Source organism: Pipistrellus kuhlii, unplaced genomic scaffold, assembly GCF_014108245.1.
Source record: "Pipistrellus kuhlii isolate mPipKuh1 unplaced genomic scaffold, mPipKuh1.p scaffold_m20_p_2, whole genome shotgun sequence".
Lineage (NCBI taxonomy): Eukaryota > Metazoa > Chordata > Mammalia > Chiroptera > Vespertilionidae > Pipistrellus > Pipistrellus kuhlii.
In genome coordinates this window covers 3,963,668-4,025,664 of record NW_023425515.1, presented here as the reverse complement: position 1 = coordinate 4,025,664, position 61,997 = coordinate 3,963,668, and the positions used below count along the sequence as shown (strand labels likewise).

The following is a 61,997-nucleotide window of genomic DNA, read 5'->3' as shown; positions in this document are numbered from 1 at the left end:
GTAACAGCTTATTTTTATTCAGTGTGCTCATCTGGGAACTGGTGATTTATACATAAAAGTTTATTATTTACCATTTAGGAGACTGGAAATATTACACACATGGAACTTGCGAAATAAATTGTCAGCTATGAGGCAATACATTTTTGATTTATTGCAGATTTATTTCCTACATCACCGGTGTGCCCAGATGGGCTTGCAGTTTGTCATGCGAAGATAAATTCCTCTGGGTGGCATCTCCTGCTCTGGAAGGTTTATCTCCCTCTTTTATAGCCGTTCTTCCCATGGGGCCTCATCTGTTTTCTGTCTCCTTGTCAACAATGCTCAAGGTGTGATGTAATCATTTGAAGGCCACAGAGTAACAGCTCGGCTTGTTACTGGCATCCTCCTCCAAGGGGCCCGAGGTGCGAGAAGGACAAGATGCCGTTTATGCATTCTCTGTGGGAGGATGGCAGGTGTCATTATTTTCTAACCTTTTTTTAAAAACAATTTTTATTGATTTTTTTACAGAGAGGAAGGGAGAGGGATAGAGAGTTAGAAACATCGATAAGAGGGAAACATCGATCAGCTGCCTCCTGCACACCCCATACTGTGGATGTGCCTGCAACCAAGGTACATGCCCTTGACCGGAATCGAACTTGGGACCCTTTAGTCCACAGGCTGATGCTCTATCCACTGAGCCAAACCGGTTTCGGCTATTTTCTAACCTTTTTTAAAAAAATATATTTTTTTAATTGATTTTTTACAGAAAGTAAGAGAGAGGGATAGAGAGTTAGAAACATCAATAAGAGGGAAACATCGATCAGCTGCCTCCTGCACACTCCCCACTGGGGATGTGCCCGCAAACAAGGTACATGCCCTTGACCGGAATCAAACCAGGGACCCTTCAGTCCACAGACTGACACTCTATCCATTGAACCAAACCAGTTAGGGCTATTTTATAACCTTTTAAAAAAAATTTTTCACATGCACACAAGTAGAAGAGAATAATGAATTGCTGTGTATCTACCATTTAACTGTAAAATTATTAATATTTTGCTTAATTTTCTCTCATCTGTTTCCCATCCTTCTCTCCCCCCCCCCTTTAAGTACTTTAAAAGAAATCCTAGATATTGTGTTATTTCACTGCCGTAGAAGCAAGCATTATTAATTCTATTTTATGGGAAAACAGAAGCACTAAAATGTTAACAATCTCACCCAAAAGGATACGGTGAGTCTGTGGGGAAGGAAGTGGATTCCTTCTATCCTAACACAGGTCCTGTCAGTGAAATCAAACTATCCCCCAAACTGATTTCCTCCGTTACACAGAGAGTGTGTCACCCACACAATGTCAGCTGTGGCAGCAATATTCGAGCAGATTACTCACGTAGATGGATTTGTCTCACCCCCTGAGTATTGAAATAAATTAAAGGAGTTCACTTCCTGAAACTATAAATCAGGGTCCCTTTAAAGAATAACAAGGAAGTTAGATCCCCAAAGTGACACTTACTCAGAAGAATGCTATTTAAAATCCAAACCTATGGAGTCATAGAGAATAAATGTGCGATCTCCGGTCAATGGCAGCTCTAGAAATACGTTTTTTGTTGCATTGGCAAAGCCAACTTTTCTGCAAGGAGAACTTACAGCAAAGGCCATCTCCTGCTGAGACAGCTTGAATGTCTGGGGTTTTCTCCTGACTTCTTTTTGAGCTTTGGGTACCTGGGCCTTCAGGGCACCAGTGCCAGTCATGTCACCACCCTCCAGTGTCCCCACCGGTGTGTGACTCTCCTGGCAGCTCTCAGAGGTGATGTGGGAGTTTCCTTTATCCCTTGTGGTGCTGCTGGGAGCTGTTGTGCTGGTGTAGCAAGGGATATGTCCTGTTTTTGTCCCTAGTTTGGAGGCAGCCTTTAGCCCCTCAGATCACACCAGTCTATGCTGATGAGGTGGGTCCTGACAGCCCCTAAATAGCTTCAGGATGAGGGCCCATCAGGCCAGAAAGACCATCTGGGGTTCATAGAGCTGGGACTTGGAGCCAATTGATATCAGGCTGACCTCTTGAGCTCTGGGGAGGGGAGATTGAGGTCAATCACGTGACCAGTAGTGCAATGGTGCCCATGTGGTAAATCCCCTATGAGAACTCCAAACATGGGAAATCCATAGGGGGTTCTTGTTTGGAGACCCACGTGGATGTGCCAGGAGGCTGGCACCTGAGGGCACGGAGGCTCCGCATTGGAGGCCCGCCCAGACCTCCCCCTGTGGGTCCCTTCTCTGGGCTGGTCCCGATTTCTATCTTTTATGGTAAAACCATAGTGCTTTCCTGAGTCCTGAGTCCTTCTAGCAAACGATTGAACCACTGGGGACGCCTGAAACTAGCCTCCAGTTGGCCAGAAGCACCAGTGGCCTAAAGTTTGGGGGGTGTCTGGAAGGAAGGCAGTCCTGTGGGAGGCTGTACCCACTCCCCCGGCCTGCCCTGAACTCCAGAGCTGGTGTCAGAATGCTCTGCTCAGCCCAGCACTCTGCTTGGCCCAGCGGTACCTGGTCATGATCAGTCCCGCACTCACCCCCAGATCTCAACACAGCACCTCGGGGAGCTGGGGGCCTCTCCCCTGGGCCACACAGGGGATGCGCAGTCCCAGGCACCTGGAGGGAAGGAGCTCCAGCCCCCCCTCCCGCCCCCCCCCCCCTCAGCTAAGGGATGGGCCACAAATAGTCCAGCGTTTCTCTCTCTTATTGCTTTATTTGTGTTGTAAAAGAGATATTAGATTTTAATTACTGAATAACACGCAGTGTTACAATCACTTCCTCCCACCTGCTCTGTGCCCTGAGGGCTGCCTGCGCAGGTTGCTCGCTGGGCTCCCTCCTTTTGGCTTCCAGGTGGGCTGGCACCGTCAGCATTCACAGGGTAAGTGTGGGGTTATTCCGGGTCACCATGAGTCAGGTCCCTCCTCCCAGCTTCATGCTGTCACCTGCCTCCCAGATTCTGGGAACTGCTCCCTGCTTGTCCTTCCCTTGATGGGCAAACAGCTCCTGGTAACCAGTCGTCAGGAACCAGCACCGCAGCATCCCTCGGCCCCAGGCCACAGCTCGGAGCCTGTGCCAGGTGCTGTCCTCAGATTGCCTGGCCTGTGTGCCCTCTGCCCTCCGCTGGCCCTGGCCAGGCACAGGGATGGGGAGAAGGCAGCAGGAAGTAGCCTGTGCCCTCAGGGAGCAGCTGCCACCCACCCAGCACCAAAGTTGACTTGGGGACATCCTGGCCAGAAAGTTCAGGTGAGAGGAGATGGCCGGCAAACACCAACCAAGAAATGGCAAAGTGACATTGGGGTAACGGGCAGCACCTACACCACTCCGGCGCCCCCAAACAGAGTTGCTCAAAGCCTGGTCCACTTCCACCCCTCTCCAGTGTGAAAGAAAAGAGCCAAATGCTAACCTGACAAGGTCAGGGGAGGCTGCGTGGCGGTCTTGCAAACCCAGAGACCTAAGATAACCACCAAAGATGGTTTGAAAATTAAATATTTTAAGTACAAACCGGTTATAGTGGGCAGTCATTTCCTAGGCCAATATTTTCCCAGACAAAGATCAACTTTGATCTTCTTCACTGAGCCCATTTGCCTTCTGGCCTCTAAGATAACATATCTGTGAGATGTCTGGGTAACTTGTAACTTCCCTTTTTCTGGAGTCCCTGGGGCACAACCAGAAGTGGTGGGCGCCAGGACAGATGCCTCATATTCCTTCTTTATCATGTTAATTCTTCCTGCACTCACCTGAGTACACGTCCATCATTTTACTTTTTATCCAATCCCAGGGTTTCCCACCGCTTTGCTTTCTCCTGCCTCCTTACTCCATCACCAATGAATTTCATGTCACCCACCTATGTCCCTCCTTTAATTTCAGTGTATAAACAGAAATGAACCTGCCTTTCTTCGGAGCATTATCTCAATCCGTTGAGGTTCTGCTTCCCGGCATATGTCGACAGTTTGGCTCAAATAAACTCACAAAAATTCTTTACAGGTTTCAATGTGTTTTTTTTTTGTTAACACATGTCACAGGGCATTTGTCCAAAATGCAGCTTCGTGGCACTGAAAAAGAAGAATCTTAGCTGAACCCCCTTGAAACAGTGACCTTGTGAGCCCCCCACTTCCCTGTGCAGTTTAGGTGAGACCTGCTGTCTGCTTTTCCTCAGAACTCGGACAGGACTCACAGAAGATGCCTCTTATACACAGGACCGGCCCACACCCGCCCCGTTTCCTGTTCTTTGTCTCCTGAATGCTTAGCTGGGACTAGCGTTGTTCCATGAAAGCAGCTAGACAGAGAGGCACACTCCCTTTCAGCTAGCTGCCTGAAACGGCCTGTGGCTGACAATGAGTCGCCCGCCTGGGACCAGTCTGGCCTTTCCATAAAAGTTCAAGGTGAGACGACCCTGGCAGGACTCTGATCTTTGGATGCGGCCCCTCCTTCCTGTAGCAGCCAGAATAAAACCAGTCTCCTCACTTGCACGTTTGGTCCCAAGCCAGGAACTGGCATTTTTGCTAGCACCCCGGGGTGATTCCGATGGGGTCAAGTTTGAGCCATTCCCCCCCCCCCCGGGGGCCGGTGGGATGGGGGACTTGGTGAGGTCTATGCAATGGAACGCAGACACTTTCTGCACCAGCAGGTGAGGGCGCGGTGGGCACTGGCAGGAGTTCCCCCTCCACACGGTAGTTCTGGCTTCAAGCTCATGTTCATGCAGTCCTGCTTTGTCCGGGGTGGGGATTGGGGGGGGCGGGCAGGGGGGAGCAGACTTTGTAAATAGAAACAGATTTGGGTAAATCAACGGTAAGAATTTCAAAGACAGTAAGTCGATGGTAAGAATCTGGGGGTCAATCTATTTCTTTTTGGAATCCGCTTCAAACAGCCTTCTTGACATGCCCACGTCCAGCCTCTTTCCCTCGTCAGCACCCCCCGCCCCCAAATCCAGCCTTTTACGGGCTTGTCATCGTCGCCCCCGCAGACAATGAATGATTTCCTCCGGGGGCGTATCACAAGAGCCGCGGTCCTTGCCAGAATCCATTGGCACCGACCATCTCTCTGAGTCAGAGCCCAAGGCCATTAAAGCGGGAGCAACAGCTGCGAGAGCCGCACATCTGCGAGTCGTTTGAAAATTTTATGATGAATAAAAACTATCCATTACACAGACTTATACATTATATATCAACCTGATGCCTCTGCGATTACACCACCGACAGTCCCCTTTTGTCGTGCGCAGTTTTCCTAACGACACTCGAGCTCCAATAATAAATTCAGGTATCTCAAACGTCGACTATCCAGCAGCACTACTTAAAATTCCCTACTCGACGTGGTCTACTCCTTAATCACAATAATAAAAACCGTAGCCTTCCCTGGAAGCAGAAGAGAGACCTGGCAACTCCCAGCACGCTAAAAGCGTAGGGGAGAATTATGGGTTTTAGACCAGATAACCAAAAGATTGAAATATATATATATATATATATATATATATATATATATATATATATATATAGAGAGAGAGAGAGAGAGAGAGAGAAGCATCAAAAGATGCTGAAAAATGAACCTTAAAAAAATGGTTCAAGCGCCATAAGCTGTGTAAGCGGTCCCTGCGTGCAGATGACCTGAGTTTGCAGTTGTGTAGTTGGTGGTACGATCAGGATGCTTTAAAGGACCCAGCGGCACCATGAGAAGGGAGGCGGCGGAAACAGAGCCAGAGAAAGGAAAGGAACTGAGCTAAGTCCCGCTCAGGCAGAAGCGAGGGCCCATCCTGGCGAGGACCCTCACTAAGAGCAGCGTGTACAGGTCCAGCTGTGTCCTCAATTACATTCTCAGTTTGTTGGCGACATGGCTCCCTCCCTCCCTGTGTCCCGTGTCCATGCTCAGATAGGACATTCAGCTCCCCAGTGCCTAGGTCTGTTTTGGGAATGTCTTTCCCACCCCTTTCGATTTTTTCTCTTTTCCACAAACGCTATGGTTTAAAAATTCTCTCTTTGAAAACAGCTTTTTTTTTCTCCCCCGCATCATACCTTTTTATTTTTGAAAACATCTTTTGGTGGCTCTGCCTGTTTCCACGCACTAAACCTGCATTTTTTATTCCGTACCAGCCTCCTTTCCCTCCGTTAGCACCCCCTCGTTCCGCGGCAGTGACTGGCCATATGTTCTGGAGAAGACGGCGCTTTGCTTTGGCTTCCTCTGGCTGGCTCTGCGCTGAGGACGATATATTTTAAGCCCCACGCTTAAAAATAAAAACCTTGGCACGGCTTGTGAGGAACTAAAAACATCGAGATATGCTTGGAGCCTGGGCTCCGATTGGTAAGATGTCAAAGCCAGTGTTTAAAAGGAAAGAAGAAACCCAGGCTCAGGGTGCCCAGGAGGCGGGGTTGGATCTGATCCTGAGCGGGGCTCTCGCTCCTGGGGGCGGAGGGGAGTGCAGCCTCCTCGGGCAGACTGGCCAGGGAGCTGCCCCGAGGTCCGGGGTCCCTCTGGGCAGACTGGCCAGGGAGCTGCCCCGAGGTCCGGGGTCCCTCTGGGCAGACTGGCCAGGGAGCTGCCCCGTGGTCCGGGGTCCCCTCTGGGCGGCTCCCCCCAGGGCGTCCAGGTGGTCAGTTAAAGCTGTACCACCTAGAAAAGTGCAAGGAGGCGGCCTCTTTTCTTCCCCACTTCACCCCTGTTGTGCGTTTGCACGTGAAATGTGAATATGTGCCCAAACCGGTTTGGCTCAGTGGATAGAGCGTCAGCCTGCAGACTGAAGGGTCCCGGATTCGATTCCAGTCAAGGGCATGTACCTTGGTTGCGGGCATATCCCCAGTGGGGAGTGTGCAAGAGGCAGATGATCGATGACTCACTCTCATCGATGTTTCTAGCTCTTTATCTCTCTCCCTTCCTCTCTGTACAAAATCAATAAAATATAAATAAAAAAAGATAAGAAAAGAAATGTGAACATGTGATGTGGCCACAAACTTGTGACTTGGCCACAAACGTGATATGTCCATAAACATGAGATAGGACCATGTCCTGAGATGCTTGGCACCAGAAGTAGGTGGAGGACTAGAGGAAGCAGGTTTTGAAATTTACGAAGCCTGGCAGAAGCTGGTTGGTGGTGAATTCCTTCAGTCATGAAAAGGGTTAGGCAAAGGGTCTGGTTCTCCTCCGTACGGGGACGAGGGAATTCCTTTCCTCAGGGATGTCCTCTGAGTGCAGCCTGTGCAGCTACACATGGCTTCACTTCTTTTTGATGGGAACCGGGTGAAACAAAATTTATCACAATTCCTATGTTTGGAGCAGTAGTACAAACAGCGAGGACATCTGCGCGTGAAGTCACATGTTTAAGGTATCTAAACTTTCAAAGTACAAATTTTGACCAACCATGCAAGGGGAAAGACGGAAGTGCCTTTATATTCCAGCAAAATAGTACTACAAAATTGCCATGTGACAAAGCAATTGAAAGATAAACAGCCAAAAGTTTTTTTTTAAATTTACTGCCTGACACACATGGAGGTAAGTCAAGCAGTTAATACAAATATTATTTTTCTGGATTTTGTGAAGAGGTTTATGGTATCTACCAGCTTTGAAGATTTATAAGATTTCCCCCCCCTCATTCTAAATAATATTTACTTTTATGTAGCTTACTTTTTAAAAAATATATTTTATTGATTTTTTAAAAATATATTTTATTGATTTTTTACAGAGAGGAAGGGAGAGAGACAGAAAGTTAGAAACATCGATGAGAGATAGACATCAACCAGCTGCCTCCTGCACACCCCCCACTGGGGATGTGCTCGCAACCAAGGTACATGCCCCCGGCCGGAATCGAACCCGGGACCAGTCAGTCCCCAAGCTGACGCTCTATCCATTGAGCCAAACTGGTCTTGGCTATTTTATTGATTTTTTTACAGAGAGGAAGGGAGAGGGAGAGTTAAGAACATCGATCAGCTGACTCTTGCACCCCCCCCACTGGGGATGTGCCCACAACCAAGGTACATGCCCTTGACCGGAATCGAACCTAGGACCTTTCAGTCCGCAGGGCAATGCTCTATCCACTGAGCCAAACCGGTTTCGGCTATGTATCTTACTTTGAATTCATAATTCTGCACTTTTTTTGTTAAAAAGAGCTCTCCTTATTCTATAAGCTTTAGGCCCCACAAAATCCAAATTCATTCCTCATAGTGATCTATACTTTCTCTCTTTTTTGGCTATTACTTTTCATGAACTGTTCTAGCCTTAAGTAACATTCACGCATGAATATAAAAACTAATTGAAAAGAATAGTTCTTTACTTTTTAAGTTTAGAAGTGATCATTACAATATGACTACTAAATAGAGTAATAAGCACTGGCCGGGTAGCAAAATTGGTTAGAGTATCATCCTGATACACCAAGGCTGAGGGTTCGATCCCCAATCAGGACATGTATAAGAATTAACCTAAATGCATAAATAAGTGGAACAATAAATCAATTTTTTTTCTCTCTTTACTTGACTCTCTCTAAAATCAATTAAAAATAGATTAATAATATTTACAAAAAGGCTTTAAGAAAAAATAGATTTCTTAAAAGAATACTAAAAACATTTTAAAGCTTTGATTTAAAATTTTGTTCAAATTTTACAATAATTTTTAAAAATCTAAATATCAACTCAAAGAAAGCATTTTCTGCCCTGGCCAGTGTGGCTCAAGTGGTCCCGCGGGCCATAGTTTGAAGACGCCTGGGTTAGAGCATTGGCCCTCACACTGCAGGGTCTCAGGTTCGATTCCCAGTCAAGCACACATATCTGGGTTGCAGTTGTGATTCCCTGCCCTGGTTGGGGTGCGACAGCCCCCTCCCACCCCACCCCCCGCTCCTTCCCTCTCTCCTACTCTCCCTAAAAATCAATGGAAAAAATATCCTTGGGAAGAATTAAAACAAAGTATTTTCTGTACAAGAGCACGTCCAACAGAAAAGAACTTATTTTGACACTTTTAAAAATACAAAGCATTAACTTATTAAACTTAATTGGTAAAAAGAAGTTGAAGTAAAAATGAAAGGACTTCTAAATTTCAGATAAATAACTGTTTTTTTGTTTGTTTGTTTTCCCCCAGAAGGCCCTGGTCCCTAATCCAGCCCCCTGAAGTGAAGCAGCTGGGAGCCATGGCGAGAGGCTTCCTGAGCCCCGTTTCTATTTTAGAGCCGCCTGCCTCGCTCTGAAAGATGAGCCGAGCTCCTCTCAGTGGGGCGGCCTCCCGGCTCCTGGCTCCAGCTCAGAGTCTTTGGTTTCTATGATTTTTACTTGGTCGGGATTTGTAACAGTTTCGTTCTGTCCTGCAACCACGATCTTGATCTTGTATTTGTTTCATCTTAGTTCTAGATGCACGGGAATTCTATGGCCACGCCCAGGCTTCCTCCCGTGGCCCCTCACTTCGTGAGGTTTCATGGTTATCACCTCTTAGCTGGCTGGGCTCCATTGTCCATTTTTTCTCCCTTGAAGGGCTCATGGTGTCAAAGAAGGCAGACAAAAGCAGTATCAGCAACCGTTAGATGTGCAAAGACACGGAAAAGAAATAGGAAATGGATTTAGATAACTACAGGGAAATTGGCTGAAAATGGAAAACTGTATCAAACAATGGACAGAGCAGATAGAACAAGAGACAGAGACACATGGTTATTATCTAAGCGGCTCACTTTCTATGCCTGTAAACCTGAAGGAAATATAAGCTCACCCACACGCCAATAAAAGTTACTTATCAGGTTAGCAAATATCAGAGACCATGATGCTTATTGTTGGCCAGGGTGTAACGGGACAGGTGCATTCATAAACTGTTGGAAAGATGATAAACCGGAATGACCGCCCGGGCGGGCAGTTTGGCTACGTCTATTCAAACCTCCAACTTACCTGGCCCCCAGCTGAGGAGCCACGCTGGAGTGCAACGTTTTGTCACTCCTCCTGGAGGAATTACGGGGGGATCTGTCTCCTCTCTCTGCCTCAGGTTCCTTTCTTCCCAACTTTATTCTCCATATTCCCATTAGGATTTAAAAATATTTTTTATTTTTTATTATGGAAGTTCCCACGCAGAATCATGAACTTCCATTTGCCCATCACTCCGTCTCAACATTTCCTGTTTTACCATTCTTTTATCTCCTCTGCTACAGCCCCTTCCCTCCAGAGCATTTCAAACAAATGACCAGCTTGGTTTTTTTTGTAAAACAGGACAGCTACACTGCACTCTTTTCCTACAGGTATGAGTCTGACATGGACTGAATGTGTGTGTGTCCCTCCAAATTCATACATCGGAGCCCTGATCTCAAATGCGATGGTGTTAGCAGACAGCCACTGCAGGCCAGGGAGAGCACTCTTACCCTGAACTGGGTCGGCTAGCACCTTGACCTTGGGCTTTGCAGCCTCCAGAACTGTGGGACGATAAATTGGTGGGTTAAGCTGCTCACTGTGGTATTCTGATACGGCAGCCGGGGCTGACTCACAGAGAGCCTCCTGATTCAGCCCTCATGACTCATTCCAGCTGTGTCCCCTCTCAAACGCTCTGGCAATGCCCAAGGGACTGAGCTTCCTGAAACCAACGGATGTCTCAGCATCTAGGCCTCTGCATTTCCCTTCCTGATGCCTTGAAGACCCAGCAGGCCCCCTCCCCAATTCCCCCGGCACCTGGTGGGTTCATGTCCCACACAGCCTTCTGTGATGAACGTCTACCCCTACTCCTCCCCAGTCAGCTCACTTCCGTTATCACCCGCCGTCACTGGATATGGCACCTTACCTCCCGGTGCTTTTCACCAGCTTCCCTCCCTTCCCCAGAGGCAGTATCTTTATTTATCATCTCTGAGCCCACAGTCCCAGACTAGGCCTGACTGAGGAGACACAGTAATGTTGATCACAGGCCCATAAGAGTGAAAATTGCTCCAGAAGAAACATTGCTTTAGCTGTTAATTTTTGACACCCTGGTGGTATTTCAGGTCCCTTCTGGAATAAGGGCAAGAGAAGGGAAAAGGGCCAGAGGGCCAGGGAGAGGAGGTAGAACCAGGGAGGCTGGACGCCTAGAACACACCCCTTATTGAGTCTTCTCTCTGGCCAGCCCTTTTGTTCCATTCAGTGATCTACAGCGAGCCCTTTACTTATTTATTTGTTTGTTTGTTTATTTATTTATTTATTTTATTGATTTTTTTTTTACAGAGAGGAAGAGAGAGGGATAGAGTTAGAAATATTGATCAGCTGCCTCTTGCACACTCCCTACTGGGGATGTGCCCGCAACCAAGGTACATGCCCTTGACCGGGACCCTTCAGTCCACAGGCCGATGCTCTATCCACTGAGCCAAACTGGTTTTGGCATATGGCGAGCCTTTTAATACTGAGGTCCACGACTGATTCCTCCCTGAATAAGGCACACAAGCTAACAGTGATTTTAATGTTTTTAAAGGGTTAAAAAAGAAGTCTGTGCAACACTGACTGTAGGTATGTGGCAAAGCCTAAAAAAGTTCGCCATTCCCTGCTTCCACAGGACAGACTGATTTAGTAGCATTTCTCTCTCCTGAAGCATCCTGTGGAGTGCAGTAAGCTCTGTGCTGTGGGTGAGCTCATTCCACAGGCCTCTGATTGCTTCCTGGTGCCAGCACGGGCCAGGTCAGACAGTGCTGGGTGGAGAGCTGCTGAGCGCTTCCCGGGTTCTGAATGCTAGAGACAGGCAGGGCACAGAACTATTAAAATACAAAGCACATGCCTGGAGGCAGAATCAGAGAGCCCTTTACCCTATGCCCGTCCCAGCCATCTGCCATTTTCAGTTATTATCCAGCTGCCAGTAAACATCAGAGCATTTGACAAGTATAAGAGATCAAATGTCCAGAAAGAATCCAGAGAGCAGGTGACAGGAAAAATATAGAAGATAAAACAATTACCTACCTTATTTAGCTCAAACCTATTAAACTGGTTGAAAAAAATCTCACAGAGCCATCAGCGTGGCTCAGTGGTTGAGCATCAAGCGTTGAACAAGGAGGTCACGGTTCAGTTCCTGGTCAGGGCACACACCTGGTTTGCAGGTTTGATCCCCAGTCTGGGGCATGCAGGACACAGCCGATCAGTGAATCTCTTATCATTGATGTTTCAATTTCTCCCTCCCTCTCCCTTCCTCTCTGAAATCATTACAAATATATATATTTTTAAATCTCACAGAAACAAAAGCAAGACAAATGTTCACGAATCACATGTGATCCACCAGATCTATTTCTGGAAATCCATCTTAAGGAGACAATGCCAAGCACAAAGCAAGTTATATTCACACTGCTGTTTCTGGCAGCACTCCTCAAACAAGAACACGGGAAATAACACAGATTGCAAACTGCACTCAGTGGGCAACCATCCTGCCGCCACCAGATGGGGCATGAAGGAGTCATTAGCGACAATGGGTGTAAAACGCAAACCCGCCAGGCACTGCCTGGTGTTGCTTTTCAAGCCTTTCCTGTGGGCAGAGGAGAGGGGACCAAAGTCCCAGAGAGACTGAAAATCAACCCCACAGGACTGATTCCAAGGGAAAACTTCACACAAATTGAAATATACTCATACTCATCCTAATATATAAAAATCCAGGGGCCGTCATGACTGAAAACCACCAGATGGATGACTGAACAGCAGGCTGCAGGGTCAACCAGGCTGGCTGGGGGGCAGTTGGGGGTGACCAGGCTGGCAAGGGGGGGGCAAGGGGTAACCAGTTGGCAGGGGGGCAGTTGGGGGGGCGTAGTTAGGTGTGATCAGGCGGCAAGCAGATGCAGTTGGGGGTGATCAGGCCAGCAAAAGTGGGGGGGGACAGTTAGGGGTGATCAGGCAGGCAGGCAGATGAGCAGTTAGAAACCAGCGATCTTGGATTATGAGAGGGATGTCCGACTGCCAGTGATCAGGCCTAAACCAGCAGTTGGACATCCCCCTAGGGGTCCCAGATTGGAGAGGGTGCAGGCTAGGCTGAGGGGACCTCCCTACCTGCTGTGCATGAATCTCGTGAACCAGGCCTCTAGTTTTTATATAAAGACTTTCGAGTCTTTGGCATTAACAGTATAGGGAAACACACTCTGTGGCTTCATATTTTATTTCCCTTACTATCCTGAGACCCCAGCACATTATAGGGGTTTTGCGGGTCACTTTGACGAGCAAGCTATTACAGTGGTGCCTCGCATAAAGAACGCCTCGCACAGCGAACGCTGCACACAACGAACTTCACAGCAACAGGACAATGCTCAAAGGGAAGCGTCATCTGATAACGAGGAGCAACAATCAAACAATCAACCAATCCCAACTGCTGACATCAAGAACATCCTGGTCAAATGGAAAGCAGTTCAGGAGTTTACCAATGCCCACTATCCGGATTCAGCTGAAGCAAACAGGATCAACGATCTTACTCCGATACTCTTGTCCGTTATTTCCGGCAGATGTTGGAGAAAAGAGAAAAACAAACGACTTTGGACAGGTTTTTCATGAAACCATCGGCCAAAAAGCAGAAAATGGATGAAGATGTGCAAGATTCGGTAGACTCTACTTAGTCTGTCTTAAAATTAAAAAAATGTGTGTTTTTTTTTTTAAAAAAAAATGTTTTTAGATGTATCTAAATAAAAATAACAAAAAATTTATCTTTTTTTATGTCATCTTAGCATATTTTATGCTACAGAACGAATTATTTTTTTTAACATGTATTGTTATGGGAAAACGCGTTTCACATAACGAACTTTTCGCATAACAAACTTGCTCCTGGAACGAATTAAGTTCGTTGTGTGAGGCACCACTGTACATGAAAAAAGCCAGCACGGAAGAAAACTGTATGTACATTATACACTATTACATCTAACTAAAACCACCACCACTGGGGAAACATGTAAAATGTTAATAATGGCTGGGTTAGCATATTGGATTTTAGGTAACCTTACTACTTTCCATCTTCCCTTTGGTAATGTGGTTTTAGTACTTTTATAATAAAAAATGTGCTTAGAAAACTTGCTGAGTTGCTAAGCCTCTTGGGTGGTAAGAAAATCTGAGGCAGACAATCTTAGAACTAGTTTTCAAGACTGTTTTTAATTTTGGTATTCTTACTTGGACTAATTTTAAAAAATGTAGGATTACAGGAATGTGAATCATGAGTTACAAACCCACAGTATTTGCTAAATTGACTGGAGGCCAAGGACCAGAATTCATTTGAAATGAAGCCCATAAACAAGGGATTCTGAGAACAAAGCCAATCATGAAACTGTCATGTATGTGTACTTTTCATGTCAGGCTGTTTGTTCCCCAAGGACTGGATGCTGTCTTTTATCTCAGCTCTGAATCAGCAGCACTTCTATGGAGATTTGTTACTGTCTCAGAGCAGTCTAACTCTGTCCCCACAGGGTGCCTGGTGCAGACACTGCATGACACACACCCAAGGCATGTAACATTTTGAAGGATGGGAGGTTACTTAGCCACCGTAGCTAATTTAGCTGTGTCGGTTGTGGCCACTTGGGAACAAAGATGCTTCTGGATCCTATAAAATTTCCTCTAGCTGATCCCACCACTAAAAGCTTGAATTCACATCAAATACCTAATTCAAGTGAACAAAAGGATTGTTTCTTCTGATAATAAAAGGCATAATTTAATATTTTTTTGCAATGCAGTAGTTAAAATTAGCAAATTCCTACTCCAAATTTATTAAGAACTGGGTCTATAAAATTAGAAGCTGCCATTCCATTTGTCAACACCTAGTTAGTTGGTAACCCAGATTAACGCTGAACTGCCGAGGGGCTCAACACAGAACCACACAGTTAGAAAGCATTCACATTCTCTAATTTTATGGATGTGTTCAGTGAACCAGAGCTTTAAAGAAAAATTCTCAAACACATTCTAAATAAATAAATGATCAGCAGTCGTGCTGCTAGTTCGCCATTCGCTGTGAAGGCATAGGAGGGAAACCAATGACACGCCAGGCCTTACGACTTGAGCAGACTTTATTTTGCAGGCAAGAGCAGCGGACAACGAAGGGTGATCATTAAACTGAGCTCTCAGTGGCGAGGTGACTCCCGGCCGGAAGAGGGCTGAGGCAACCTCCGGTTCGAGAGGTCCAGGTTCACGTCTAAGAAGGTGTACACGTTGTAGTCATGATGCTGGAGGTTCTTGTAGGTGGTGTTGTCAAACGGCTCAGGAGGCTCTGCGGCAGGAGCGGCGGCAGGAGTGGCGGCTGGTGCAGGCTCTGTGTGTGGGGGAAACGCACAGTGAGCATATCGAATGAGGAAAGAGCTTCGTTAGAACCCTACCTGCTATACATGGTTAATTAGAAAAGGAAAGCCCATGAGAGCAACAGTATCTTCAAAACCAAAATCAAGAGATTAGCTGAAAATCTATTCTAAAATATATAGCCTATGAAATGGAATAGCTATTATGTGTCTTAACATCTTGCTTTTTGTACTTGTAGGCCCTGGACTTGTCAGAACTCTGAAAATACGTAGAACAATTATGGAGGTGTGACTTTGGTCATATAAAGATGCAGGGGAAAACTATAAGATCTACTAGAAATAAACAGAAACAAACATTTACAGAAGAAAATTTTCAAAAGCAGTGACTCTCTTTTAAGTCTCTGAATACAAGAAAATTAAACTCCAACTGTTTTAACCCTTTTTAGATTCATAGACTAAAATTACTTAGTTTTGTTTCCTTAAGTGGAAAAAAGTTAAAACCCATACACTAGATATTTGGTAATCTTAAAATTAGAAGTGTGAGGTTGAAGCAAAAGAAATATCGCTCGCCAGCAAGGTGGAATGCAAGACAGAATGGTGGCAGGATCAAGCTTGCGTGGGATGTCGGCTAAGGTCCGGGTTAAGTTCTCACTGGAGCTCTCTGGGCTGCACAAAAATGTTAAATACATTTTCCCACTATTTGAATTCATACAAAAGTTTCGGTTTCCTTTTTTAATTGTATTAAGCAAAAATGATGTCTGAAAGAGTGACACCTTTCCAATCTCCACGAGTCGAGTATCTTCGATGTGGTGTGGGGCATCTTCAAAGTGAAGGTAACCATGGGTGCAGAAAACTTATCAAAACCGATCCCTTTGGAAGGCACAGAGCCGGGTGGACTTAGGGACATTCAGTCCACTGCACAGACACAGCCCCTGCGCTCCTGGACGGCATTGCTCACCTCCAAAGGGCAAAGAGAATATTGAAAATCCACACATCCATGAAAAATTAGGAGCTAAGTCTTTCAAAAAGATTTGCAATCTGAAAACCCCAAATTGTGCTTTCCTCCTGAAGGTTTCGGTTTTCCTCATTACAACACAGTGGCTGAAACAGGAGCGTTAGGCAATGCAGTTCTTGAGGTCCTGAGCAGTCTGGTAAGCGCTGGCACTTTGCATATTAATGACAAACGGAGAAAAAGGAGGGAAGGAAACACGTAAATTATGTCAACGTAACGCAACCAATAACAATGACCAGGTAACATAAATCAGAAAAAAATGAACACTCTTTAAAAAGTATGAAGAGCAGGCAGGAAGGAGCTGGGTTTGTTAGTAATGCGTTGTAAAGGTGTCTTGAAGAGACACAGACCCTAAAATTGGAGCCCTCCTTTCCTGTTTTGCCACGACCTACCTAAAGCACTGTATTTTACGAAGTTCAATGTATAAGTAAATGGTAATATGTAATAACAGTTTCCCTTTAAAAATCTGTGGCATCAAAAAAGCCAGTCATAAAATTGATCATGGAAAAGGAAAGCAGCCCACTGTTTTTTCATTAAGCAGAAAAGGAAGAGTCCAGTGGAAAGATTCACGCAGTCCATCAGACCAAGTGTAACCACCGCCCTTCACATTAAACAGGACTCCCCTTTCCTCAGTGGGCTGCTCTGCGAGTTCATGCAGTGGACACTGGCTCACCCTCCACCGGTAAGGGTGCTGAGTTACACTGCCAGCGTTCAAAATTATACTGGCCAAGGAGCAGCCACGAGTGTCGAGGGCCTACTCTTTCCTTGTAAAACATTTTGGGGGTTTTGTTTATAAGGTATGTATTATTCATAATTCATAGACTCCTCTGCTTATCTGAGAGTTATAGGCAATATTTCTCCTACTGACTCTGATTAATTACAGTATGCCTCATATCCTAGCTCTTCAGTCTAACCACCCCCGAAGGACAAGGAGAGTTCTCAACAATCAAGGTGTACCCTGTGTGGCCTGCTGGTCTCCCACTTGGGTTGCTGGGTCTTCCATGGTTTCACCCTTTGCCTCAAGCTTTAGTCCTGTTGTCTTTGCATGGAGAACGTCTTTATTAGGAACAGGAACTGGCTTCAAATTTTTCATTGGTCCCCGATCTTCCAACATCTCTTTGTCAGCCTTTGAGGGTCCTTCCTTCGGCTGCTTCCCCAAACTTTCCTTTTTGAATGGGGAAAAGGGCACCTCCCCACCAGGCTTTGGGACTGGTTTTCCTAAGCTTCCTCCTCTGGTCTCAGGAGGAGCTGCTTGCAGCCGTCTTCCTGCGGTGGGTTCTTCTGTCAATGGAGTGGACACCGGGCCACCACTCGGTTGTGCAGATAACCCTGATGTCGTATGGTCAAATGGAATCTTTTTACCTTCAAATGGCTTTTGGCTTTCATCTATTTTATTCGAGCTAACTATTTTCTGCAGTTTTTCTTCCTTTACGTTTTGCTTCATAAACTCTTCACCTCCTTGTGACTTGGGTACTGTGGGTTTTGCTTCATCTTTCTTGTCCTTTAATGGCATAAAGGAGGTCCCTTTCATTGCCTGACGGGGCTTTTCTGGCAAGGGGAGGTCCAGTGGTGGCTGTGGTGACCTGGTTTTCTCTTTTGCTGATAATGAAATTTTGGAGGCTCTATTCTCAAAGGAAGGGGAGGCCTCTGGTTTTGAAACCCTTCCTTTGCTTTTGCTCACCAGTTGAGAACCAACTGCTGAGCCATCTTTCTCCTCGTCAGACTCTGAATCAGAGGAGCTGGATGAAGATGACGATGAAGATGAACTGTCCATCACTCTCTTGCTCTTCTGAAGAGCTTCTGAATCGGAGCCCTGTTTTCTGAATGAAGATGGAACTTTTGCAGGAAACTCTACCAAAGTCTTTCTTGATGAAAACTTTGCAACCCTGTCATCTGTAAATTGCACGTTGTCACCAGGGTTAGGGCTAGCTACCGTCCCACCTTGATTCACAACTGATGAGGAAGAACTGGGTGAAGTTAAGTTTTTAGACAACTCAGCTGCTGTTGGAGTGGTTAGTAGCTTGCCCCTCTCTTTTGGGTCCACTACATCTAGGAAATGGCATAAAGAGGATTATTTTTAATAATTAGTAAAACAATCTAAATTCATCAATGTCACAGACATTTCATCATATACCAACTTGTCATTTATAACATCTTCAATGTAATAATCCCAAGAAACATTTCAGGGGAACCCACTCGGAAGTGAAAGCCAAACCACATGAGAGAACAGTAAGAAATGTAGGTGCTTTTTTTTTTGTAAATGGAAATTTTAAAAATGGGGATTTTCAAAACAGGACGTTTCCATTTTTCACAAGAGAGCTTCTTTGGTAATTATTTTTAAACTATTTCATCCAAATTTAAGATGGTTAAACTATAATATAAAGATACTTTCAGATGACTGTTGAAGTTTTACAAATGTATAATTTCTTAAAACCCTAAAAAAAACTGGTGCTTCTCATATATTAAAGAAGTTACCCATATTGTATGAACTTGAACGTTTTGAACAAAATAGCAAAACAAAAGTAGAGACAAAAGCCAGGTTTGGGCTTGGGGTAAACACATCATGCTCTAGCCGGTTTGGCTCAGAGGATAGAGTGTCAGCTTACAGAATGAAAGATCCTGGGTTTGATTCCAATCAATGGCACATACCTCAGTTACTGGCTTGATCTCCAGTCATGTGCGGAAGGCAACCAATCTATGCGTCTCTCTCCCATCGATGTTTTTATCTCTCTGTCTCTCTCCTTCCTTTCCACTCTCTAAAAATCAATAGAAAAATATCCTCTGGTGAGGGTTAATAAAACAAACAAACAAACAAACACACACACACAAACACACATACACACACACATAATACCAGACACACATACACAGAGGGAGGGTATAAAGTAGTTCAAATGAAATTTCCCTTAAAGAAAGAGAAGTCCTTCAAAATCATAAGCCACTTGGGGATTTCTTTAGCTAAGGAAAGCAAAGTATTATAAGACCACATAAGTCTAAAATAACATATATATATCATTGAAAGCAACAGGTTTACTGCAAAAAATCCAGTAAGCGCTAACATAAAAGTCTTACATTTTGTCAAGTAAATTATGAAAAATGAAATTACACAGTACATTAGAGCTATTTTTAGTTTTCTCAGGGGGTAAATCTTTTGTAAGTATACAGATTAAAAGAAAAATATAGGACATGTTTTTATAAATTAAAATTACTTTTCAACTAAAGTAAAAACTTAAGAAATATTACAAATGAGCAAACTCTAAATCCAGTCTTGATTTTCAAGTCTAGAAGTCAATTTTATACTAAAAAGATATCAATCTTATGTCTCTAAAGTGAAAAAACTGTATTCCTAGCTTTTCTATATAACCAGTATCCAAAAGGTTTTTAATTGTCTTCTGAGCTCAGGGACTTATATAAAATAGAATGAGAGAAAATAATTAAAGAAAACAGAAATAATAACAAATCAGAAATGGGCCAGAGGTTAATGGGCAATGTAGAGGATCTGACGGAACTGGAGCGTAGGTGACTGTTTAGAGCCGTCACCTCCACTTCCAGCACCGCTTCCTTCACGCCACGGCTAATTCTGAGGCCAGGCGCCAGCGCAGAACCTGCGTCCTGACCGCCCAGAGCAGTGCTGATGCAGTTAACTCTCAGAACGCACACAGAGCTCCGGGATCGTGCCAAATATAAAAATGAGGCAAAGAAGTGGATACACACTTGAACTCTCCCTTTCTCCTTGTCTCTCCAAACCAGAGTTCAGGTATGCCCAATGGCCATGAACAAGATATGCTGGCCTCCTAATCCTAGTAATCTTCTCACCTGTGTCATTAATCCACTTCTACACTGAGCAAAACTTTTCTAAAAACGAGGAAAAAAAGAAACGCCAAACAATGGGCTGAGGACCTAACCAGATACTCTAAAGAGGATATACAGATGGCCAATATTCATATAAAAGATGCTTAACATCACCAATCAGCAGGTAAATGTAAATCAAAACTACGAGATACTATCTCACACCTGTCAGAACTGCTATTATCAAAAGGGAACAAGTGCCCTGGCTGGGTTGGTTGGAGCATTGTCCTGTACACCAAATAGGTTGAGGGTTCAATTCCTGGTCAGGGCACATACTAGGTTTGGAGTTCGATCCCTGGTCAGGGAAGCCTACGGGAGGCAACAGACTGATGTTTCTGTTTCTGTTTCAAATCAATAAAAAAGCATATCCTTGGGTAAGGATAAAAAGAGAGAGGGAGAAAAGGAGAGGAGAGAGGGAGAGAGAACAGATGTTGGGGAGGATGTAGAGAAAAGGGAACCCTTGTGCACTGCTGTTGGGAATGCAGATTGGTACAGCCACTATGGAAAACAGCATGAAAGTTCCTAAAAAAATTAAAAATAGAGCTGCCATAAAAACATCAGTTCTACTTCTGATGAAACATTAATTCGAAAAGATATATTGCAGCATTATTTAAAATAGCTAAGATATGGAAGCAACCTAGATGTCCATCAATTATAAATAAAGATGTGGTATATAAATATTACTCAACAATTCAAAAAAGAAAAATAATCCTTGCCATTTGCAACATCATGGATGGACCTAAAGGGTATTATGCTGAGTGAAATAAGTCAGAGAAAGACAAATACTATGGAATGTAAAAACAAATGAACAAATAAAACAAAACAAACTCCCGGAGAACAAACTGAAGGTTACAATGGGAGGATTGGGTGGAAAAGGGAATGGGTTTTTTAAAAAAAGGTAATTTAAAATAAGGCATATCTTAGATAGGGTCTTTGAGTAGAAAAATTATACCTAAATTTTCCAAAATTTGTCATAGAGGTTTTAAAAATTGTAAATAAGTTATCAAAATTGCATTATAGGTTAATTCATCAACTATTAAAAAATGGGAAGAAAATTTCAAATGAGATCAACAATGACAGAATTAAAAATTTTGTTTGGAAAGGAAACTTCCACCATACGAAGAAAGAATGCTTTAAAGTTCTCGTGAGAAGTTGGGAGAATCCATGAGAAGGCTAATAGACTAAACTACTGCATTCTGCTTTTTACTGAGAGTCCATTTCTGACCCGCTGCAGCCCAGCCAACATCCTTTGTGACTCAGAAGGAAGCCTGCCACGATGGTCTATGGCTGCCTCTAGTAAGTGCTGGACCCAAGTGCCAGGCTCACACCAAATCTGCATCCAGTAGAGCGGAACTACGCTCCTGGGACACAGCGGCATCATGCAGAGGAACAGTGGCTACACTCTGAGTGTAAGGATGGCTTCACTGTGTTTTCATGAAATCCCTGATTTGTCTACAGAGGGGTGGAGAAGCATTTTGCTGCCAAGGGCCATTTGAATATGTATAACATCACACGTGGGCCATACAAAACAATCAACCTAAAAATGAGCCTGCTATATTTGGGCAAACATTTAATTAGCTCACCTCTAATGCTTTGGCAGGGCCAAACCAAAAGATTTCCAAGGCCTTATGTGCCCACCTGGTCTAGAAGCAGAATGCCAACAGAGCTGACAATGTTTTAGTTTGGCGGTGACTTTCCTTGAAAGACAAATGTAATAAAACACACCCTCCACTGGCAGGGGGTTAGCCTGGCAGTGTGCCACCTGTGGGCGATAAGCGGTTATGTCTCATGCTTACCAATCACTGATGCTCTGGGGAAACACTGACACCTGCACACATCTATTCAGAAGCATTTTTTCTTTGTCTTCAAATGGAGATCTCTGTATTTTAAATTCTGGGATGCGCTGACCCCACTAAGGCAGGAAGGGTCTGAGGCTCAGGGGCCTGCAGGGCCTGCGGTATCCAGAGGCAAAAGCTACAAGCCAAGGCCAATCCCAGCGAAGGGTTCCCTTCTCATAACTGCACCCCAACTGTCACAGAAGCATCTCTTTCCCGCTCACATTCAGAAGCTTATTTGTAAAAAGGGAATGTTTGGCCGAAACCAGTTTGGCTCAGTGGATAGAGCGTCGGTCTGTGGACTGGAAGATCCCAGGTTCGATTCCGGTCAAGGGCATGTACCTTGGTTGCGGGCTCATCCCCAGTGGAGGGTGTGCAGGAGGCAGCTGGTCGATGTTTCTCTCTCATTGACGTTTCTAGCTCTCTATCTCTCTCCCTTCCCCTCTGTGGAAAATCAATAAAATATATTTAAAAAAATAAAAAATAAAAAGGGAATGTTTGGGTCTGCCATACTTTAAAATCCATAACCCAATTTCATAAGCTTATGGAGCAAGATTGTATATATAAAATTTCAGAGCCACGAATGTGGATCTCTCTTCTGCAAAACAGGGTTTGTTAAAGCTGTAAAAAAATAAGGCCTACTTCAAGAGATACCAAGTGAAATTTAGACGGTGATGAGAAGGAAAAACCGATTACTATGCCCATAAATGCTTGGCAGTCCAGGACAAAAATAAGCAGAACACACCCCAAAGCAGGGTGATAGCAGTGTAATAAAGACATGAGTTGTCAGATTGCTTAGGCCTGTATAGAAGGAGACAGAATGGTTTGTGCAGTTTATACGCATGAGCTCCCAAAGTATGGAGTGAGGGTTGGCCTGACATTATGCTATAGTATATTATACTGGCCTGCAGGCTTCTCAACAGAGTTGGTATGGGCAAGATCTATGAAGGCCAAGTGGAGGTGGCTACAGGTGAATAGAATGAGGAAAGCATCGCTGGTCAATCTGGTGTCTTCACCTGCTATTTGGATGCAGGGCTTGTCGGAACTACTACTGGCAATAAAGTTTTTGGGGCCCTGAAGGGAGCTGTGGATGGAGGCTTGTCTATCCTGCACTGTACTAAATGGTTCCCTGGTTATGATTCAGAAAGCAAGGGATTCATTGTGGAAGTACATAACAGGTCAGAACACTGTAGGTTATATGTGCTACCTAATGGAAGAAGATAAAGATGCTTACCAAAAACAACTCTCTAAGTTCATAAAGAACGATGTAGTTCCAGACACAAAGGAGCTGTATGAGAAATCTTGTGCTGCTATACGAGAATCCTGTCTATGGGAAGAGGCCTAAGAAAGAAGACATTCCCAAACGTCTCTAGACATTCCAAAGTGTCTAGAAAAAAGATTTGGTAGCTCAGAAGGCAGGCTTCCTCAGAGCTCAGGAATGGGCTGCTGAGAGCTAATAAATCAAACCACAATTTTTTATGCATACTTTCAGATAAAGACAGTAATAAACTTACTGTCCAAACAGGGGGGAAAAAGCCCAGAAAGAAAAAGATAAAATTTCTTCAAGGCCAAGGGTAATGTTAGTAATGAAATTCAATTAGTTATTCATCAGTAAACAATGAAAGAATGTTAGAAACAAGCTTGGCACCCACAGAATTTAACTGACATACTTTTTTCTTTTCTTTTTTTTTTTTTCTAAATATATTTCTTTATTGATTTCAGAGAGGAAGGGAGGAGAGAGAAATAGAAACATCAATGATGAGAGACAATTATTGATCAGATGCCTCCTGCACAGCTCCCACTGGGGATCAGGCCTCAATACAGGCATGTGCCCTTGGCCAGAATCAAACCCGGGAACATGCAGTCCGCAGGTTGGTGCTCCATCCACTGAGCCAAGCCTGCTAGGGCTTGACTGACATTCTTATAAACATGTTTTAAGTGTGATAATGGTATTAGGGTTATGTCCACACAAAGATAAATTAAGTTCTTATTTAAAATAATTATTTTAAAACTTATGGATTAAAAAAAACACAGAGAACACTGGATTTAAAAATGAAACAGATACAGGGCAGAATTAAATAATGTTCCTGTCAAAATAAGGCCTCCAGTGTACAGGAGCCGAAGACACCACCAGGAAGGTGTCTTCTTAGCTGAGGTCAATGGCATGTGAAAGGCAGTTGGCAGGTTGGCACTTTCAACAGAGGGCCAATCTCTTACAACCTACTCATGTTTTTGTGTGCAAACCTACGAGGGATCTAACAAAAGAATCTAAACACGTTTAAACTGAGAAAATGGTATTTTCAGGAAAATAAGACAAACTGAAATTATCATTCTAAACTCCACATACATATTAAATATGTGCCAAAAAAATTAATAAATGAAATAGAAACAGACTCATAGATAGAGAACAGGCTGACAGCTGTCAGAGGGGAGGAGGGTTTCTGGGCTGGGTGAAGGGATTAAACAACAAAAACAAAAAACCTCACAGACAGACAATAGTATGGTGATTCCCAGAGGGGAAGGGGGAGGGGGAGGTGGAAGAGGGTAAGGGGATATAAATGGAAGGAGATTTGACTTGGGGTGAATACACAGTAACAGATGTTGTATTATAGAACTGTATACCCGAAACCTATATAATTTTATTAACCAATGTTACCCCAATAATAAAAAAGAAAACAAAAGATTTGCCAAGAGACTACAGATACCATATATATATATATATATATATATATGTGTGTGTGTGTGTGTGTGTGTGTGTGTGTGTGTGTGTGTATATATATATATATATATATATATTAAGAGTTTAGTAAAGTTTCATCAGTTAAGACCAAATGCAGTGAATCTGGATTATAACCAATTAAAAATGAATGCGGGGAATAGAACATAAAATTCCCAGAAGTATTTAAAGCATATACTGTTACATTTCCCCTTTTCCTTCAATGAGGATTTGCTACATAGGTATCCAGGGAAAAGTAAAGTAAAAACTGGTGCCATAGTCAAAATGACTATAGAAAGAGCTCAAAACAAAGCAGACATCATACTCAATCAAAGTCAGTCATATGATGAAAAATGGTGCCTCCTCTTAACTCTCTTCACAGTCACAAAATGTTGATGCCTGCAGTCCTGGACTGTGGCTGAGCAAAGCTTGGCAGACTACAGAGGAGTCTCAAAACACTGAAAAAAGTCACCATCAGGGAAATAAAAGCAAAGTGGGGTTTATGGCCACCTCACAGGAGTACGGGGTCTGTATCAGGCCCATCTGAATACCCAGAGCCTTTATACTCTGCATCCCGCTGCTACATATCATTTAGTAAACACAGACAGAACCAGTTCAGGCCTAAATGTTGAGTAAAAGACTGTTACAATTCTGATGTGTTTGGTCTAAAATCTGTTACAGATCTTAAGTCTGATTATAAACTGGATGCGGCTGGAACGAACAATCGTAAATTATGTAGCCAGTAAAACTCTTTTTTATTCCTGGAAAGCTGACTGATTTATTTGCATTCTTTCCCCCCCATGACCACCATTAAGATCTTACTTTTGGGTGGAATTTGCTTCTTGGAATTTGGTGGCACTCCCTTGTCACTCTTTCCTGATTCTGCAGAGAGAGCAGCTGTAGACGCGAGACCTCGAAACACTGGTCCGTCTAGAAGCAGAGTCTGACAAAAGAATTAATAAGGATAATTTCAGGAATCTGAAGAACAAACAAAATTAAAACAGACTCAGACACAGAGAAAACTGGTAATTGCCAGAGGGAAGTGGGGTTGGAGGACTAAGTGAAAGAAGTGAAGGGACTGAGAGGTACAAATTGGAAGTTACAAAATAGTCAAGGGAATATAAAGTACAGCACAGGGAACATAGTAATATTGCAATAACTTTGTATGGTGCCAGGTGAAAATATCAGGGAACACTTTGTAAAGTATATCACTGCCTAACTGCTATGTTGTATACCTGAAACCAATACAAAATAATATTGAAAGTAAACTGTAATGTAAAAATTCAAAAAAAAAAATTAAGACTATTTTAGTATTTACAATTATTACTACATATAAAGATTGTGTATTATTACTACATATAAATGCTTTGCTTTGCACTCACATGGCATATTTATAACGATTATAAAACATCAAAAAAACCGCAAGAGGAGAAAAACACGAGTTCAAGAACACGCACTATTAGCATTTGGGTACTTGAAAAATTATCTATCAATACATTAATAATTGCTACAAAATTGTTTACAATATATCATAAGAGGAAAGCACTTTATAAACTGTTGTTTTACTCAGCATATTATTTACTATTACTACGTGGTGGGCACTGTGTTAGATGCTCCACACAGAACAGAGGTGTACATCTGAGGGATAAACTATTTTTTGTTTATAACTTTTTACCCACGTGTGTATATGAAAGCAGAAAAGCTTATTTGCCACTAGATATGTCAAGGTGTAAATAGCAGACTCTTTTGACAACAGATTTCCCATCTGTACTTCAAATGAATAGTTACTGCTTTGGCAATAAGAACCTCTTCACATTTTCAATAGAGTGAAGTGGCCTGTTTTTACATGTGGAGAAAGCAAACCCTTCTTTCTTTCTTTCCACGCGCGAGGTACCGTTAGCTGGCTTCTGAGTAACTGCTTAGTGACCAGGTCACCTAGACACCCAGGAGTCCCTCACTTCTCCTCCTGGTCCAGTAAGTACAGACGCGGTCCGGGGCGGCCCTGACAGCGCACGGAGGCGCACGCCGCCCGGGAGCCCCGCACAACGGAGCTTCCCCGGGAGCCCGGCCGGCTTCGGGGGTCCATTCGCCGGCCCCCACCCCGGCTGCAGCGCGGGCCAGGCGCTCTCCCCTCCACCGGGAAGCCGGTCAGCGTCTCCCACGGCGGCCAGAAGTGGCCGCTAGGGCCGCGCTCCTCGCCCCGGCCCTGTGTGGGCTCCCAGGCACCGCCCGGCTCCCTTTTACCTTCAGCGCCCCGGCTCGCCCTTGCCGCAGCAGAACGAAGGCCGCCATCGCGGTGACTCCGAGCCCCGCCGGCCGGAGGAGGTCGCATCCGGATTAACGCAACCACTGCGCGCGCACCCTCACCTGGAAGCCCGCCTCTTGAGCCAAGGGCACCAATCCCAGGCAGGGAAGGGAGGGGAAGCAGCCGCTGCGCGCGCACCTTCACCTGAAAGCCCGCCCCTTGAGCTGAGGGCACCAATCCCAGCCATGGACTGGAGGGGAAGCAGCCGCTGCGCGCGCACCATTGAGTACATGCTCCCTGGGCACCAATCACGAGAGAGGACAGGGGGCGGGGCCGGGCAGGGGCGTGGTCCCGAGCGCGCACCCCAGCTGCTCCCGGCTCTCCGCCGGATGCCTGGAGATTGTTCTCCAGTGGGTTCGTGGGTCGCCGGCTGGTGTTTCTCCCGGACCCGGGTGAAGCAGCAGCTGGGGCGCAGGGACCTCACTGTGCTTATTGCCAGGCACGCCTCCTGTCGTTGTGTGCGGATCACGTTCCGAGGGAGCTTTTCTGGCCTTGGTGGACTTGAAGCCCTTCTGCACATTAAGTGCAAACCGCACCCCGTGCCCAGCCTCCCTCCGCGGCCACCGGATCAGACTCCGTCCTCCCATCGGCGCAGTCTTCTGTGGTCACCTCTGTTCACTGCCCTTTGTACTGGGCTCTCTCAGGCCGGACTGTGAGCGCGCTTTTGGCCCGTGACAACACTAATACCGGATCCAGGCAGATCAGGAATGCAAGTTTATTCTACCTGGATGTTTATAGCTTCCAATGTAAATTTTCCCCGGAGTCAGACATAATCGTGGAGTAAATGTAGTTAGTAATCGGCTTCCTTCCCTATTGACCATGTCTTCCCGCCCCTGCTCCTTTCTATGCCCAGTGCCCTTAAAGTATTTCATCCAAGTTAACCATTGCTTATATACACATTTGCTTAATTACACATTGATTTCTTCTTTACAGTTGGCTACATGCATCCCGTTTGGGGTTCCTGTCAAGCCTATCCTGTTTACAGCTGGCCTGCAAAATGCTGTATTACATTTTAACATTTAGCAAGAATAACATTTAGTAATAACCTTTACAACTGCCCAGACCTTGAGACCCTTGTCCCACTAACATCCCTACAGGGAGAAGAAAAAAAAAAAAAAAAAAAAAGCCCACATGCTAACAGAATAATTATCCTTTGCTCAAACCAAATTCACTTTGTTGTCCCAGGGGAAACTTCACGCTTGTCTTTGTGAAGTGTGCTTTTTTACAAGTGGTTAAGAAAATTGAAGGTGAAGAAGGTCAAGGTTCAAATCCCAGTCAGGACACATGCTTCGGTTCCAGGTTCGATCCCCAGAAGGGGAGCGTGCAGGAGGCAATGAATCAATGATTCTATCTCATTGATGTTTCTATCTCCCTCTTCCTTTCTCTCTTCACAGGATTTGGAGCCTCAATAGCAGGCTCAATCAGCTAACGGTAGACATCTGGCTGGTGTCTTAAGATTCAAGAACAAACGAAGTGAAAAGACCTCCCCCAGTGAGATGGGGTGTGATCACCAGCCAGTGATTTGAGGAGGGGGACAGATATGGTTGAGGGGAGCTCTGGGGAAGAAGAGACCCAGTGAGTAGGGAGATGTCATCTTAATGGTTTTCAAAGAACCAACATAACTATGCATGTGAAGGTAATTATGGCTGCATATATGACCAATGCCTAAGCCTGGAGGGCACAGGATCTACTGGGAACCTAGTGCAGTCAGGTGGGGAGGTCATTACTAGTCTGCACTGCATTTGGCCAAAAAGAATAGAAAACAGAGCCAAGTGTAAGAAGCCAACATAGCCCTATCTGGTTTGGCTCAGTGGATAGAGTGTTGGCCTATGGACTGAGGGGTCCCAGGTTTGATTCTGGTCAAAGGCACGTGCCCAGGTTTCAGGTTCCATCCCCAGTGGGGGGCCTGCAGGAGGCAGCCGATCTATGATTCTCTCTCATCATTGATGTTTCTCTCTCTCCCTCTCCCTGTGTCTCTGAAATCAATAAAATATATTTTGGGGAAAAAGAAGCAAATATAAAGTGCTGCCGGAAAAAAAAAACAAAGACGCAGAGGCTAGAAAGGGCTGGTGATTTAAAGATTGTGGAGAGGGGACTAGACATATTTTCCAATCAGCTAAGAAACTAGCCTAGAGTTTGCTGGTAGCAGGGGTTGGTTCTCCAACTGTTAATTCTCTGGGGTTGGTCCTCCAACTGTTAATTCTCTGTCCAAACTCTTCCTGCAGGCATCTATCACCTCTGCTTGGAGCTCTACCAAGTCCTAACCCCGCATTTTTAGATAAAACCTTGTGAAAAGTTGGCACAAGTGGAGCCGGGCAGCAATTCCAGTCCCATCTGCATGTCTTACTCCTTGAACTTTCAAACTTGGCAAAATAACCTTTGGCCTGGGCCGGAGCAGCATTACCTTCCAAACAGTTGTACAGCTAACAGGAAACACCCTTGACTATAGGACTAAAAATAAAGACATTCTATAGAATTAGTAAGCAGCCACATGGAGCTAAAGAATAACTTAGCTTGTTAACGGCAATACAAATTCCTTCCTTCTTTCACGTAATGATTTCCCTGCTTTTCCTCATAAAAACCTCTTGCCTTCAGTCCCATTATTGGAACACAATTTAGGTTTCTGCCTCAGTCAGTGCTTCTTGATTAGCTAGCCTTTGTTTTTTATTTTATTTTATTTTATTATTTTATATGTGCTCTAGCCTTTGTTCTCAAACACTGCTTGCCTCTTGCTTCAGCTTTCTATTTTGAAACTTACATTTGTCCCTGTTCTTTTATTAATCACCTATAGTTTTATAGAAACTACTAGATGTCTCCTAAGGAAAAATTAAATTTTAAAAATAGTACTTACTAGATAACTGTAGCATTACTTGGACCCAAACTGTGAACTCAAAGGTGTTGGGGTCAAAGAAGAAAACAAAAATTCTCCAATATCACGCCATCTGCACACCCTAGCTCTGCATTCTAACTCTGCATTCTTCTTCTTCTTTTTAATTGATTAAAAAGAGAGAAAGGGAAAAAGAGGGAGAGAGGGAGAGAAACATCGATGATGAGAGAGAAACATAGATCAGCTGTCTCCTGCACAATCCCTATTGGGGATTGAGCCCCAAACCCAGGCATGTGCCTTAACTGGGAGGGGAACTGTGACCTCCTGGCTCCTGGGTCATGCTCAACCACTGAGCCACACGAGTCCAGCTTTAGTCTTGTCTAATATGTAAGCCCCCAAAAGAATGTATTATGCCACTCTCCTAGGTAAATTAACACAATTTAATTATGCATTGTAAATTAAGATTGTTTTTAAAGAGCATTCAGTTACACTGGTTTTAAAATATTGTTTAGGCTGAAACCAGTTTGGCTCAGTGGATGGAGCATTGGCCTGCGGACTGGAGGGTCCCAGGTTTGATTCTGGTTGTGCCTTGGTTGTGGGCACATCCTCAGTGGGGGGTGTGCAGGCGGTAGCTGATCGATGTTTCTCTCTCATAGATGTTTCTTGCTCTCTGTCTCTCTCCCTTAGAAAATCAATAAAATGTATTAAAAAGAAAAATAAAATAAACTATTTGTTTAATAAAATAAAATATTGTTTAGGATGCCTTATATATTATGCTTTTCTAAATTAGTAAGACAATTTTCTTTGCTTTTATTTAAGACATTACTTATGGATTTTAGAGAGAGAGAGAGGAAGGGGGAAAGAGATAGAGAAAGAGACATCAATTTGTTGTTCCATTTATTTATGTATTTATTGATTACTTCTGGTATGTGCCCTGACTAGAGATCGAACCCACAACCTTGGCATATTGTGACAATGTTCTAACCAACTGAGATACCTGGCCAGGGATGATAATTTTCTTTTTAATAAAAGAATAAAAATAAGTAGCTCAGCATACAGAAAAAGTAAATTAAAAAATATTTTTGCGAAGAAAAATTAAGGAAATAAGGAAAATTAAAGTGAAACGGGAGTACCTAACACTGTGATTGAAAACACATGTAATGACTTCTCTTCCTGGCAGCATTGGGCCATTAGGTATTGTGAAAAACCCTTGGGCTACAGAACATTTAGCAATCCTGGGCAAAATGCTACAAATATAATTCAAATCAGTTCTGCTCACACATCCAGTTCTGTTTCCTGTTGTCTGCTGGTGCTTGTTCATGACCACTGTGCAGTGATGTCCTTGAAGTTCATGTCTTTCTGGGCTCCTAACTGTGGGAATTCCTCAGCCTGGGTTCCTCTCACGTGGATTTGCTTTTCGTGTTCTCCAGGCTCTTCTGAGTGATGCCCATCTTGGTCTCATGTGATCATTTTCTCATAGTTTGGGATGTCTTGGGCCATAGAAGTGTTCTCCAGGGACAGACAAACAAACAAACAAAAACACCAGAAGAAAGAAAACACAAGAAGCCCACCGCACCACCCAGGGAGCATTTGCAGATCTCAGTAAGCCCGCCCCATGTTTTAAGTGAGATCAGAAGAGAAGACAAGACGTGGAGCCTGTGAACCCTTTGGAGTGGGCTGAAAAGCAGAGGCAGCCCTAGCAGAGCTGCGCCTCACTGACAAGGTAAACCTGGGCAAAGCCACCTGCTAGCAAAAACAGGTCACAGGATATGTGTCTGCCTCAGCCTGGGCACTGGCAGGGGAAATGTCTACAGGCCTACTCTCTTTTGAATTTGATGTTAAACACACACACACACACACACACACACACACGTGCTGTGGCCTAGGACATTCCAAGTTATTTAATGACATTAAACTTTTTGTTTACAAAAGGCACTATGGAAAGTTTTAAGAAAGACAAAGTAGGAAATTATTTAATTCATAAATAATTCATAATAAAAAAAAGAATTAGTATCCAGAGTACATAAAGACTTTCTTACTCATTAATAAGAAAGACAGGCCACCCACAAGAATAGGATAATGGCTCCCTCTGTAGGACGGGTGGTGGGGGGTGGATTGGGGTGAGAGCCACATGGAAGGGAGCCTTGGACTTCAGCTCCATTAGTAATCTTTCTTTTTTTAGGTGTGTTGTAGATACATGAGTGTTTGTTTCTTACTTATATATATTTGACATGTATAAAATACTTCATAATGCATTTAAAAATATATCTTTATTGATTTCAGAGAGGAAGGGAGAGTTAGAGAGAGATAGAAACATCAATGATAAGAGATAATCATTGATCAGCTGCCTCCTGCATGCCTTCTATTGGGGATGGAGCCTGCAACCCAGGGTATGTGCCCTTGACTGGAATTGAACCTGGGACCTTTCAGTCTGCAGGCTGACGCTCTATCCACTGAGATAAACTAGCCAGGGATCTCTTACTTTATCTTTATTGTTATGTGTGTTTGAGAGGATCTCCTTGAATTTGTTTGGTGAGTTATGAGCTTCATGAACTTGGATGTCCAAATCTCTCCCCTGACTTGGGGAGTTCCCAGTTAATATTTATTTAAATAAGTGTTCTGCCCCTTTTTTTCTCTTTTCTCCTTCTGAACCTGCAATAATTTGCAAATTGTTCTTTTTGTTAGTATTTCATAGATCACCTAGGCTTTCTTTTTTCTTTGTTCTCTTCCAACTGGAATATTTCAAAGTTTCTGTCTTCTAACTCACAGATTCTTCTGTTGAATCCATTCTGTTGTTAATGCTCTCTATTGCCTTTTTTTTTTTTTTAAATTTATTCATAGTGTTCTTAGGCTCCAGAATTTTCTTTGATTCTTTTTTTAAAATGATTTTTAACTTTGTTAAACTTCTCATTTTTTAATGCATTATTTTACTGATTTCATTGAATTGTCCTTCTTTGCTTTCTTGCAGTTTATTAAGAGTCCTTAAAACAGCTATTTTGAATTCTTTATCTGGTAACTTGCAAGATCTCCATTGTCTTTGAGATGAGTTACTTGAAGATTATTGTGATCTGTTGGAGATATCCTGTTTCCTGGATTTTTCATGTTCTTTGAAGTCTTGTGTTGCTGTCTTCACATTTGAAGTAGCAGTACACCCCCTCAATCCTTGCTAACTGCCTCTGGGAGAGAAGCACCTTCCATTAGCCCAGCTAGGGATGCTGTCTTTCAGACCTTCTGTGGATACATTTGCTTCACGTTTCTTGCTCCCTCTTGTGGTAGAATTCCTAAGCTCCATGCCTTTTCTGCATCCTGCAATGCAAAAAAGGTGGGTACTGACACTCCCTTTGTTTTCTAAAAGTGGCGCTACAACTCAAGTTTATTGTCTCTCCTTGGCCCATAGATGTCCCCCCATCCCGCCCCCCCTCGTGTGTGTGCTCACTATTCCTTTGCCCAAACTGGCTCTCACCACCACTGGGAACACACAGGGAGCTGCTCAAAGGGTAGAAGTGTGTGTGGATGAGGTGGATGAGGTGTGTGGTGTGCTGGGTGCCTGTGGGCCAGTTGTGGATTCTGCGGGTCACTCTAGCCGGTCAGGGGCAGGATTCTTGATAGAGTCTGTGCTGCATTTAGCAGTGTTGATGTCCCATTAAGTTCATCTGAGAATTCTATCTCCTGCTCTCCCAGCCTTACTCTGGTCGGGACAAGAGAGAAATAGACTCCTTAGCAGCGTCTGGCACAGCTGGGGAAGCTGGGTGCTCACTCAAGTGCTCTCACTTTCTCCTGTGGGAGAAATCATGGCTTAAAAGGTCTCTCTTGGCCCTAAGTTGGGCCTTATGGGAGGGGTGGTCAAACTGTTCCTCTTACCCTCATATTTTTAAAATATATATTTTATTGATTTTTTTTTACATAGAGTAAGGGAGAGGGATAGAGAGCTAGAAACATCGACGAGAGAGAAACATCAATGATGAGAATCACTAATCAGCTGCCTTCTGCACACCCCCACTGGGGATCGAGCCCACAATCCAAGCATGCGCCTTGACAGGGAATCTAACCATGCCCTCCTGGTTCATAGGTAGATGCTAAACCACTGAACCACACTAGTTGGGCTCCACAATGTTTTTATGGGAGTTGTATTGAACAAAGCACACCTGCTGGCTCAAAGGCACTGGGAAGTTCCAAGTGAAAAGAGGCCTCTGGGCTCTCAACTTGCTAGGGCAGCCAAAGTTCAAGAGAATTGCTCAAAGGGGATGTTTTTCAAAGTGACCAAGAAAGTTCTGGAAGAGGAGGGATATCCCAGAGGGCAGAGGCAAGAGTCAGGATGGGAATGTCTCACCTCATCCAGGAATACTTCCCACTCCTGGGCGGCCTGCAGACAGTTCCCTGTGGGTTTCCGAATTGCTGTAGACAAGGGATTGCTGGGTGTATCCCGGGCTTCCCCTTTCCAGAGGGAAGTGTTTCCTGTGGTTATCCTTCCTTCCCCAGCTCACTGGGCAGGGTGGCTGTGCAGGGGAGATAACTCAGTCTTTTAATTTGTGGGTCTCTGGATCCAGAGGAGCTAGCTGCACCTGAGGCGCCACAGCCAACCTAGTGCAGATCCCAAGACCCTGGTCTTTGAGCCTGATGTTGGGTTGGAGGGGACTTGTGGGGGTGTTCGGAGGAGGTACGTGCTCTCCAGGTGAATAGATATGAATCACTGGGGCCAGAGGATGGACTGTGGCAGATAGGACTCTAAAAAATGCCCTCAATGTTTCACCAGCTCCTTTGCTCAGGCCCTTTGTATGTGACTTTGCTGCACCGCTCGTCAGGAGGGCCAGTTTATTACCCCATCCTGGGATCCTAATGCCCCTGTGACTTGTTTTTTATGGTCAATAGACTATGTCAAAAGTGCACTAGTTCTGCCTGGATCTCATGAGGTTTGTGGGCTTTTTCCTGATTCTGCTTACCAGGCACACTATATCCATTGCCCTTCTGGGGGACAAGGGGCCAGATGGAATAGAGATGAGCCATCCCAGGCCATTCAAAACAGCTCGTTCTCTTCCAGCTAGGTGGTTGGCCAGAGGCACAGAGCACGGCTCATTCAACACCAGAAGAACCACCCAGCTAAGTGCAGCTTAGACAGCCAACCCACAGAATCGAGCTAAGTGAATGCTGTTTTTGGTCACAGGATTTTGTGTTTGCCATGCATTGTTATGGCAGTGGAGAGCAGATAGAACTACTAATAACACAACTACCTTCTTTGAGAAAAATACTGTTAGGTTTGATGGAGCAATTGAATTGATACCCCTCCTCTTGGGGACTGACTTTTCAGGTCATTTCACTATGGACTTTTGATCACATTTCACTTGCGGTGACCACAGTCCATTATCTTCCTCCGAGTATGCACAAAGAAGTCTCCACCCAGAAAAACGACCGCCAAAAATCCTTTAAGAGCCGCTGACTCCCATCACTGGGGGCTGATGGAATAAAATAAATTCCTAATCCCTCACCACTCTGGCCTCCTGTGTTCTCCTTCGGCGACCTAACAATCACCAAGAGAGAAGGTATGAAACCAAGTCATTCTCCATTTTTATCAAAGCTGTAAATGATTAACATACCCTAATTGCTTTTAAAATTTCATAGAATTGAAAACTTGGTGATAATTGAACTAGCCATATTAAGAAATTAAAAAATAGACAAATTACATAGAACTGAAATTCAAGTTATGAGTTTTGGGTAATATGCTAAGATAATTAGATAGTAAAATATCAACGCATCATAATAATGATGACATTTATAGTTTACTTATATATGACTAATGATGATGAAATCCTCTTAAACAATACTTTTGCAGGCAAACGTTAATATCTAATAGCTCACAACAAAAAAAGTAGTACCAGAAGAGACATAAAAAAGGAAAGATTATGAAAATAAGACTTAGCTTAAAAACATTTCAATTCAGCCGAAACCGGTTTGGCTCAGTGGTAGAGCATCGGTCTGCAGACTGAAAGGTCCCAGGTTCGATTCCTGTCCAGGGCATGTACATTGGTTGCGGGCACATCCCCAGTAGAGGGTGTGCAAAAAGGCAGCTGGTGGATGTTTCTCTCTCATCGACGTTTCTAGCTCTCTATCTCTCTCCCTTCCTCTCTGTTAAATATCAATAAAATATATTTTAAAAAACCAAAAAAAAAAAAAAATCCAAAAAACATTTCAATTCAGACTTGATTAAAATTAAAAAGCAAGATATGGGTTATCACGGAATTTGATAAGAAAACAGCTCTTGAGGCAAACAATCTTGTTTGCATAAGTACTGCAAGAAGTGAAAGTGTGAGGCAAGTGACTTCGCATCTCAAAAAGATCCAAATGATTGAGTTGTGCTTACATCTGACGGCCAAGCACAGGTCTCTCAGTTTTCATGTATGCACTGCCCCGTGTCCTGTGGGCCAGACCTCGTGTGGTTTCATGGTGCATGATTAGGATTCAGAGCCGGCCTACTGGGTCTAAAGGAAAAGACCAACATCAAGCAAGCGTTATCGCGTGTGCTGTGTATTCCCCCTAGACAGACCCTGAATCGCCTAGAGCAGTGTTTGCCAAACTTCTCTCATGATGAGAATCACCCGGTGGAGTTGTTAAACTACAGATTCCTGGATTCCCAACTAAGAAGTGCTAAACTAGAATTTTTGGGAACCTATAGGTAAAATTGTATACTTAACTAGTGCTCTAAGCTTAATAAGTTAAAATAGCAGATAAATACCATGCACACTATATCCATTACCCTTCTGGGGGACAAGGGGCCAGATGGAATAGAGATGAGCCATCCCATTAAGCTTAACTTATTAAGCTTAATAAGTTAACATAGCAGATAAATAAGCAGGTGCTCGCCGGCCTGGTGCAGCCGCTGGCCGAGGACGTGGAGGCTCTGAGCTTGCCCGAACTCACGTACGCCCTGAAGACGCGCTTCAAGGTGCTCAGCAAGGTCCAGATGCCGCCTTCCTACCTGGATGCAGACGCCAGGAGCCAAAACTCGGTACGTGCCGGGAGCACAGAACGGCCCTCTGAGCCGGAAGGAGCTTGTGCGCCCTTCCTGGGAGAGAAGGTAACTCAGGGTTGGTTAGCATCGGTGTGAGGACTGGGAGATCTGTAAGTAAGATCTACAATACGCTTCTCAAACCCTCCCTCCATGCCAGTTCTTAGCATGGATGTTAGCCCCTCCCCTTGCCCACGGGGTGAGTGTGTGAGGGACTGGAGTCTCAGCCCACAAACTAGTTACCGACTGCTGCCTCGGTTGCAAAGTTAGTCCTTACTTTCCCCCAAAGCTACTGAGATCACCTGCGTTCACTGGGACAGAGGCTTGGCTCTCGCTATCGGAGAAAAATGTTCTAAAAGTGACTTAAGATATACACTTACGTATGTGCCGTCTACAAATTAAAAAGAATGTCTCAAAAACTGCATAATACAGTTTTATCTATAGGTTCCCAAAAATTCTAGTTTAGCACTTCTTAGTTGGGAATCCAGGAATCTGTAGTTTAACAACTCCACCGGGTGATTCTCATCATGAGAGAAGTTTGGCAAACACAGGCCTAGAGACAGGAAACCCTGTTTGGAGGATGGAGAGAGAGAGACCTTCTACGCATGCGCGGGGTCGGCGCTGTCACCGGTGACCTGTCACCTCGCTGCGCCTGCGCCTGCGCGCCACGTCACTTTCCGGCGCGGTCGGGGCGGAGGCGCGGGGCGGCGCACGTGGGTGCTGGCGCGGCGGCGGGGCTTATGGCGGGCTCGGCTGGGCTGGCTGTGTGCGGGCAGGCGCTGGTGGTGCGGGGCGGCAGCCGCTTCCTGGCCACCACCACCGCGAGCAGGTGAGGGTCCGGCCTCGGGGCGGGGAGCCGGGCCGCGGGCGCGCGCCGGGGCCTGGAGACCCCGGGGATTTCCCTGCGCCCGGGCTGCGCTCGTGCCGGGGGGCCCCCGCGGGAGTCCCGCCGCTACTCGGGGCCCCCCGCTGCCCCCTCGGCCTGGCTGCGGGCCTGCACCGATTCCTTCCAGCCCTTCTCCCTAGAACCGCCCGGGCGCTCCCCGGGCCACCTGCCCAGGGCCCCGCCCCCTCGATGGCTGGTCTGGTTGCTCTGGGCTGGGTTCTGAGGGGGCCAGGTGGGACCCAGCGATGGGGGTTGGATGGGGCCAAAGCGGGGTCCCGGGGACGCCCACCAGATCGGAGCGTGGGAGGGAGGCAGCCTGGTTGGAGGGGCTGACTCGGGCGCACTCCTCTGGTCTCCCTCGCCCTGCGTGATGCCTCGCTTCCTCTCCCTCCTCTGCATCTAGCGACCCCGCCCTACTCGCTCTTCAGGATCCGAGGGTCTTCAGCGACCACTCCTTACTCGCGGGTGCACTCGGAGCCCGCAGCGCTCACCTCCCTGGTGGCCCTTCACCCAGCTCTGCTTTTGCTTTCCTTAGGGTGCCCCAGCGTGTACACAGCGCTCGGGATTTTTAAATATATATTTTATTGAATTTTTACATTGAGGAAGGGAAAAGGATAGAGAGCTAGAAACATCGATGAGAGAGAAACATCGACCAGCTGCCTCCTGCACACCCCCCACTAGAGATGTGCTGCAACCAAGGTACATGCCCTTGACCGGAATCAAATCTGGGACCTTTCAGTCCGCAGACCATCGCACTATCCACTGAGCCAAACCGGGTTCGGCAGCACTTGGGATTTTTAAATCAGGAAATGTTTGTTGCTCCCTTATTCTTGACTCGGGAGCCTCAGGGATGTTAGTAGTGGTCCGTCTCCACCCCTGTTTCTTTTCTCAGGGTTTTGATTCTCATGCTTGAAGTGGACAACGCGCCTAACAAATGCACTATCCTTGCTCACTGTTCAGTGTCCTGGTTTCAGAACTCCCAACTCAGTGTTACATTTACACACCAACCTGTCACGTATCCCAGATTACTTTGTTTTCGAGGCTCCCAGCGTCTCACACGTGCCACAGGGAGACATCCACAGTTTCTGACTTGGAGGACTACTCTTTCCTCTGCTCCAGTGCTCTCTGTGAAGAGTTTAAAGGGCAGTCACTTTAAAAGCTATACGCTTGTACAAGATGCCTTCTGTGTTCCAGAAGGGGTGAGGGGGAGGTGAGGAGCGGCAAGATATATAGCAGAGAACTTAGGGTGTCATGGGGAACATGGGTGGCTCCTATATTGGTCAGTGCTTGGCAGCCAGAGGTGCTTTTTTGGGTAGGTGATACAGAAATAGCAGTTTTAAATCTGGGTACAAAAAACCCACTGAAAACAATATCAGAACACACTTCTTCCAACATAACCATTTTACATGGATGTGCTAGTGCTGAATACTTCTTTGACTTTTGTTCTCACTTGTTTTACTAAGCGGATTTTTGTGCAGGACCGTGGCAGCTGTGTATGGCGAACCCGAATAGAGATGAGGCGGATAAAGCTCCATAACTGTTGCCTGAGGTAGCGAACCCAGACAGTTGTGGCTGAGACCCTTAACTTAATGAATAGGCCAATATTTGTCTGTTCCAGGGAAATAAAAGAAATGAACATTTTAATTAACAAAGTACTTAAAAAAATCTTTTTATTTTTTTTCAGTGATGAAGACGACAGCCTCTTCACATATGATTGCAGTACTGCGGAAAAGAAGTCACAGGAAAATAAAGGGTGAGAGAGTGGGGAAGCCTCCTCGGGACTCGATTCATGGTTTGAGTGGTGGGACCTGACAGTCTAAGAAGGAGATGGTTGTCTCCTCACTGAGCTCTTCCTTTCTCTTTCCCTTGCTGCGTAGAAAACTGGGTATCTCAGGAAAGAAATGTGGAATTTTCGAATTAGGCATTAAGAATATTAGGACTTTTCTAAGTACTTAAAAAAAATATTTTATTGATTTTTTTACAGAGAGGAAGAGAGAGGCATAGAGAGAAACATCGATGATAGAATCATTGATCAACTGCCTCTTACACACCCCCTCCTGGGGATGTACCCACAACCAAGGTACATGCCTTTGACTGGAATCGAACCTGGGACCTTTCAGTCCGCAGGCTGACACTATCCACTGAGCCAAACCGGTTTCGGCTCTAAGTACTTTTAACTAGTTTTTGTCAATAATGATCTTATTGGCACTTTGAAATAAGGCGATCAGTTTTAAGTGCATTGGGGGCAGTTGCATGAAATTAACTTAGCTAATTGAAAGGTAAGAAAAGCAGAGTGTGATGGTTTTATTTATATTTATTTTTTAAAATATATTTTTATTGATTTCAGAGAGGAAGGAAGAGCGATAGAAACATCCATGATCAGAGAGAACCATGGATTGGTTGCCTCCTGCAGGCCTCCTACTGGGGATGGAGCCCACAACCCGGTCATGTGCCCTTGACCAGAATCGAACCTGGGACCTTTCAGTTCGCAGGCCCACTCTCTATCCACTGAGCCAAACTGTCTAGGGCAAGTGTGATGATTTTATATGGTGACTTTCTTTACTAGAATTGGTCATGTGGCTTAGCTTTTTTTTTTTTTTTTTTTTTTTAATATATTTTATTATTTTGTACAGAGAGGAAGGGAAAGAGATAGAGAGCTAGAAACATCGATGAGAGAGAGAATCATCGACCAGTTGCCTCTTGCACACCCCTTACTGGGGATATGCCCGCAACCAAGGTACATGCCCTTGACTGGAATCGAACCCGGGACCTTTCAGTCCCCAAGCCGACGCTCTATCCATTGAGCCAGACCGGTCTCGTCTGTGGCTTAGCTTTTTAAAAATTATTATTTAATCCCTGCCTCTGGTCTTTTTTTTAAAAAAAATATTTTTTATTTCAGAGAGGAAGGGAGAGGGAGCGAGAAATAGAAATATCAATGATAAGAGAGAGTCATTGATTGGCTGCGTCCTGCACACCCCCTACTGGGGAAGGAGCCTTCAACCTGGGCATGTGCCCTGACCGGAAATTGAACTGGGATCTCTTGGATCATAGGTTGATACTCAATCACTGTGCCACACTGGCTGGGCTCCTGCCTCCAGTCCATGAGGGAGTGGACCATTTGGGTCCTTCCAACTCAGCTCTTTTTATTTTGGTGTGCACACTGAAATTGTCCTGTTCAGTTAGCTCTTACTCCTTAAACATTAGACTGTGTGAACCTCCCACGCCCCCTAACAGGTCTGTAGTCTGGCTGCATGAACCTCAGGCGTTTTCTACCTCTGTTCACAGTAAAGAGGAACAGGGCTGGCCTAGAGGGATGCAGCCTTCTTTCTCAGCTGAGGCCTCACGTTCTCCTTCTTTTTCAGGGAGGACGGACAGCCCGTGGAGAAGGGGAGTGACACGATCCTGGCGTCCACCTTCTCCAAGTCTGGCAGCTATTTTGCTTTAACTGATGACAGTAAGCGTCTGATTCTTTTCCGTACAAAACCATGGCAATGTCTGAGTGTCAGGTATGAAATGCTAACGTTGAATAATTACCCTGTTGAACACACAACTTACACTTGCTTGCCAATAACAGTAGCGACTGTGACGATTCTAATACGCAACTAACACGTAGCTGTATGCCCAGGGCCTGTGACAGGGGTGGGGACATGGTTCTCGCTCTTAGCTCCTGGCCAGGAGCCTGGAAGCTGATCCCAGTCAGTTTGGGAGGGCAGAGTCAGCCCTGTCCCCTCATTCTGTCTTCCCCGAGGCTGCGGGGTTTAAGTGTCCCTTGATAATCAGGGAAAACACATGCCGGTTGTAATGTTTGAATTACTAAATGACCAAGATTAAGGAATTTCCCTTTGTGTCCCCATAGGGGACAGCTATGCTTTTAAAATTTTTATTTCATCTCATTTCCTAAGAGAAGAATAAAAAGCCAAATTCCAGGTAACATCACAAGCAAGGAATACCCTCTCTGCCCTGTGTTCCATTCAGGTTAAAAATAAAGCCTGGTAACAGTATTCCATTTTTATCTCATATGTGTTTTCATATATCAGGCAATAGATGACCGTAATAGATGACTTAACAGTTTTAAAAGACAAATTAAACAGAAGGATATAGGATGTACAGTGAATTGTAAATCTCCACCTCGCTCCAGTTCTCCCCACAGGCTGTTAGAATTTCCCCGTAGAAGAGTAACATAAAAGTTTGCTGCCATGTATGCAGGTTATAATTGATACTGAATCGCTTTTTGTAGCTGACCGCTATGAATTCACATCATCCTTAACTTGAAAGACCTGTTAGGCAGCATCTCCTTGCCCAAATAGCCTGGACATTAGCCAGTGTTCAGATTCTAGAAGATATGTGCTTTCAGGATTTGGGGTAAATACTACAAGGGGCCTTTGGGTCTGACTGAGCTTCTCAAACAGATCCTTGGACTTGGCCTTGGTTGTGAAGTGCTCCCTCAGCCTGTGGGAAGGAGAGGGATGTGAGGATGAGAAGCAAGTCAGAGAGAAGCAAGCCAGAGAGAGCAGTCACAGAGGATGGTAGCTGTCTTCCTCTGCTTGGGCCTCCGTGACAAACACCACAGCGTGAAAAACCCAGAGTGCTTCCTTACAGTCTGGTGTGGGGATTCTGAGATCAAATTGTCGGCAGGGTTTGCCCGGAGGCCTTTCTCCTTGGCTTGTAGATGGCTGTCCTCTTACCGCCTCCTCAGCACCGGCCCTCTGTGCCTGTGCCTATGCCTGTGTCCCTGGTGTCTCCTGGTGTTCCCGAACATAATAAATCTCACTTATCTGTAGGAGAAGTCCCAAAAATGAATCGTCTGGTCAAAAGATAGGTGCACTTGTAATCTAGGTAGAGAGTCCCAGATTCCTTCCCAAGGGCTCTGTCTCCGCCTCCCAGGTGTAAGGTGCTTTCCCACCCTGGCCAGCACAGGGGGTGTGGAACCTGTGACTAGACAGTCTGATAGAAGGAAGCTGGTGTCCTGTTTACGAAAGTGTGAGTGAGGGGAGCATATTTTATTCTTAAAAAAAAATATATATATATATATATATATATCTATATATCTATATATCTATATATATATATATATATATAGATATATATAATTTTTTTTCTTTTTTTTTTTTTTTTTTTTTTACTGAGAGGAAGAGATAGGGATAGAGAGTTAGAAGCATTGATGAGAGAAACACCAATCAGCTGCTTCCTGCACACCTCCTATTGGGGATGTGCCCGCAAACAAGGTACATACCCTTGACGGGATTCAAACCTGGGACCCTTCAGTCCGCAGGCTTTGGCTCTAACCACTGAGCCACACCGGTCAGGGCTATTCTTCAGAACCAGTGTCTTGTGCTCTGGCTTCTCAGAGTGAGCTTTGCTTCCCCCCTGGGCTGCTCCCTTCTCATTTGGTTATGTATCAGGGGACTCGGTTCTCATTCGAGGTAGAGGAGCCCACACACCGGTACTTTCACATGGCCTTTCGGTAGCTCGGCTGGAGAGAGCCGCTCAGGGCTGTGGAGGCGGGTGAGCCTGTTCCCGGCGCTTGTGGTGCCGGCATACTTTCCAAAGCCCGGGCCATGTCTGCTGCAGGCCTGTGGTCTCTGTGCGGCAGGACCTGGTCAGGGCAGCGTCGGCGTGGATGGGGTCCGGGAGGCGAGGACAGCTGCTTTGGGTCCCGCTGTGGGAATTGACAGCTCTCCCGCGGGCACGTCCTACTGCAGCTGCTTTAAACTTCACCTTGGAGTTCCGAGGAAAAGCTGAGAAGGAAGTTAAGGGTAGCAATGACATTTTTCAAGGTAAAGTTTAGAGTGACTAAGGGCAGGGAACCTGTGAACTGGGCAAGTCAGAAGGACTTCAGAACTGAGGCCAGAAAAACAAGGTTTTTGGAATAAAAAATGAGGACATGATGTTTTCTATTTTGGTATTTTATGTTTCTGTTGTATTCATGAGAAGTCTTACACACGAAACCACACCATTTTGTAAAACACCTGTCATCAAATGATAAAAGCCCCTGGAAAAGGCAGAGCCTCTGGACTTCAGCTCTGGGTTTGTTCTACCCACAGGGTCTGAAGATGGAGGAGTGGCTGCTGGGATGTGTGCTGTGGGGGAGCTTTTGAACCCAGGCACTCCATGAAGGGAGGGGAGGGTGCTGAGGCGCTGTGTAGCAGACCCTGTGTAGGAGACCCTGTGTAGGCGGAAGATTGCTGTGGCCTCTGCCTTCCCCAGGGTACTTTCCCCTGGGCAAGCCCAGAGGCCTCCTAACTGTCCTGTCCTATGACGTGCCCTTCCTCTCCCTTCTGCTACCCGACTCCCCTGGACCCAAACCCCTAAACCTACTCTGTAAGGCCCAGCTGCATCCTGGAATCATGGCCAGGCCCAATTTAGCCTGAGCAGCCGAAAGCCGCCATCTGGTGCGAGACAAAGGGACATGATGCGGAGTCTGGCAGGAGCTGGTGGGAGGGGTACTGTGTGGGGGGTGGGGTGAAGGTGGGGCTGGATTCTCGGGTGGCTGAGCTCCTTGGATCCCAGCCCAGCACTCTGGAGGACTGTTCTAGCTGCTCCAGAGCGTGCGGCTGGGATGTCACAGCTGCCTAGGTGGCTTATTAGAATGGGCACAGCCATTGTTGAATCACAGGGCTGGGCGAATTTTGAGGGATCTTACCCGGAGCCTGATTGTCTCTCTTGTCATTGCTTTTGCCATGTGTATTGTGCTCCCACCTGCGGTCCTCAGGCCTGCTGGCTCCTCTGGCAGCGAGGCCTGGGCGGTGCCCTCCGGTCTTTCTGTCCGTGTCCCTGTGCTCCTCAGAAGCACAGGGGCCTGTGTGGATGGTGTGTCAGGGTCGTAATTCCTTTAGGCTTAGTTTCCATTTCAGGCTGACACCAGTTCCACATGCTGGGCGCACGGCCTGCAGGGCTGTTGCAGGCTCTTGCATTGACCGGTGTCAGTCTGTCAGCCAGCCTGGGGCATCTCTCTGGCCTCCTAGGACCGTGGTGAGGAGGTGCACGGCCCTGACCTTCACGGCCTCTGAGGAGAAGCTTTTGGTGGCAGACAAGTCTGGGGACGTTTACTCCTTTTCAGTGCTGGAGCCGAATGAATGCGGAAAACTTGAACTTGGGCACCTGTCAATGCTGCTGGATGTGGTATGTGGTGGTCAAAGTGCTTATTAACTCTGCTGTGGTCGGGCTCAGAAGGAGGTGGGGCGGGGGTAGGGGCGGGGGTATGCGCTGGGCGTCTGGGTGGGTGCGGGTCCTCCAGTGGCAGGGACAGCCTCTGCAGATACATGAGCAGGAGGATTGGGATCCAGGGACATGAGGCTGACAGCAGGGCGAGTGAGGAAGGCGCTGGGTGGTTCCGGATGTGAGGTCAGCCCAGGTCAGGGTGATGCGGTGGAGGGGTGCAGTCACGAGGTCAGAGTTCATCCTTCAGGCTTCGCGGGCATCTCTATGGTGTCCTCCCAACTTCTGAGCCAGGAGCTGTAGCCATGGGCGGGTTCCCACGAGGACACGCAGGTATAATGGGGGAGTCAGGACTTGGCGACAGTGAAATAGGAGTGAGAAGAGATGACTCCGGTGCTGAAGACAGGAAGGCCTGGGAGACAGGAAGCCATGGGTGGCAGTCAGGAACTGTGTTGAGATGGTTCTTCATGGATATGGAATGGGGGCTGGAGATAAGAGGTCAGGGGGGGGTGGAGGGGAGTGGCGCTGGCTGTCCCGTGACTGGATCTGTCCTTTCTCACCCCTCGCACAGGCCGTGAGTCCTGACGACCGCTACATCCTCACCGCCGACCGGGACGAGAAGATCCGGGTGAGCTGGGCCTTGGCACCGCACAACATCGAGTCCTTCTGCCTGGGGCACACCGAGTGAGTCTCCTCTGCCTGGGCTGGTGTCTGGGGCGGGGTGATTCCTCAGGCTGAGGGACAGCTGGTCTGAGCCTGGCCCCTGGGCGGATTGCTGCTCCTCCATCCCCTACGGTCTTCCGTGTCCCCCCTTCCACTCCCCCTCCCACCCCCGGCATGGAAGGTGGCTGGTGCTGTGTGCGGGCAGCTGAGGAGCACGGGGCTGTCCAGCAGGGTGGCTGGGCCTCATTGGGTCTGGGGGCCCGTGGTGGAGGCTGTTGTGTTGTTGGGTTCCTGAGAAGACACGCCAGCGAGCTCCCAGCCTCCGCATCACTGTCCACACGGCCACGTTACATGTTAATCATCAGTTTTGTTGGCGGTCAGGGGTTTGGGAGCTCAGGCTTGTCTCGGAGGTGACGGGTCGTGCGGCGGTCACAGCAGCGGTGGCTCACTCTGCTTCTCTGTGCTGCAGGTTCGTGAGCCGCATCTTCGTGGTGCCCGACCACCCTGAGCTGCTGCTGTCCTCATCCGGGGTGAGTGCCGCTCTGTCACGGGCCCTCTGGGTTCCCCTGTGGTGACGGAGCAGGAGCCGTGCTCGCAGCCATGAGCTTGTCCTTTGTTCCCAGTCGTGGCTTGGAAGTCAGTGTTCCTTTTTCACTGGTGGCCGGCCACTAGGTGGCGCTTGTTTTCTGCATTTTAGAGCTGGCTGGGCCTTGCTCCTGCTGTGGCTGTGAACCTGGCTGTGTGTACATAGATCTGTGTGTGTAGAGCTAGAGGGTCTTGTGCAGGGAGTCCGTTCTAAGGGCTATAGTTACATCTGTAATAACACTGTGATCTCACTTCAAACAGTTGGTAGAGGAAGAGGAACCCTTTCTGAGTCTTACAGGGACCTGGATTTGGTCACCATTGCTGCTGGCACATGCTTAGTATCCCATGTATTTCTCCTCGTGCAAATGCCTGATCATTGATGTGCCCATGTGTATGCTCATATGTGTGCATATATGTCCCCAATATAGCCTGGCATGTGACATCATGAAGCCATGTGTCCTTTGCTCATTTTGCTGTGTGTGGCTACCCATTTTTCTTTCTATAAAAATACTTTTTTTTCTTAAAAATATTTTTTAAAATGTATTTTTATTGATTTTAGAGAGGAAGGAAGAAGGAGAGAGAAAGAGAGAGAGAGAGAGAGAGAGAGAGAGAGAGAGAAACATTAGTGATGAGAGGATCATTAATTGGCTGCCTCTTGCACACCCCCTGCTAGGGATTGAGCCTACAACTCAGGCTTGTGCCCTGACCAGGAATTGAACCATGTGCTATGATGGTTCATAGGTCAATGTTCAGCCAGAGTTACACTGGCCAGGCCCATTTTTCTGAATGACTTGCATGACTCTTTAGAGCACATGTGTCAAACACAAGGCCCGCGGGCCAAATCCGTCCCGCCAGGCCTTGCACTGTGGCCCGCACCGCGCTGTCATCACTGCACTCCGCTGTGTTTCCATTACAATGACAGTTTATAACTGTTCAGTAAACCATTCGGCCTGCGATTTAGGCTGGATTTTAGATTTTGGCCCCTTCTCTGATTGAGTTCGACACCCCTACTTTAGAGCAAAGAGCCGTTCATTATCCCATTTACCATCCCCACGACCTGGGGAAGCCTGGGTGCTTGGGAGGGTGCCATGCCCTGAGAGGTCTGCTGACCTGTCCTTGTGTGCAGGACTGCACCCTGAGGCTCTGGGACTACAGACGTGGCCAAGAGCTGCACTGCTGTCACCTGACCAGCCTGCAGGAGCCAGCGGGGCCCTGGAGCGACAAGGTAACCGCATTTGTCTGGGTTTGGGGGCTGCAGGGCGCCTCTCCAGGCACTCGGATATAGAGAAGAAAAAACGTTCTATGTTGGAAACATTTCTCTGCTGTTAGTGCAGCTGGAACTTTTCCAGCTTGGGCGAAATCATGTATTTCAAATTCTAGGCAGCTAGTCAAGTAAGTGGGCAATAATTTATATTCTTACCGTGTTTGCATTTGAACAACTAATTATAGAAAGGCCTCTAATCCACTTGGAAATGGAAAAAACAGTGGGGCCAGAGCAGAGAGCCTGCCTGTGGTTTTATCAGTGGGCGGCCGGCTGGTACCCACCCAGCATTCTGTTGTCCGTCATGGATTAACCTCATGACCCCCCCAGTTCAGGTTGCCTGGGTATTTGGTTGCCACGGAGATTTCCAGGGAAAAGTGTGGGCTGCCTTTCAGAATGCCGAGGATTCTGTGCTCGTGGACACCCAGCTCTGATGCTCCTGAGCTGGTTCTGTGCAGCCAGGGTCCAGGCTGGTCACATGTGGAGGGCCCTGCCAGCTTCCCAGAGGCCCGGTGGGGAGGGAGGGAAGGACTGTCACGTCTACTCAGGCCGACAGAGCTGGGTACCCTCTGCCTGTCCCCAGGGCACCATGCCCTTTCCCCTGCAGCCCCATGTGGAATCTGCTCTCCCGCATGTCTGATAAGACCTGGGTGTGAAGTGCAGGGCTTGTCGGCTTGGCTTCTCATTTCCGTTGTCTGCTCTGAGACACTATGGCAGCTGCCCTCACAGGCCCTCAAAGGGGGCAGGCTGGGCCTGACCCAGGCCAAGGTCCCTCGGCCCCCTAGGTGAGCACCAGCTGTTCTGTGGCCCTACGGCACCTCCTGCTGGCTCTCTGCAGTCATGGAAGCTGCAGCAAACAGGCCTGACTTTTTCCTGCTGACTCCTCATCTGTGTGCCTCACTGACCCTGGTGCTCCAGCAGCGAGGTTGATGTGAGCTCTTTCTAAAGGGAACACCGGCCGGCTGGTGCGCCGGCCTGCAGGACCGGGGGCAGCCCTGCCTCAGCGCCTGGCTGCTCGGGCCTTTGGATGCAGGCCCTTTCCTTTCCATTTCTGACTGGTGCCCAGTGTCTCATTCTTGCTGGACTTGTGGGCACCTGTAGGGCGATTGTGTCTGTTCTGAACAGTCCCCTTCTTTTCCACTTGTGTTCTCTGTTCCCTTCGTTCTTGCTTTTTGACCGATTCCGTTGGCTTTGGAGACATTCTGCTGTCCGGAGGGAGGGCCAGACCATGGAGAGGCTTTTGCCACGTGCCCAGCATGTGGGCGTTACTGTGAAACAGGAAATCAGCCCTTTTCTTTTTTTTTAAATTTTAATTTATTTATTATTTATTTATTTTTTAAAATATATTTTATTGATTTTTTTTTTTGCCCCCCTCCCTGTTTTTTCTTTTTTAAAAATACTTTTATCTATTTCAGAGAGGAAAGGAGAGAGAGACATCAATGATGAGAGGGAATCACTCATCGGCTGCCTCCTGTACACCCCATACTGGACATCAAAGCCTGCCACCCCAGGCATATGCCCTGACTGGGAATCAAACCGTGACCTCCTGGTTCACAGGTCGATGCTCAATCACTGAGCCACACAGGCCGGGCAAGGCCTTGCCTTTCTTTTCCCCCCTGTAGTTTGCAGAAAGTTGTGACACTGTTTTCTCTCTCATCCGGGAGCTCAGTCTTGCAGCACGTGCTCAGTGGGAGCAGTACAGGCCAGCGTTGGTCCATGACATGCAGTTAAGCTGCTGCTTTCCTTGCAGAGGTTTGCCGCATCCAGGATCGCTTACTGGAGCCGGGACAGCTGGGTGGCGCTGCTGTGTGATCGGTAAGCTCACTGCTCTGGTCCCCTCCAGCCGTAAGGGAGGGAATGCATGGATTGTTCCATTGGCCCCATTCTGTCTCCTAAATCGGAGGTTTTGGTTGGTGTATTGGGACCACAGCTCCCTGTGGGGGCGGGGTGTGTGTCTCCCTTTCTGAGGTTGCTGTGTTTGTGGGTGAGGGTTCCAGAGGCAGGCAGTCTTTGACAAGCTGTTTAAACCCACGGCTTAATGGACGTAAGGCCTCGGACGGGCCACAATCTCTCTAAGGGTGGATTGTGGCAGAGGCTGCCTCAGTCAGTCCCGCTGGGAGCGGTCTCAATAGACCCGCCTGAAGGCCATTGGCTGGTGAGATGGATTAGGTAGCACATCCCTTAGCTCTTCCTCCTGAGCATCTTCTCTGCTCCTCACTTGTCCTCATAACAAGTCTAGGGAGGGCATCTTAGCTTGTCTTGGAAATAAGGGCGCAGTTTTAGAGACGGTGAGAGTGCCTCCAGGAAGTGTCCTGTCCGCTGCCTGCAGGTGGGCTGTCCTGGCTCTGTATTGGCTGTCTTTGTTGTGTAACAAGTGACCCCAGGACTGGTGACTCGGATGTTCCTTACCTCAGTGGCTCAGGGTCTAGGGGGTGCTTCTAACTCAGGGTCTTGTGCAGTTGCAGCCAGAAAGTGTCTCTGGCTCGGGCAGGCCCGGCTGAGGCTGAGCTGCTGGCGGTGTGGGCTGTGGGAGTTGTAATGATCGCCCTCTCTTTCTCGCGGGAAGTGTCCCTGTGGTCTACATCTTCCAGCTGGAGGCCCCCGGGCGGCAGCTGGTGTACAAGCAGCAGCTGTCTTTCCAGCACAGCGTGTGGGACGTTGCTTTCGAGGAGAGCCGGGGGCTGTGGGTGCTGCAGGACTGCCGGGAAGCCCCCCTCGTGCTCTGCAGGCCTGTGGGCGGCCAGTGGCAGGTGAGTTGTGCGGGGCCCCTCTCCCCTGAGCCTGGGGCGGGGGCAGGGCCAGAGCTCTCACACCTTTCAGCTGACCGAGCCTTGATGCCAGTGGGTGGGTCCTGGGACTTGTGACCTGGGAGAAGCGAGCTGGGTCCTCGGCTATCTTGTCCAGTGTCCTGAGCCTGCGGTGGCCTTTTGGGAGGCTCACCATCCCAAACTGGCATGTTTTCTCTGTTCCTGTCCTGGTCACACTTTTTGTTTTATTTTATTTTGTTAATTTTAACCAGAGAAGCTGATACTTGTGTCATCCTTAAGTTTGCAGCTTAGCATGGCCTTGCGCCTGGGGCCGTGGCCCCACTGGTTAGAGGAGCCGCTGGGTTTGGAGGAAGAGTGTGAATCCCGCCCCTTCTCTGAGTCATCCCCACATCCTTGAAGTGGGGCGTCCTCTCCTCCCTGTCCGTGCCTGGCAGGACTGCCGTGGGGAAGGATGGGAAAAGCGTGCCTTTCCTGTCCTCACAGACGCTCGCTTGGCCAAGTGGCCTCAAGAACCACTGAAGCTTACAGGGGTTTTATCTGGACAGTGGCAGAGAACAGAGTGCCAGGCTTCGTAGATAAAGTCACAGCCAACAAGCCAGTACGTGAGGTGCCAGCAGCCCTCGTGCCATGGCTTTTATCCTGACAAGATGTGGCTGCTGTGTTCGGTGAGCCGGCTTCACCTGGTCTCATGTAGGTTCACAGGGTCTTCCCAGGCCCACAGTCCGGACCGCAGGTCTGCCCATTGTGCCGGCAGCACCTTCTGATGCAGGTTTTCCCTTTGCCTCCAGCCTGTGCCTGAAGACTCCGCGGTGAGGACCGTCTGCACGCAGCTCCGCGGGCACTGGGCCATGCTGGAAGGTGAGGGCCGGCCTGTGTTTCTGGGAAACATCGACAAAGCAGATTTTAGGACACTGATTCAGGAATCTGTGTTTTAACAACTCCACCAGGTGATTCTCATCATGAGAGAAGGTTGGGAAACACTGATATAGGGTGTATGGGGCCTCATGCAGCTGGGCCCGAGCTGAGCTTAATTGTCCTAAGAGGCTCTGCAGATGAACACCTGCTTGCAGTGCAGGCCGGTGGAGCTTGGCGAGGGCATGCGGAAGGTGAGTTCACCCGAGAGAGCTGGGATGTCACTCCTGCGGGCCGATGAAGGTCAGGCCTGTGCATCCTTGACGGGCCTTGTGGCGTTCCCACCAGCTGAGGGGTCTCAGGAATAGCGGGAGTTGGTGTTCTCTTAAAAGTGAGTCAGATCCAGCTGTGCGGTTACCAGTGGGGGCCTCGTGAGAGTCACCTTGGAGAAGGTGCCGGAGTCCACAGAAACTGGGTGGATTCCCTGCTGCAGGAGGGTCTGGCAGGCCCATCAGATCCCGCCGTTAGAGGCGGTGGCCCACGATGTCCTGCGTCACTGTCCCACTGGCATCCACTCTTTTTTCCCCCCCGCACAGGCGCTGCCAGCGTGGACGAGGGCTTTAGCAGCCTGTACAAGGCCACCTTTGACAACGTGACCACTTACCTGAAGAAGAAAGAGGAGAGGTTGCAACAGCAGCTTCGAAAGAAGCGGCATAAGAACCCGCCCCCTGGGCCCAACGGGCAGACCAAGAAGGTGAAGGCCGGGGAGGCGTCCTGGAGTGGCTCATCCTAGCCCTGGTGATGGCTCTGACCTCGAGAAGCAGAGAAACTTTAACTTGCCCCCTCCTTGCCAGCAGCTCCCTGTGAGGGAAAGGGGCACATCACTGCCTACTCCGCTTGGTGGCAGTGAGGTCCATACAGCTCCCAGACTCCTGGGCTGGCCCAGTAACTGAGGGTGTCCCGGGCTCTAGAACATTCTGTCGCTGAGCAGAGGTGTCTTGAGCATCCTCTGGTTGCCCGGAAGCCGGATGGAGAGACCTGCAGGTGAGCAGCTCGGTGCCGGGAAGCACTCCATCTTCATGGTGGGGGACCTGAGAACCGTTCCCTGGCACTGGTTGGTTTTTCTGCTCTTCCCATAATGCACCCTTCCCTCCAGGGAGTCCATACAGTTGGTGTCACAGTGGCGTGAGGGGCATTTGCATTTTCCCATCAGCGGTCTTTCTGGAGGGTGGATGGCACTCTCCGCAGCGCTGTTCCCTACACAGGCCGTCAGCCTGAGCAGCAGGGAGTCTCAGTGCCCCCCCAGCCTGGCATGTGTCCGCCCCATGCAGCGAGGGCTCCTGCTCGGCTGCAGGCGTGCAGGCTTGGCGGGCGCAGCGGAGAACTGGACTGTCTCAGGACACGAGCACATGTAGAATGGGAGATCTGCAGGGAAATGCTTGATGACACGTGCATTGATTGATTTGAACTTTGGGCACACGTCACAGAGAGCAGGGTGTCAGCGGAATTAAATCGCCAATCAATAAAGATGAGCTTTTGCAGCTTCTGAAGTGTTTAGCAGCAGCATGTGGAACTAATTTCAGAATGCACTGAGCAAAGCCGTGTTTGATGAGTGTACTGTTTGTGACTGAGCAGCTCACGCTTTGATTTGAAGAAAGCGTTCTTCGGTGTGGGTTTCATGAGGTCCGTGGAAACAAATCGTTCTGTGTATCAAAGCCGGAGTGCTTCACTTTTCCCTAAGTGCCTTCTTTTTCTTTGATCTGAAAACTACTATTTGTGCTTGCTCAGGATCGCTTCCCTCAGGAGCAGCCCCAAGCGAGGGGTCAGGAGCAGCGGGTGGTGCTCAGGCGGAGGGGGGGTGGGGTGAAATGGGGCCCCCAGGGTAGAGGGGGCTGCCCGGGCCATGGTTCCCCCGCAGGAGGGGCTGCCTGTTAGCACTGCGTTGGGCCCAGGGTGTTCTCATAAAACTGCTTTGAAATTCTTGGTTTTAGGAGAAATTTAGGTTTGGTCTAGTTAATGCCGTGGCTTAAGACTGGTCAGCAAACTGGCCTGCAGACCAAATCCCGTCCGCTCCTGGTTGTACAGCCTCCGAGCTAAGAATGGTTTTCACAGTTTTAAATGTCTGTAAAAGATCAAAAGAAGGAGGGATCGAGGGATCGAGGGATCGAGGGATCGAGGGAGAGAGGGAGAGAGGGAGAGAGGGAGAGAGGGAGAGAGAGAGAGAGAGAGAGAGAGAGAGAGAGAGAGAGGAACATCAGTGATGAGAGAATCATTGATTGGCTGCCTCCTGCATGCTTCCCCTCCCCTCTTACCCCCTGCACTGGGATCAAGCATGTACTCTGACTAGGAATATGAATGGTTCATTGGCCAATACTCAGCCACTGAGCCACACTGACTGGGCAAAGGTTTTAAATCCCTTGGTTTTCTCACACACTCCTAATGGTACTTTTCTCACTTTTTTGATTCTTTTTTGGTTTCTACCTGCTTTACTTTGGGGAGATTCCTTGAGCTTTGTCCCAACTCATTTATTTCTGTATTTTTAATATTAAATTTTTTCAATTGATTGATTTTTAGAGAGAGGAAGAGAGAGAGAAATATGAGCTTGTTGCACGTATTTATGCATTCATTAGTTGATTTTTGTATGTGTCCTGACTGGGATCAAACCCACAGCCTTGGCATACCAGGTCGATCCTCTGACCAACTGAGCTACTCTGCCAGGGCCCACCACATTTATTGATTTTAAAAAATCGGGTTATATTTCTTAATTCTAAGGACTCTAGTTCTTTTTTCATTTTGATTCAAGTGCAGTATACAAGAAGGGCATCTGGGATGCACAAACTGAAATTTCATTGGACACGCATGTAACAGTCTCCACCAGAAACAGGACATTTACCCACAGCTGAGAGGTCCCCAAGTTCCTTCTTACACCCCTCTCCGCCCTCCCCAGTGAAGGTCGGGCGATTTAACAGGTTAGTTTGCTTTGGCTCAGGTGTTTGGGTGAGATTCCTTTATACTGCTGCACGGTTGTACATTGTTCATTCTTGCTGCCTAGTATTCCCACATGCGGAAATACGACCGTGTATCCAGTCTACCTCAGCTGGCATTTGAATTGTTTCCAAACTGGCTGCAGGGAACATTCTGGTCCTTGTCTTTGGAACATATGTAAACATTTCTGTCCGCTGTATGTTTAGGAGTGGGATTGCTGGCCCACAGTTCTGTTTAGCTTGGACGATGCTCCTATCCTTGTTAATTCTAACCCTCCACAGCACGTAACATCTGGTGCGTTCTCATGCTCTACGTTTGAGGTGATGATGTTGAATTTGGCAAAGCCACAAACCTGAGAGCATGGGAATCAGTGAAGCTGCCCACCTGTCTGTCAAACTGAAACTTGACCTTGCTCTGGGCAAGGTCACCTTAAAAACAGCGTGGATGGCCCACTTTGGGGGATGCCAGCCATAGGTCCTGAGAACACTCCAGCAGCCTGTGAGGAGGTCAGCATGGCAAGGAGCTGGGATCTCGTGCCGACAGCCAGCGACGGACCACCCGGACTGAGCCGTCTTGGAAGAGCTGCTTTCTGTACACAGAACACCGTGGGTTCCTCTGAAGCACCATTTCCTCGAACCCTTATGTGCTGACATGTATTCTTTCTAATTTCCCTTCTATTTCTTTGATCTGTGGGTTATTTGGATGTATGGTTTAATTTTCAGACATTTGATTCTTTTATCTTCTCGTTGCTGGTTTCTGGTTTTAATTCCATGGTGGTCTTAGGATATATGTTGATTTCATTCCTTTAAAATTTACTGAGCTTTGTTTTCTGTTCACAAATGGTGGTTATTTTATGTGCCCTTGGAAAGAATGTGTCTGAGTTGTTGGCCGGAGTAGTGTTCTGTAAATGTGGATTAGATTAAGTTGGTGATATCAACATGAAAACTACCATCTTCCTCATTTTGTGCACGTCTGTTATTGAAAACAGCATTTAAATGTCTGTAAGTGTAGTTTTACCTAATTTTCCATTGTCTTCCTGGTTTTGCTTCATGGATTTAAATATTCTGATATTTGGTTTGTACACACTTGGGGATTTGTTATCTTGAGGAATGACCCCATCTTCATGAAACATCCTCTCTTTATTTCCAGTTCTGTTCTTTGCTCTGAAGTACAATATAAATAATGTTAATGTAGCCACTTCAACTTTCTTTCGATGTGTGTTAGCATGGAATTTCCCTTTTCACCCTTTTTTTAACATGTATGCCTTTATACTTAAAGTGGGCTATTTGTAGACCATATGCCCTTAAAAAAATCAAAACACCCCAGCCTGGCCGGTGTGGCTCAGCAGTTGAGCATTGACCCAGAACCACGAGGTCTCCAGTTCAATTCCCGGTCAGGGCACATGCCCGTGTTGCGGGCACCATCCTCAGGAGGGGGTGTGCAGTAAGCAGCTGAGTAATGATGTTCTTCTCATTGATGTTTCTATTTCTCTCCCTCTAAAAATCAACTAAAAACTTTTTAAAAAAGAAATTAGTTAAAAAAAATCCAACCCCAAGTCATTGGATTTCAATGGAAATACATTCTGAACCATATGTAGTTGGAAGCATTCCAGCTTTGCAAAGTGTTTAAAAAGCAGGTGAAATAATTGTGACAACACAGTTCATCTAAGTCAGTACAGCACAAATAGTCTCAACAAATAAAGCCTAGGTGGGGTTATGAATGAGCTACTTTATGCCCTCTTTTTAATGCTCATTTGGCAGGTTTGCCTTATCTGTGCAGCTCCCCTTTGCAGGCTCTGTCCCAAATTCGAATTGCCTCGGCCTCCCAAATCCAGTCGGTCTCCCCTTGTTTGGCTTGTCCTCCTTGGGCTGCGGTCAGCATCCTTTCCAGGCCCAGATCCTCAAGGGTAAGCAGCTGAGTGGGAGGTTGGTTCCTCACCATTGTCTCCCATGGTCCTTGTTGCGATTTGAATTTATGTTTATCTTGTGACAAATGAGTTAGGATGTCTCTTTATTTATTTTTAAAACATTTTTATTGGTTTCAGAGAAGAAGAGAGAGAAACAATGATGAGTGAGAATCACCAGTTGGCTGCCTCCTGCATGCCCCCTACTGGGGATCAAGGCTGCAACCTGGGCATATGCCCTTGACAGGAATCAACCTGGGACCCTTCAGTATTCATGCCTACGCTCTATCCACTGAGCCAAACCAGCTAAGGGTTGGGCATCTGTTCTTTGAATGCTCTTTATAGTCCCTTTTGCACAGTTGCTTTTTTTTTTTTCTTTTTAGAGGACGGCTGATTGAAGGTGATCTTTTTACTCTACACCTGCTGTATGAATTGCAAATTTTTTCCAGTTTGATTTGGCTTTTTCAGTGTTCTCTTAATACAGACTTTTTCATAGTCAAATTTATTCATCCTTTTGTTTGTGCTCTCTGGGTACCAGGAAGGTTTTTCTCCACTCCCTCCACTTTTGAAATGCCCCCCCTTATGAAGGGGAGACAGAGTGTGGGACTGAGGACAGAAACAGGTCCACCTGATATGAGGTGGCGACCAGAGGCTGGTGGGAAGTGAACTTATGGGAAGACTGATTTCCACATCAGAAGCCAGTTAGGGCCTAGCCGGTTTGGCTCAGTGGATAGAGCATCAGCCTGTGGACTAAAGGGTAGGGTTCAATTCTGGTCAAGAGCATGTACCTTGGTTGCAGGCTCCTCCCCAGGCCAGGCCCTGGTTGGGGCACATGCAGGATGCAACCAATCGATGTTTCTCTGTGTCGCCCTCTTCTATTCTCCCTAAAAAAATCACTGGAAAAATATCCTTGGGTGAGGATTAACAACAAAAAAAGCCATGTAGGTCCCCCACCCCCTGTAAAGCTGGCTTTTTACTGGTGAGATGGAATTGAAGGGATGCTGTAGGATTCTCAGTGGTTGAGGCAGAAAATTACAAGCCCTGATTGAGTATTATGTTTTGCTGGTTTCAATTACGTGAAAAAGAAGTGAAAAAAAAACCCCAAAAAATAAAGCTGTTTTCATGGCTCCTCTGGGCTGTGTTTTGCTGGCTTGACTGGGACGGAAGATGGAGAGAAAAGAGCAGAGGACCCGTGGCTAGGACAGTGAGAAAGACAAGATAAGAGTTCCTGTGTGCCTGCAGCTCGGGGCCGACCCTTTGAGGTCTGTCCTTGGAGGTGACTGGCTCACATGACCATCAGCTGAGAGATCAAAGGGATAGTGACATCCGTCCTAAGTCATTGGCTCAGGGGTTGGATGGAAGGTAGTGGAGTGGCTTTTAGGACGTCGCAAAGGCGCTGCTTCACACATTTTGGCCCCAGTGGCTTGTCCTGCAAAGCGAACAAGGAAGATACTGCCCTTGACTTGAGATCATGTGGGTATTTGCCTCAATTCTCCAGCTTTTTTCTTTTTAAATATATTTTTATTGATTTCAGAGAGGAAGGAAGAGGGGGAGAGAGATAGAAACATCAATGTTGAGAGAGAATCATTGATCGGCTGCCTCCTGCATGTGCCACACTGGGTGTTGATCCTGCAACCTAGGCATGTGCCCTAACTGGGAACTGAACTGTGACCTGCTGGGTCATAGATCGATGCTCAACCACTGAGCCACGCAGGCCTAGCATTCTCTAGCTTTCTTACTGTGACTCCCGAAGAGGAGATGGCAGTCTGTTTAATGCCTGACAGGTTAGACTTACCAGATCCAGTCTGGTTTATAGTCCTGCTCGGGCAAGATCCAGTCTGGTTTACAGTCCTGCTCGGGCAAGGTCCTTCTGGGCTGACCTCTGGTGTGAAACATGCTTTGAACTTGAACCAAGGTAAATGTATTCGAAAGGTTCTGGAGGCCACCGCCACAGATGGAGGTAAGCGAGAGATGCTCCCTGACTGGCGCTGGTTGGAAAGCCGCTCACTGCACAGGTGAGGTGGGGACAATGGTGTGTTTATCAGTCCGCCGGTAGGGAGAGCCATGGAGCCCAGGCCACATGCTCATGGGGAAGCTGTCACTTCATGGAGCAGAGTCCCAATGGTGTACAGTGCTCCAGGCGTTGAAAAGTAAGGAAAGCACCCTGTATGAGCACGTCTAAGGGAAAGTGTATACAGTTGTCTGTATATATCAGTCTTTTACACAATTCAATGTCCTTGATAAAAAATACCCAAGAAAACATGGAATGAGGGGTACTTAAAAAAAAAGTCATGGTAAAATACACATCATATAAAATTTACCATTTTACCTTTTTTTGTTTGTTTTGTTAATCTTCACCTGAGGATGATTTTTTCCATTGCTTTTCAATGGGAAGGAAGGGGGGGGGGGAAGAGAGAGAGAGAGAGAGAGAGAGAGAGAGAGAGAGAGAGAGAGAGAACACAATGTGAGAGAGACATTGACTGGCTGCTTCCTGCATGTGCCCTGACCAGGAATGGAATCGGAAGCCCTGTGGTTTGAAGGCTGGCCCTCTAACCATTGAACAACACATGCCAGGACTAGCCTACCAAAAAAAAAAATAAAAAAATCCTGCCCTAGCTGGTTTGACTCAGTAGATAGCGTCGGCCTGCGGACTGAAGGTTCCCAGGTTTGATTCCAGTCAAGGGCACATGCCTGGTTGTGGGCTCGATCCCCAGTGGAGGCTCTGCAGAAGGCAGCCAATCAATGATTCTCTCATCATTGATGCTTCTATCTCTCTCCCTCTCCTTTCCTCTCTGAAATGAATTAAAAAAGTATTTTACAAAATCCTAATTGGAGGATGTCTTTTATTGATTTTCAGAGAGAGAGAGAAACATTGCTCAGTTGCTTCCCATCTGTGCCTAGATCAGGGTATGTGCCTCCTGTCTGTTCCCTGACTAGGGATCAAACCAACAACCCAGACATGTGCCCTGACCAAGAATTGGACCTACAACCTTTTGGTGTACAGGACGACGCTCTAAGCAACCGAGCCACCCAGCCAGGGCCCATTTAGCCATCTTTAAGTGTGAGGTGTAGTGGCATTAAGTACACTCACATTGCTTGCAGCCAATGGATCCATGTTTGACCTGATAAAATCTATATACCTGAGTGCTCAAGTCCACATTGTACTTGGTGAAGAGCCTAAGGCCCTCCCACCAAGGTCAGGAACAAGGCACCCATGCCCCTGCCTCGGCTGCTCCCCAGCATGCAGCCTGTGTGAGCCCATTGGCCACTGGGAGGAACCAACTGAGCATGACCGTGGCCAGCAGGCATCCCTGTGGGCATGCCTTGTTCATTTCATGGGTGTGGCATTTAAATTTTTAAAAAATTTTTATTTGGCTTCCGCCATGCTGCCGGCGTGAGTGGGACAGCCCATGCTAGCATGGAGAAGGCTCTTTTGTTTATTGCATTGGACTCGGCTCCCTGGTGGTCCTTGGGGATCATGAATTCGTCTGGAATCCCCAGCCAGGACCATGAGGGACCCCAATTCTGAGAGCCTGACTGGCCTCGGTAGGTGTGTGTTTGTCTGTGTTTTTGTGTGAGCGCTCTGCGGGGACTGCCCCTCCATCGGGGTTCTCACCTGGGTGTTTGCCGGCTGCTGTGTCAGCCAAGGTTTGAGCCTGGATTCGAATCTGTAATAAATTCTAGCATGCGTAATAAAAAAAAAAAAATTATTTGCAGTTGACCAGATGTGTGTTTAATAAATGGAAGGCAAGACCTCCCACCAACGAAAAGATTATAACTCCCTTGCGAGACTCACTTTCCCGCGATACTGGCTTCACTGCGGTGTCTGGAACCGACGCCACAGCATCACCGACGTGTGCCTGCGTAAGAAGCCAGGGGTCCTCGGAGAAGTAGTTGATTCCAGAAGCGGGGCAGGAACAATACAAGCGGAGGCTGGGCATTTTGTGGAACCGGAAAAGAAGGATGTGCTTCAAAAGGATGGGGTTGTTGAGAGAACGCAGGAACCAACCTGAAGGAGCTCCTGGTGGCCCAAGATGGAACAGTTTGAGCAAGAAAATAAATGAGGGCAGGCCTGGATAATAAGCTATAGCATGACGAATATCCATGAACCCATCCTGATGCAAACAAGTCATTGGAGAGTAAACAAAGAAATGGAGAAGGCACAGCTTGTCCTTACAGAAGAATCCCAATTAGCAACGTAGAAGGAAGGACTGAAATACAAAATCACCGCGAGGCTAACACCGCAGAAATGGTTGCTGCCCGCCAAACCCTGTTGGGGAACAACAGGGTATCTGCCCAGTTTCCGAGTGTCTCCTCTGAGGTGTTTATTCATTACAAATGGGAAACCAGGCCTTTGTGATGGGAAAACCCGGCAGACACCCCCTCAGCCTAGTGATCAAGGTCGGCCTCGCCAGTAATCCAGCATGCTGACACCACATGCCCCCCACCCCCCTCGCTGTCACCCTGGGAGCTTCTGGCAGCATTCAGAACCACGGGACAGATCAGACAGGCACAGACCAGAGGGACATGTGGAAGCCATGCATGATTTACCCCATAACCACCCTCCCCTCGCCATGCTGTGTCCCCTCATCTCCTCCGTCTTAATCTTACCTGTGCTGCCCACCGTCAGAGGTCAAATTCAAGTTCATTTCACATTTAAGTTCATCTTCATTTTTTCTCTCTTGCTTGATCTGTGCCTTGTTCCTCTGTTTGTGGCTTTCCCACTTTAGCCATTTCCTGCTGGAAGACAAAAATAGAATCTTAAAAGCGTGCAGAGAGAAAGGCTAAGTGACACGTGGCAATTACGGACGGCCAGCTGACATTTCAGCGGCAATGTGGGCGGCGGGAAGGCGGCAGGAAGATCCAAGTGCTGAGGAAAAGGCTAACTGCCAACTAGGATGGGCAAACCTGGCTGAAACCTCTTTCCTGAGGTACGAAATAGAGACATTCTCAAAGACGAGAAAACAAAGGGAGTTTACCACGAGAGGAACTTCACCGTCCGAGGAAGGAAGCAGAGATGCAGAAGGAGAGGTGGAGAAAGACAGGGGGAACCTGGGTGAATAGACACAAGCACCGACTATAGAAAATAACACAACGGTAACAGCTTAATGCGGCCATTTAGACACCAAGGTGGACCCCAAAACTCTGGGCAACAGAAACACACAAATGAAAGGATCCAAAGATATTTGCCTTTGGCAAGAGGGCAGATTTTGTAACTTCTCTTTGTTACTATTTTTTTTTAAATTTAATCTTTATTGTTCAGATTAATATAATTGTTTCTTTTTTTAACCCCCCATAGCTCTCCTTTGTTACTCTTAAGCCGTGGTGGGTAAACTGTGGCTCTTGAGCCACATGCGGCTCTTTGGCCCCTTGAGTTTTTAGCAAAGGCCAGCTTAGGAGTACCCTAATTAAGTTAATAACAATGTACCTACCTATATAGTTGAAGTTTAAAAAATTTGGCTCTCAAGAGAAATTCCAATCATTGTACTGTTGATATTTGGCTCTGTTGACTAATGAGTTTGTATACAGTTGAGTGTGAATGGCACCAGTAAATAGGGTAAGTGTACAACTCTCAAATAGTAGAAAGAAAAATGAGATAGAAAAGCTAAATCCAGGAAAATGGGGAACAATACAGGTAGGGGCCTCGGAAAAGCCTGTGGCTGGTGCTGTGGGAGCCGTCCCTGCCACCTCCCTCCCCGCCCCCACTTCTGTATCCCCTCCTCCCGGTCCCCTTCTCCCTCAGTCAGCAGTTTCTCAAGGGCTGTGAAGAAATGAAATGGTGGCCCTTCCCGGGGGACACAGGGTTTGGCTGGCTCCCTCGGGGATCGGGGACGTTCCTGTTAGTGGCCATTAGACATGATCAGAGACTAATTCCCATTAAATTGTCAATAATGTGTTAACTCACCTTTTTTATTTATTTATTTATTTTATCATTACAAAGCTTCCAACCCAACCATTTCCCATTCTTCTAGAGATCCTTGCTTCTGCCTGTACAGCCAGACAGGCCCAGGCCGGCTTCCCTCCCTCCCTGGCTGTCATTTCCCTCTCCCGGAGGATCGGAGGCGGTTTTGGCATGTTCTTGTCTGCTGGCGTGTTCTTGTCTGCTGGAAGTCACCTCGGGCTGTGGCGTCCCGTCTCCCGGTTTGCATTTTGATAACGGACACTTCACTCCTGGAAGGAGATGGGTTTCTGATGGAGGGATTTTCCTGGGAGACTTGGTGGCAGGAGGGCCCTGCGTGCGTGTGTATGGCGG

At 46.9% G+C, this 61,997-nt stretch overlaps 2 protein-coding genes and 1 pseudogene across 7 annotated transcripts; 2 read left to right on the top strand and 1 right to left on the bottom strand.

The window, feature by feature from the left end:
- Window positions 1-14,900: 14,900 nt before the first annotated feature.
- NDUFV3 (NADH:ubiquinone oxidoreductase subunit V3) lies at window positions 14,901-26,950 on the bottom strand. 3 transcript variants are annotated; one of them, XR_004989405.2, is made up of 5 exons: window positions 26,796-26,950; window positions 25,374-25,494; window positions 17,109-18,200; window positions 15,913-16,303; window positions 15,003-15,156 (listed from the first exon to the last, which is right to left on the bottom strand). XR_004989405.2 is itself a non-coding variant. In XM_036446711.2 (4 exons), exons 1-4 carry the CDS (start codon window positions 26,841-26,843, stop codon window positions 14,969-14,971), a joined length of 1,449 nt encoding a protein of 482 aa, XP_036302604.1. In that variant the 5' UTR covers window positions 26,844-26,950; the 3' UTR covers window positions 14,901-14,968. The 3 variants fall into 3 exon arrangements, 2 of the variants coding, with proteins under 2 accessions (XP_036302604.1, XP_036302605.1); XM_036446711.2 differs by lacking the exon at window positions 15,913-16,303 and having other exon boundaries at window positions 14,901-15,156; XM_036446712.2 differs by lacking the exons at window positions 15,913-16,303; window positions 17,109-18,200 and having other exon boundaries at window positions 14,901-15,156.
- LOC118723620 lies at window positions 21,380-23,360 on the top strand (annotated as a pseudogene).
- A 10,413-nt stretch (window positions 26,951-37,363) lies between the features above and the next one.
- On the top strand, window positions 37,364-52,411 carry WDR4 (WD repeat domain 4). Of its 4 annotated transcripts, XR_006742303.1 has the most exons (12): window positions 37,364-37,512; window positions 39,254-39,322; window positions 40,932-41,075; window positions 44,535-44,691; window positions 45,299-45,411; window positions 45,860-45,920; window positions 47,102-47,200; window positions 48,987-49,051; window positions 49,803-49,986; window positions 50,439-50,669; window positions 50,793-50,862; window positions 51,453-51,525. XR_006742303.1 is itself a non-coding variant. In XM_036445915.2 (11 exons), exons 1-11 carry the CDS (start codon window positions 37,424-37,426, stop codon window positions 51,647-51,649), a joined length of 1,248 nt encoding a protein of 415 aa, XP_036301808.1. In that variant the 5' UTR covers window positions 37,364-37,423; the 3' UTR covers window positions 51,650-52,411. The 4 variants fall into 4 exon arrangements, 3 of the variants coding, with proteins under 3 accessions (XP_036301808.1, XP_045441228.1, XP_045441229.1); XM_036445915.2 differs by lacking the exon at window positions 50,439-50,669 and having other exon boundaries at window positions 51,453-52,411; XM_045585272.1 differs by lacking the exons at window positions 47,102-47,200; window positions 50,439-50,669 and having other exon boundaries at window positions 51,453-52,411.
- Window positions 52,412-61,997: the final 9,586 nt, after the last annotated feature.

What these genes read in the sequence shown, in the direction of transcription:
- NDUFV3 (XM_036446711.2), bottom strand. Translation starts at nt 26,843, where the DNA reads ATGGCGGCCTTCGTTCTGCTGCGGCAAGGGCGAGCCGGGGCGCTGAAG. An exon ending in GAAGCAAATTCCACCCAAAA is followed by an intron (nt 18,201 to 25,373) that starts GTAAGATCTTAA and finishes GCCATTTCCTAG; the next exon opens with ATGTAGTGGACCCAAAAGAG. An exon ending in AGACCAGCAGGCCACACAGG is followed by an intron (nt 15,157 to 17,108) that starts GTACACCTTGAT and finishes CCCCACACACAG; the next exon opens with AGCCTGCACCAGCCGCCACT.
- WDR4 (XM_036445915.2), top strand. Translation starts at nt 37,424, where the DNA reads ATGGCGGGCTCGGCTGGGCTGGCTGTGTGCGGGCAGGCGCTGGTGGTG. An exon ending in TTCTGCCTGGGGCACACCGA is followed by an intron (nt 45,412 to 45,859) that starts GTGAGTCTCCTC and finishes TCTGTGCTGCAG; the next exon opens with GTTCGTGAGCCGCATCTTCG. An exon ending in GTGGCGCTGCTGTGTGATCG is followed by an intron (nt 49,052 to 49,802) that starts GTAAGCTCACTG and finishes TCTCGCGGGAAG; the next exon opens with TGTCCCTGTGGTCTACATCT.